General features: G+C 47.1%; 8 protein-coding genes across 14 annotated transcripts; 6 read left to right on the forward strand and 2 right to left on the reverse strand.

Moving 5' to 3' along the window:
- The first annotated feature begins 613 nt into the window (after positions 1-613).
- Positions 614-3,539, forward strand: LOC100824256 (heat shock protein 82). The gene is made up of 3 exons (XM_003580615.4): positions 614-1,010; positions 1,156-1,297; positions 1,499-3,539. The coding sequence occupies exons 1-3, from the start codon at positions 861-863 to the stop codon at positions 3,337-3,339; spliced, it is 2,133 nt and encodes a 710-aa protein (XP_003580663.1). The 5' UTR covers positions 614-860; the 3' UTR covers positions 3,340-3,539.
- A 357-nt stretch (positions 3,540-3,896) lies between these two features.
- On the forward strand, positions 3,897-12,479 carry LOC100832298 (pentatricopeptide repeat-containing protein At1g76280). Its single transcript, XM_003580934.4, has 13 exons — positions 3,897-4,357; positions 4,730-4,923; positions 5,020-5,127; positions 6,171-6,353; positions 6,983-7,403; positions 7,487-7,653; positions 8,199-8,294; positions 8,546-8,725; positions 9,119-9,346; positions 10,672-10,815; positions 10,980-11,168; positions 11,296-11,415; positions 11,494-12,479. The coding sequence occupies exons 1-13, from the start codon at positions 4,138-4,140 to the stop codon at positions 11,902-11,904; spliced, it is 2,661 nt and encodes an 886-aa protein (XP_003580982.2). The 5' UTR covers positions 3,897-4,137; the 3' UTR covers positions 11,905-12,479.
- Positions 12,480-12,599: 120 nt separating this feature from the next.
- LOC100828560 lies at positions 12,600-15,691 on the forward strand. Of its 3 annotated transcripts, XR_732862.3 has the most exons (4): positions 12,600-12,831; positions 12,910-13,022; positions 15,047-15,119; positions 15,428-15,691. XR_732862.3 is itself a non-coding variant. In XM_010241360.3 (3 exons), the coding sequence occupies exons 1-3, from the start codon at positions 12,701-12,703 to the stop codon at positions 15,064-15,066; spliced, it is 264 nt and encodes an 87-aa protein (XP_010239662.1). In that variant the 5' UTR covers positions 12,600-12,700; the 3' UTR covers positions 15,067-15,331. The 3 variants fall into 3 exon arrangements, 2 of the variants coding, with proteins under 2 accessions (XP_010239662.1, XP_003580675.1); XM_010241360.3 differs by lacking the exon at positions 15,428-15,691 and having other exon boundaries at positions 15,047-15,331; XM_003580627.4 differs by lacking the exon at positions 15,047-15,119 and having other exon boundaries at positions 12,606-12,831.
- Positions 15,692-34,942: 19,251 nt separating this feature from the next.
- On the reverse strand, positions 34,943-37,128 carry LOC100832921 (GDSL esterase/lipase At4g28780). The gene is made up of 3 exons (XM_003580936.4): positions 36,742-37,128; positions 36,059-36,189; positions 34,943-35,877 (listed from the first exon to the last, which is right to left on the reverse strand). Exons 1-3 carry the CDS (start codon positions 36,992-36,994, stop codon positions 35,146-35,148), a joined length of 1,116 nt encoding a protein of 371 aa, XP_003580984.1. The 5' UTR covers positions 36,995-37,128; the 3' UTR covers positions 34,943-35,145.
- Positions 37,129-41,685: 4,557 nt separating this feature from the next.
- Positions 41,686-43,189, reverse strand: LOC100833233 (glyoxylate/hydroxypyruvate reductase HPR3). Its single transcript, XM_003580937.4, has 2 exons — positions 42,615-43,189; positions 41,686-42,480 (listed from the first exon to the last, which is right to left on the reverse strand). Exons 1-2 carry the CDS (start codon positions 43,170-43,172, stop codon positions 41,959-41,961), a joined length of 1,080 nt encoding a protein of 359 aa, XP_003580985.4. The 5' UTR covers positions 43,173-43,189; the 3' UTR covers positions 41,686-41,958.
- Positions 43,190-44,147: 958 nt separating this feature from the next.
- On the forward strand, positions 44,148-53,340 carry LOC100833965 (glyoxylate/hydroxypyruvate reductase HPR3). Of its 4 annotated transcripts, none has more exons than XM_024455629.1 (3): positions 44,148-44,918; positions 45,244-45,733; positions 53,067-53,340. In XM_024455629.1, the coding sequence occupies exons 1-3, from the start codon at positions 44,442-44,444 to the stop codon at positions 53,246-53,248; spliced, it is 1,149 nt and encodes a 382-aa protein (XP_024311397.1). In that variant the 5' UTR covers positions 44,148-44,441; the 3' UTR covers positions 53,249-53,340. The 4 variants fall into 4 exon arrangements, with proteins under 4 accessions (XP_024311397.1, XP_024311398.1, XP_014751370.1 ...); XM_024455630.1 differs by having other exon boundaries at positions 53,070-53,340; XM_014895884.2 differs by lacking the exon at positions 53,067-53,340 and adding an exon at positions 49,055-50,138 and having other exon boundaries at positions 44,151-44,918.
- LOC100833542 (glyoxylate/hydroxypyruvate reductase HPR3) lies at positions 50,356-52,918 on the forward strand. The gene has a single exon (XM_014895885.2). It carries the CDS (start codon positions 51,934-51,936, stop codon positions 52,876-52,878), a length of 945 nt encoding a protein of 314 aa, XP_014751371.1. The 5' UTR covers positions 50,356-51,933; the 3' UTR covers positions 52,879-52,918.
- A 106-nt stretch (positions 53,341-53,446) lies between the features above and the next one.
- LOC106865606 (RNA binding protein fox-1 homolog 3) lies at positions 53,447-58,276 on the forward strand. Of its 2 annotated transcripts, XM_024455631.1 has the most exons (5): positions 53,447-54,426; positions 54,505-54,612; positions 55,146-55,189; positions 56,072-56,233; positions 57,475-58,276. In XM_024455631.1, the coding sequence occupies exons 2-5, from the start codon at positions 54,530-54,532 to the stop codon at positions 57,930-57,932; spliced, it is 747 nt and encodes a 248-aa protein (XP_024311399.1). In that variant the 5' UTR covers positions 53,447-54,426; positions 54,505-54,529; the 3' UTR covers positions 57,933-58,276. The 2 variants fall into 2 exon arrangements, with proteins under 2 accessions (XP_024311399.1, XP_014751372.2); XM_014895886.2 differs by having other exon boundaries at positions 53,447-55,189.
- The last annotated feature ends 1,609 nt before the right edge of the window (positions 58,277-59,885 follow it).

A 59,885-nucleotide genomic window follows, 5' to 3' on the forward strand; every position in this document is an offset into this window, starting at 1 on the left:
CGAGCTGAAGCCAACGCTTTGCTTTGCGTGGTTGGTTGTGTGATTATCTGCCTTCTTTTTTGCTACCTAATAAGGTGGTTGTCTTCGGTGTGTTTTGGCCAGTGATGGAAAAAAATACGTGAAATGGTGTGTATGTTGGATGGATGAACGATTGATGCGAGTAAAATCAGAAGAAGAAAAAGGTTCCTTGCTGGTCTAGGCGTCTAGCTAACCCTCACCCTTATATTCTAAAAAAAAATAAAAAACACCCGTGTTGCCATGGGGCTTTCATCGGCGAGGAGATCAAAATGAGCGGCTGTGTCACGGGCTGTTTTGTCAAAATATAAAAGGGCAAAGGTGCAACCAAAAGGCCTGCTCTCTTTTCTGTTTTTAAAGTGTTGATACTTAGCCCAGCCAGAATGGGCTGGCTTCGGCGCTACTCCCCGTGGTCAGCCCAGCCCAGCCCGCCGCTGCACGCTGGGTCGCCCTTCCCATGGACTACTGTGGAAGCTTCCAGAGACTGCTAGCTTAGCCCCACCACAGCCTCCAACGGGAACCGCCTCGCCGCCGCGCGCACAGAAGGAAGTGGAAGGCGCAGGAACATTCGGGAAACCCCACGAACGCTCAATCCGAGCGCCCGCGACCAGGAAGACACCAGAACATCTGCGAAGCCTCCGCCTCCGCCTCGATCCCCTCCTCGCTATAAAACCGTCCGCCACCTGTTCTTCGTCCCACCTGTCCCCAAATCTCTCAGCGCGACAACTAGCAAGCAATCACCGCGAATTCAACCACCGCATCGCAGCAAAGCCGCAAAGCTCCCGCACCGATCCATCTGTCCGGTTTCACTTGAGAGTTAGTTGAGAGCCGGATCGCGATCGGCAATGGCGGCGGCGGACGTGCAGATGGGCGGCGCGGAGACGGAGACCTTCGCGTTCCAGGCGGAGATCAACCAGCTGCTCTCGCTCATCATCAACACCTTCTACTCCAACAAGGAGATCTTCCTCAGGGAGCTCATCTCCAACTCCTCAGATGTGAGTGCCTCCTCTGCTTCCTCCTTCCTCTGTTTTCTGCCTTGTTCATCATCTTAGAGACTTTGAGTATATCAGAGAAGAACAGAGATGGTTGATTTTGGTTGACTCACTAGTCGCGCATGCGTAAAATTTGGCAATGCTGCAGGCGCTTGACAAGATCCGGTTCGAGAGCCTGACGGACAAGAGCAAGCTGGACGCGCAGCCGGAGCTCTTCATCCGCCTCGTACCGGACAAGGCCGCCAAGACGCTCTCCATCATCGACAGCGGCGTCGGCATGACCAAGTCAGGTGCGTCGGTTCGTTGCTCTGCTCTTGTATTGCTGAATCCTTGGGTGTTGCATTGCGGTTGTATTGCTGATTGAATGGGTACTGACGAGAATTTCTGAAAGTGTGAATGACTGACGAGAATCTCTGAACGAGTGAGTGAATTGACTGACGGCCGGGAATTTCTGAACGAGTGGCTGACGAGGATTGTGCTCTGCTTTGCAGACTTGGTGAACAATCTGGGCACCATCGCTCGCTCGGGCACCAAGGAGTTCATGGAGGCGCTCCAGGCCGGGGCGGACGTCAGCATGATCGGCCAGTTCGGCGTCGGCTTCTACTCGGCCTACCTCGTCGCCGAGAAGGTGGTCGTCACCACCAAGCACAACGACGACGAGCAGTACGTGTGGGAGTCGCAGGCGGGCGGCTCCTTCACCGTCACCCTCGACGCCGACGGCGAGCGCCTCGGCCGCGGCACCAAGATCACGCTCTTCCTCAAGGACGACCAGCTCGAGTACCTTGAGGAGCGCCGCCTCAAGGACCTCGTCAAGAAGCACTCGGAGTTCATCAGCTACCCCATCTACCTCTGGACCGAGAAGACCACCGAGAAGGAGATCAGCGACGACGAGGACGAGGACGCCTCCGCCGAGAAGAAGGAGGGCGACGTCGAAGAGATCGACGACGACGCCGACAAGAAAGACGAGAAGAAGAAGAAGAAGGTGAAGGAGGTGAGCCACGAGTGGGTGCAGATCAACAAGCAGAAGCCCATCTGGCTCCGCAAGCCGGAGGAGATCAGCAAGGAGGAGTACGCGTCCTTCTACAAGAGCCTCACCAACGACTGGGAGGACCATCTCGCCGTGAAGCACTTCTCCGTGGAGGGCCAGCTGGAGTTCAAGGCCGTGCTCTTCGTGCCCCGCCGCGCCCCCTTCGACCTCTTCGACACCCGCAAGAAGATGAACAACATCAAGCTCTACGTGCGCCGCGTCTTCATCATGGACAACTGCGAGGAGCTGATCCCGGAGTGGCTGGGCTTCGTCAAGGGCGTGGTGGACTCCGACGACCTCCCCCTCAACATCTCCAGGGAGACCCTGCAGCAGAACAAGATCCTCAAGGTGATCCGCAAGAACCTGGTGAAGAAGTGCATCGAGCTCTTCTTCGAGATCGCCGAGAACAAGGAGGACTACACCAAGTTCTACGAGGCCTTCTCCAAGAACCTGAAGCTGGGCGTGCACGAGGACTCGCAGAACCGCGCCAAGCTCGCCGACCTGCTCCGGTACCACTCCACCAAGAGCGGCGACGAGACGACGAGCCTCAAGGACTACGTGACCCGGATGAAGGAAGGGCAGAAGGACATCTACTACATCACCGGCGAGAGCAAGAAGGCGGTGGAGAACTCGCCGTTCCTGGAGCGGCTCAAGAAGCGCGGCTACGAGGTGCTCTTCATGGTGGACGCCATCGACGAGTACGCCGTCGGGCAGCTCAAGGAGTACGACGGCAAGAAGCTCGTCTCCGCCACCAAGGAAGGGCTCAAGCTGGAAGAGGAGACCGAGGAAGAGAAGAAGCGGCGGGAGGAGAAGAAGGCGGCGTTCGAGGGGCTCTGCAAGACCATCAAGGACATCCTGGGCGACCGCGTGGAGAAGGTGGTCGTCTCGGAGCGCATCGTGGACTCGCCGTGCTGCCTGGTCACCGGCGAGTACGGGTGGACGGCCAACATGGAGCGGATCATGAAGGCGCAGGCGCTGCGGGACAGCAGCATGGGAGCCTACATGTCGAGCAAGAAGACGATGGAGATCAACCCGGAGAACGGCATCATGGAGGAGCTGAGGAAGCGGGCGGAGGCGGACAAGAACGACAAGTCGGTCAAGGACCTGGTGCTGCTGCTCTTCGAGACGGCGCTGCTCACCTCCGGGTTCAGCCTCGACGACCCCAACATGTTCGCCGCCAGGATCCACAGGATGCTCAGGCTCGGGCTCAACATTGATGAGGAGGCCGCTGCGGAGGATGACGCCGACATGCCGGCCCTGGAGGAGGAGGGCGCCGAGGAGAGCAAGATGGAGGAGGTCGACTGAAGAAGAAAAAGATGCAGAGTACTCGAGTCGTTGCGAGTTGAGGTTCAGAGTTGGTCGCTGTCTCTCAGAGAGTTGTCTTCAGTGTCGTCATGTCGATTTGAGTCGAGTCGATGTGTGAAATTGTGTCTGAAACTGAAGGTTCGATCTAGTCTTTTGCAATGATCATCTGCTTGTCTAGTGAACATTTTAAGTGATCCAAAGGCTCGGGCCATCTTTCGCGACCCGGCCATACGGCTTGGGGCAAGTATTCTCCGGTTCCCTCCCAACAGCAGCCGGTTTGATTCAAGTTGACGTAGATTTTTTTTGTTCACCTGAACATATGACCATTTCAGAAACAGTTTTCTGAAGAATTATACTGAACCTGCACAGTCACAAAGTCACAGTTACCTTTTTTTTTTTTGCGAGCACACAGTGAGCACCGGCACGCGAGAAAGAGAAGAAAAGGTCGCGAGATGGGCCCCCGTGAAAGGCGGAGCTCGGCTTGGGCCTGAAGCACACCTAAAGCGCAGCCCACCAGTTAGCCCACTGCGGGCCTCCCTAGCCCGGCATACGAATGGAAATCGCACACAGACCGCAGCAGCCCGCCGCCGCCGGCCGCCGCAGCTACCCCCCCACCGTCCTTCGCTCGCCTCTCCCGCAGCGCTAGGTCACGGCCTCGCCGTGAAGCCGCCTGACTGTCTCCCCGACTCACACGACTCAGCCGCCAATTCTCCAAGCTCCAGCAGGCAGCCCCTCCGGCAGGGGGCCGTCCCCATGCCGTGACCCTCCCGGACTCCCTCACTCCCACAGACCGTCCCCATGTCGCCTCTCCGGCAGGCGGGCCGCGCTCTACTCCTCCCGGCGCCGGCAGCCCCGTCCGTGTCGAGCTCCCGCTCGCGCCTCCAGCAATGGGAGTACTTCCCCGGGCTTCCTTTTGCCGGAGGGCAGCGCCACGAATCCCTCTTCTCTCCCAGCCGCCATTGTCGCCTGCCTCTCGGCTGGGCTGGCCTCAGCGCTCGGATGCTTTCGACTTGTCTCGGTAAGGGCCCCAGGCTTGCGGATTCGTTTGTTGTGTGCTAGACTGGTAGTCGGATCCCATCAGCTCAAATTCGTAACCGCTGTTTCTAGGCTGGTGACCTGGTTCTACTAATCACTATGCTTGCAGTATGATTGTGTTGGTGCCGATACTAAACAGGAAGCAATATGAAAATCCGATCACATTCGTGTGCCTGTCAGCTGGCGGTAGACTGTGATTTCCTTCCATTTGGAATATATAACGTGTACGAATTTGATATTCTATGGTTGCTAAATTTGATTATGAGAAGCTCCATTGTGAATTGTACCCACGGTTTTTTATTGTAGCCTACAAGTCAGGTGGTTCTTTGTGTAACCAATGTTCCTTTGACTGCAGAGCATCAGGATTTTACATGGAGTAGTAGTTTGGGTGCTAGAATGGCGCAAATGGATATTGTGAATGCTCTTCGTAAAGGTGATCGGCAGCGAGCATCTGTTATGCTCTCGAATCTTCGACGAACCAAAGAAGCATTAACTTCAGAAGATATTTCTGATATATTGGAGTACTGTGCAGAAGCACCTGATCCTTTGGTAAATCTACTGTCAGATGTATATTGTGCTAAAGCAGAGTGTGTGGTATAGTCATTTTGATTAGAGCTCTTTTTGGTGCTTTTACAATATGTCTAGTTTGTTATGGAAACTTTGGAGCTCATGGAGGAGAATGCCATTGGTCTTAGTAAAAACAACTATAGATCTGTCACTCGAGCACTCAGCAAAGGAGGGCATATGAAGGAGGTACGCCATACTTCTCATAATCCAAGTGAATTTTTGTCTTTGTAACGTTAGATGGTTTGGGAGTATAATTATATGAGTGCACTTGTAAAACTGCTTTAAATAGAGCATTATTTGCAGCAATATACCGTTTCTTCTGTGCAAAATTTTCAAATTTCCATATCTTAGTGATACTAGCTAGTTGAAATGTCAATACCAATGCACTTCTGCGTAACACTAAGCTTCGTGCCACTAGGCAAGGCAGTTTTCACTTTTCAGGGTACATGTGCCAGTATCTATTTAAGTTTGTGCATGGGCATGCCCACAAATAGTTGCGTCCTCACTCATGTTTATAGAAAAATATCTACATGTAGACCTTGAAGTTCTGCCGTTGTCTACTTTCTGCCTAAAACTTCAAAACGGTGTATGAGTAACGCTGAAAGCTCACCATCTGCTCAATCCCCTAGTGATGTGGTAAGCACATGGCGTCCAAGCCATCCAAAACTGCTCATTTGGTGGATATTATATGATGACGACAGTCTGCTTTTAGGTAGTTTGGAAGTTTTAAGACAAAAATCAGACAAAGGCCGAATTTCTGGGATTTAAAAGTGGACTTATTCGTTTATTATACTATAACTGCGGGTGGTGAATCAGAAAATGGGCTGTACCTTCTGCACAAGTATTTTTGCTATTCCACAAGATTAATGATGTTTAAAGAAGTTCGACGTATTTTTTATAAAAATATGTATAACTACCGCATGCTGTACTGTTCCAGAAACAAGATATGCATATATGTTTTTGCCCTAGATGCACTCTTAATGATCTATTATTCTGTCTCTTTTGCAATGAACTGTTTTGATGGAAAAGCAAGTTGTTTTGTTCAACTTTTCTTTCTTTTCTTCTAGATACACCCTGCAGTTCTTTGTAATTTAATTTCTTGCGTTTCTGCTCTTTTATCATATGTTTATCTGTTTATTGAATAATCCCTTATAGCATATCAGTTTTTGCAGGAGATCTGATAGCTCCTTGCTGTCTACAAGTTGTTCACAATCCTCTTTCCAATGTAGGCACTTAATTGGCTCAACTCTCTGGGGGGAAAAGAAAGCACTCACAGTCCCTTGCCGATCTTCAACATCTTTTTAAGTGCCTGTGCAAGCATCAGAAATCTGAATGATGCTGAAAGCTGTCTAGAGACAATGGGAATTCATCTTGTTGGGAAGTCTGAAATAACATACTGTGAGCTTCTAAAGGTTTGTATGAACAAATATTCAATATGCCTATTGATGATCTTCAGAAAAGTTCATTTTAATATATGGACAAATATTTAGTTCATCACACTTACCTGTTGTGGCTGCAACAATGAGAAGACATACCCATCCATATATTGCTAGCTATTGGTCCTTGTTTTCTAAATTAACATCTGATTGCCTTTATTTCTATTTTTTTCCTCTTTTGGTCCATCAACTGTAACCATCTCTTGGTTTGTGACCTTTTTGTTGGGCGCTCTTGCATGTTGATTTTAGTTCTTTATGCTGTAAAAACTGAAACATGCCTGTTCCTTCTCTGTATTTCATGTTTTGGGCATCTCTTGTTTAGAAATTCCTTTTGTTGCATGTATTGTTGTACTATACTCCCTCCGTCTCATATTAAGTGACTTTCTATTGCATGTATCTAGATGCTTTTTAGGCATAGATACATCCATATTTTGGGCAATTTTGAGTCACTTAATATGGGACGGAGGGAGGTACTTGTTTCTTGGGATACATCAGCTCTTATCACATATGTTTTACTTGCTATGCTGATTAAAATATGTTAAAATGTTCCATTTTAGATCTAATATTGTGACAGCTTGCTTATTTGGTTGTATTATCGTCTTTAGCTTGCAGTTTTTCAGAGAAATTTGTCTGCAGTGAATGATTTATGGAAGGACTGCAATAAGTATTATAGTCCAAGCATTATTATTCAAAGGAAATTTTTATGGGCTTTCTCTACACTGGGGGACCTTCAATCTGCATATCAAATCTTGCAGCGCATGGTAGTTCTTGCTGGTGAAAGCCCTGACCATCTGAGGGTGTCTTGTAAAAGGAGATACCAATCAACAAGATTAGACATTCCTGTACCTGCTTTGAATGAAGTAGAAGATCTGAAGCTTGTATTGGACTCTGACCTGCCATCATCATTTGAAGGGAAGGTGGCTACCAGAGGAGATCCGATTGATGCCCAGCCAGAGCTGTTACAGGTGGAAACTCAATCATCAAAACATGAGCAATTGGAGGGTTATGTGGCATTTCTTTCTGCTGGTCTGTTCTGCATTCTAATTTCATAAGCTATGCACTATTCTTGTCAGCTCAGTTATAGAAATTTACTTTCAGTCTTATTCCAGGTGACAATCATGTTGACAATTCTGAAATAGACAGTGGGAGGATGACGAAGACATTGAGATTTGCACCACTTGCAGTAAGGAAAATTTTACGATGGTCTTTCAATGATATTATACATGCGTGCATGCGACTTGACAACTGTGAGTTGTCTGAGCAATTATTTCTCGAGGTAAAACATATATATGGCTAATGTGTATTATGGTTACATCGTCTTTCTGTTGCACTTACATCTTTACCTAAGCACTTCTCCTATTACATTAAGTTTATGACCATTTCTTTCTTCTGGACTGTTGAACATTCATCGCTATGGTAAACATTCCAATTGCTTGCTGCTTTTTTTTAAATCTGTTGCTTATGATTTTACCTTCTTAAGAAAGTCAAGAGAGCAGAGCATGAACTCCATTTCTGAATGAAGCATGAATTTCATTTAAAGTTTTAGTCACTAACATGTGGCCCTGCTCACTAGCAATTATTTCAGTATTTTAATTGTTTATTAGTTTGCAGCTATTGTTAGTGGAAAAGGTGATGGCAAATGTGATAATTTCATTTATCACTTATTTCTTCTTTTAATGGTGATAGGCTGATAGCATTTAAATAAAAAGCTTTTCGTGTGCATCTAACTGTGTTAGTGATTTCAAGACCAGAAATTTCTTAAGGTATATCTCACATCAGAGAAGTTTGATATTGGTGCTCTTTGTTGTCTTTTCTTCCCAGATGTGCAAGATTGGACTTCGACCGTCAAGATTTACATATGATGGTTTTATCAAGAGTGTGGTAGCTGGAAAAGGAGTTGCACATGCCATCAAAGTGGTATGTTATCAACAGCTTGTGGTATATGTGAAAGGATATCTTGTTAAATATGATTTTGCACACTACACCCATTATTTTGTGAAACAGTGAATATAGTGTTGCTGTGCCTTTTTTTTTGCATAAAATCTATATGCTATGGTTTTGAATAGATATTGTAATGTCAATCCCTCCATGGAAGCTACCATGTAAAGCTGAACTGTATCTGTTCTGATGCGACTGCTAATCACTGTTTAGTTCCTCATGCTTTCCAGATTGAAGTGATGGACAGAAGGGGTATTGAACCTTACAATGATACACTCGCTGCTCTTTCAGTTGGCTATAGCAAACGTTTACAGTTGGATCTGGCTGAGGACTTTTTGGAAAGAATTTCTGAGATACAACCGAAGTATATACATGCTTTTAATGCTTTGCTTTCTGGTTGCGACATTGAGGTAATACATTGGCTCTGGAAAGAGATTTCTCTGAGATGTCATGTTTGTCTCCCTACCTTCCTGTCATCGAAATTTCAGCTTGGTCATTTCAAATTTGTACTGATCTGCTCATGTATCGTCTATTATAATCTCTTTCTTTTCCCGTCCTTAATCCTTGGTGCTTTGTTGTATTCACAATAATTTATTACTCCCTGTGATCCAAATTAATTGTCGCAGATTTGTCTAGATACGCATGTACCTACACACTAAAACGCGTCTAGATACGCATGTGTATCTAGACAAAGTTGTGACAATTAATTTGGGTTGGAGGGAGTAGTACTTCATTAGTTATCAATGTACCTGACTTTGCTTGCTTTCATAGAAAGTATGAGCTAAATCCCCTCTTTTTTGTAGAATGAGCCAGAAAGAGCTATCCGTGTACTAGCTAAAATGAAACACTTGGATTTGAAGCCAAATCTCAGGACTTATGAGCATCTTTTCTCTGTGTTTGGAAATGTCAATGCTCCTTATGAAGAAGGAAATATGCTATCACATGCAGAGGTTTTGAAAAGGATAAGCATAATCGAGATGGACATGTTAAACCACGAGATCAAACATAGTTTTTTGTCTATGAGCAACTTGGTATGTTTACTTCCTATCTATATTGAAGTTCATCTTGTTTTCATGCACAGTTCAGAGGAAACGGAAGTGCATAACATTTACTCCCTCTGATCCATAATAAGTGTCCGGGATTTAGTACAAAGTTAGTACAACTTTGTACTAAACCCTCGACACTTATTATGGATCGGAGGGAGTAATATTCTTGCTAAGAAACACACATGTGGCTATGTACAGTAGAACTCTCAACTTCTAAGGCAATGATAATTTTAATATGCTGTTGCTAATTGACCTTAGCAACGGTCATTGTGAAACAGGGAGTTCACATTTTCTTCCTTCCCTTATATGAACATTGGTTTATCAAGAGAGTTGGCACTTGGCACTGGTAAGGAGTAAGAATGCAACACAGAAGTGTCTAATCATTCTGTTAAGAAATAATGCCATTGGTATGGCTTTGTTGTTCACATCAGGTTCTAAGCTGGTCGAAATTCGTTGTTTTTTCTTTGCTTATGATGGCATGTCCATGAAAGGAGCTAATTTATGCTTGCCTTAACCTTCTCTCTTTCTGACCAGCAGTGATATCTTGATTACTTCAAGGTACCAAACCCACTGTCAGTTCCAGTGTCTAATATGTTATAAAAAGTTTCGTTCATAATAAGTGGAAGGAAGGTTTCACTTTATTTTAACAGGATATCTCAATCATGTGCATGTGATTATGATGTAAGGCTGGACTAGCTAATATTGGTGTGCTGGCCAGGCCTAGGAGAGTAGGGAGTACTTCTTTGTGAATGACATTTCACAATATCGCTTGTCTGTTGATGTTCTTTATGGTAATCTGTATCCTATCTGTTCAAACTAGTATATCATAGGTATTTCGATCATGTCCCGAGACCTTTACTGGCTTGAGCCTTGAAAGTTGAAATATTACAATGACTAGCTAAATGCATGTGCATTGCTACGGAATTATAAGTATTATTACATGCATGAGTTGTTTTAAATACCTATGTGCTCATATTTTCCAATTTTATGCTAAATAAGAATTGTCTCAAAATATTTATTTGAGAAAGCAATTATCTCAAAATTATGCATCAAACCAGATCAACTATAATAAAAGATCATGATACATATGTACATCACATTGAATGGGTGCCAATCAATTGATTATCTAACAAGCTAGGGTGTAGTCTTCATAGATGAATTGACGACCACCAAGTCGAATCTTTATAAGTGTAAAGATAATTGCCAAATTTCTGGTTTTGATCACCTGTCAGTATGATCTTTGATACTTCTTACAGTGATGGCATGTTTTGACTTCTTGATGTTTAATTTACAACTATATGTTATTTCAGATACGAGCCTTTGGAGCTGAGGGTATGATAGATGAAATGCTGAGGTACTTCAATGTTGCTGAAAATGTCTTATGGAAAATGACTTATTCTCAGAAGAGTGATCTCTATGGCATTGTATTGCATGCTTTGGTTAAAGCCAAGGAAGTAAGGGTCTACAGTATTTTGCTATTTCGTTTCTTGTGACGAGAACTGGGTCTATTTCTTCTCCTATTTTGGGGAGTATACATCAGTTCAAGGCTATTTTTTTAATGCCTGGTCTGATTTTAGTGGAACTTGTGGAATTTCATTTACCTCTTTCTGATTCGCAGACACACAAGGCAATAAGAGCATTCAAGGTCATGAGATCATGCGGTCTTCCAGCCAATATTGCTATTTATAACATCATGATAGAGTGCTGTGAATTGTTGCCATGTTTTAAATCAGCTAGTGCTTTGTTGTCCTTGATGCTCCGAGATGGCTTCTGTCCTACGATTTTTACTTTCACATATCTCGTAAAGGTAAGACTAGTTAATCGCAGAGCTGTTACTACTCATTGTGTAATGTACTGCTGATTCCTTCGGTTTAGTCCATTTGAATCTAAGGGCCCCATTTACTTGAGTCTCATGTCTTGTTTTTCCATGACAGGTTGTATTAGTGAAGGAGGATTTTAAGGGGGCATTGGATCTGTTGGACATATGCGTAACTGGGGGAATTCAACCTGACATACAGATTTTCAACACAATACTCTCAGAGGCGAATGCAAAAGTATGCCAATGATAATAACTTACGAATTCTTCTTCCCAAAATGTTGAAGTTAAACTCATGTCTTGTCATTCTTCACAGGGTCAGATTCATGTTGTTGAATATATTGTCGAGTGTATTCACAGAGCAAAGACTCAGCCTGATCAATCAACACTTTGGTACACATTTTGTGCTTACGTGGATAAAGAATTATACAACACTGCGATTGAGGCATTGCAAGTCCTCAGTATGAGAATGATATCCTTGGATGCAAGCATTCTCAAGGAAAAAGGAGCAGTTTTAGAGGATCTAATCCTTGATGAAGAGCCAGATGCTGAATTAAGGATCATGAAGGCATTCAAGCCAACTGAAGAACATATCGTGACAGCCTTACTGAATCTGAGGTGGTGCTTAACAACGGGTTCGACCATATCTTGGTCACCCGAGGACAGTCTCTGGGCGAGGAGGCTGGCATCGTCCTATGACGGTAAGAAGAGACCAGACGTGCTATGAGATTCAGGCATGAAGTATCCGTCTGTTGAAACCAATGAGATAGATCAGCTGGCCTAATTCCATGGTTTTGACATGCTCCGGAGGAGAACTGGGGATGTAATTCTTCGCGTTGTTCTCCAGGCCAGGCTTGCACCTAACGTGCATTTTCTCTCGGCTGTAACTGAGGTTGATGGTGACGAAGATTGAACTGCGCGGAAGTCATATCTATTCAATATAACAAATACTAACAAATTTTGAGTTCAGTTTGTGCGCTACAGGCAATATCTATCTGTTACCTTAGTGTCTCGTGGGCTCTATGACCTGCCAACATAGTTATTTGTTTCATTATTTCCCACTAATTTCTCCCATTGGAGCTGTGTTGGACTGTAAGTCATCAAAGAACGATGACATGGTAGCATGCTGTAAGGTCCTTGTCTCTCATTTTGATGCACAAAGGTGTAATTTAGTTGTAGTAAGGATGTGAATTTTTTGTCTGCAGTGGAGGAAGATAGGGCTGCCCTATATGTGATATTTCTTTAATAGAGATAAGATGTTTCTGACCTTTAATTTTGAAAATGAATTGGGAAATTTCTCGAGGGCATAAAGGTGTTCTGTACTTGTATATTCCTTTTCTGGAGAGAACATATGGCTTCAGTCGATGGAACAGGTAGCGGGTGCCGAATTCAAATTGATCGATGCGCCAATAAGAAAGCCCACTCGGGTCCGTCAATGATGGCCCAGGCGAAGAGAGTGGGCTTTCAAGTTTTCGCTAGGGTTTAACGCCCTCCAAGCCGCAGGCACGCGAGGAGGAGAAGAAATGGCATCTTTGGCCCGCGCCGCCGCCTCCGCCGCGAGATCGGCCATTCGCACGGCGCCCCTCGCCGGCCGCAGCTTTGGCTCGTCCCTGGCGGCCCCCAACCCAGCTCGAGCCGCCCGGATCCTGCGCAGGTAGGTCACTAGGCGTTCCTGTTAATGCGTTCATGGACTGGGTGTGCGTGCACTTACATTACATCGATGTCCCTGCAGGTCGGCGGTGGCGGGGCTGGAGACGCTGTTGCCGCTCCACACGGCGGTGGCCTCGGCGCGCCTCAAGTCCTGCATCGCCGTCGACTCCACCTGCTGGAGCTCTCTTTCCCAAGGTAAACCCTCCGCTTTTCGGTTCCTCTGGTTGTTAGGACTTACGAAGATGCTATGTTGACATTAGCTTAGATGTGCTATTGACCGCGGAGGATTATTTTAGTCGAAATAAGCCTTTTCCAATAAAAGCAAACCGTAATTCGTGAAGTGAATTCAAAGAACCAGAACAATGAGCCATGCAGTGTTGTGATGGAGGGGATATCGGTTGACAACTTGTTATGTGACTTTGTTATTATGCTCATGCGACATATGAACCTACAAATAAGAGGCGTTGGATGAACGAGTCTTTGAACAAGGAAAGGTACTAGTACTGTGAAGATATCCAGTGATCAACACACAGACTCTGTGTAGTTAGATAGAAGCTGATGAGAAGTATTGACCACTGTTGTTTTATTGGGGCTAAAACCATATTGATGTTCATCTCCTTTGTTTAGTTTATTAACCTTAATTTCTGTGAGTACCAAATATGTTGCAACCTATGTTACATGGTACGGGGATACGAGTACGGGGATACTGAATCGGGGATACGGGAAAACGGCATTTTTCAAAAATAGCCTTACGTGGATACGGCAAGTATATGTATAAATCCAAGAAAATAAACACCAAATAAACAATATTAAGTGAATGAGGATTGAAAATGGACGAAGATTGGATGAAGCAGCAACAAGCGAGGTGTTGGCGGCCGGCGGCGTGCAGATCTTGGCTTCATTTGGCCATGTACTGAGAGGCGAGTGCTTGATTGATCGAGTAGGACATTGCCAGTTAGCCAGACCCGTATGATTCCCAGCCATTATATATATTTTAATTAGAATAAAAATGATTACCATATCCCATGCGTTTTTAGGCGTATCCCCGTCCTGAACGTGTATCCTGCACCAATACGGCACCTTTGTAATCGTTAAGGGTTGTTGTGTAGATGAAGGATGAAATTGATTGACATAGTTTCTTGAGTAGTTGAGTTGCTTCAGTATAAGAAGTTTGCTTTTAATTGAACATAAACCTACAGCAATTTGTATTTCATTTCTTATTGACTTGGTGGTCTTTGTCACATCCATCCCCCTAATGGTTTCTTAGCCTTTAAATCAGATGATAGTTTTTGGTTCTCTGTCGGGATATCTGGTGGCTATCTAAGAGCATTCACTTTGTTTCACCTCACCTAAAGGCAACACTATAACAATCTCCAACCATTTTTATCGTTCCAATAAATTATTTTATTATTATTTTCACCTCACCTTTTTCCCTAACGCTCCCTCACCAGTCTCTCACATCCGAAGGTTTGTGTGCCCATGTTCTGTCTTGCACAAGAGATGCTCTTTACATACTCTCTTGCCCAACTAGGCAGCCACTATTGGAGAGCCCTAGTCACCAAAAATATAACTTTGTGTTTGAACTTCATGTAGCTAGCCCAGTCAATGAGGAGTTTATTTCAGATCTGGAAATAGAATGTCTTGATCTTCCAGCACTATTGCCAATCTAGGGCCTCAATGTTGCTGGTGTTGGTCATTGTTTTGTAGAATATTGATGTGATACTGAGGTTGACTGGCTATTTGGCATGTAAACACCAAGCTTTGTTTGCTTGTCCGAGTAGGAATCTCAACCTTTTTGAGCTCCTTCAGGCAAAGTCAAACAATTGTCATCCTAGCTGGGCAACATTTGGCAGCAAACATAGTATTCTCAAACTTTATCCCCAAAATGGCAGTGGTCTAATTCTCTCCTTTTAGAGTGTCAGTACTCAATAATGCATATCAAATTCTGCTCCTTTTCATGTGTCAGTAATGTGTATCAAATGCTGCTTATTTGACATGTCGGTGATACACATTGAATATTGAGGTTTTGGCTTGGTAGTCAATTATTTAGCCTCCTTTGTACAGATTGGTTAAGCGGAAAATATCAAATTGATCAATTATAGCTACCTATGACTTGCTAATCTGTTTGTAGTTGGCACCAAGTGAACTGCAGTGGTTATTCTCTGTTATTTCTTATTGAAAACGACGGGGTTTCTATCTTTTGACTGTGATTGTTATAGGTTTTAAAAAGCGCATCTGATCATGGCTAGGAGCTGCGCAGCAGAGAAGCGAAGACACCGAGTTAGAAACAAAGTGCATCTCTTTTTTCAATAGTTCTTAGAACATGTATCCCGTCTATTTTTGCAGTTGCTCTGTGCATGTACTCTCTTTAACAAAATAATAGAGCATGCAAAATACAGTTCGCCCCTTGTAACCCTTTGAACCTTGATGTTTCTTTTTGTTGATCTTGGAGAAAATCTGGAATGATAATGGAAAAAAAATTGTTGCTTTTTTTTAGCTTGAAATCAGCTTGAAAAATTTCTCCTTGTCTAATTAACTTGATAGATTGTATATCCGTCATATATCATTGACCTGACTTGCTCTTATATTTCGTGATATAGGATATGCTTTGCCTTTGTGACAAAGAGCTGCACCTGAAGAAACCAACGGACATTAGGGATTGCATACATTCTGGCTGTAATAATTAGATACTTGCAAACTGATGCTTCATCCCTCGTTTAATTTCGTAATGTGATTGTCGAAGTTTTGGAACAAGTTTGTCCATGTGGAAAGTTTATGCCCCATGGATTATCTGCAGCTTTAAAACAGTGGGTTGTCACGAGATGGTTATGCACAATGTTTTCCCTTTGGGCCTCTTCTTTTCATATTTGAGATCTTAGCCTATTTTACTTCACAGAAGTGGCTTAAAACCTTAAATCCATACACATACTTTGCTGGTTTAGAATTACCATGAATAACCAATTTTCATATAGAAAGACGTATAGCAGAAAAATAAAACTGAAAATATGGATGATGGCTATGAAACACCTCAAGTTGAGACAGATAAGAGTCCTAATTCTTGCTATACATAAAGCGGATCTAATTCTAATGAGCAACTCGTGGTGACCATTTCTCTTTAGCATAGAATGATCTTGGCTATTGGATTGAACAACTGGGTTCCATTAACTTATCGTTCCTGGTTGGCACAGATCAGAATTTTGAACGACTTTTGGGTGCCAAAATGAGTGATGATAAGCTCCGAGGCCTTGATTGACGTAGAGAATTAAGCGGCCCGTATAACAGTCGGTATATACCCAGTATTCATCGTGCATCAGTTCTAATAAAGTGTTAATTGATGATAACATAGTTTAGCTCAGATAAAGTTTTTTTTGGCAGATGATGATTTTCACCGTATATAATGAAAATGATTCTTTCCGATTTTGCATTAAGAAGTATTTGTGACTTGGTGTGGTCCATATCACTGTTTACCCGTGCAATATGAGTAGGGTTTATTGCTTCGGTTTACTGAGCGGGTCTGGCGAGCCAGGAAAGAAGTTAAGAGGGAGCAACTAGACACTCTTAAGCAGATATAACTAAATTTAGAGAGGACACCAATGGTGAAAAATCTAAGATTTAATTTGGTATGGCATAATTGAGTGGGGGCATTAGCCCCCATGAGGCTTAAAGTGGGTCCGGCCGCCATGGGTCTCGTAAATATGATATGGCAACAATGTTTCTTTCGTCTCAGAATATATAGCTAGGTTTTCTCAGATTTTGACTTCATATTTAAAGATAGGTTTGGTGATGATGGAAAAACCTTGCTACATAATTTGATTCATCTTTGAATTGAGGTAGTCAAAGGTGAGTCGCCGCGCAGGAGAAACTGCTCGAAATGAGCATGATTGATGGAGCTGCAAGTAAAGCCCTCTCGCCCAGCGAATAGCTCTATAGTAAAATTATAGGCACAATGCTAGTATAATTTACGGTTTTTATGTATTTAAATTGGCTGATTTTTAGTCAGAGATAAGTAGATTCCTCAGCTATTAGATATGATTTGTGGTTTAAGTTTCTTGAACGAACCATGGAAAGAGCAGAGTGCAATAACGTCCAGATATTAATCGAACGGTTTTAATGCGTAAATTCAAATTTAAGTCTTTTTCTTAGAAATCAGACGTCTGAGAAATATAGTCACACACGCTTGAAAGAAAGACAGCGTGCATGTACTAAGGGAATACTCGCAAAGCAAAATAACAACGTACTTTCCCCCCTATGAGAGCAAGTTCTCCTTCCACCCTACCATGCAATGAGTTATGGTCCTAGAAAACCCTTTCAAAAAAACATTTATTCTTATTCTTAGAGAGCACATCTACTACCAGCTGGTTAAACAATAAAGGTGTGTGTGAGAGAGAGAGAGAGTGATTTCCCAAAGTGTGCGAGCTTTTCAGCCTGCAAGGTCGATCAATTGACATGATCACAGATGTACAATTTTCTGACATGATCACAGATGTACAATCTCCTGTGGTCCTCTACCCTCGATAGATATCTGGCGTGTGAACTACACCATGTTCACCAGACATCTCTTGCTACTTGATCCCGACATCAACAAATTAATTACAGTACGACTGCTTCAATTCATCCTTGCTGCCTTGCTGGCACTGCAACTTACTAGCTGCCAGCTATCACTTCTAGCCAATTAAGCCCTTCCCCGCAAAAAATAATCTAAATATTCTAAAATATATAAGAGGCTTTTTATGGTACAATTTACTTCTACTAGTTTAGTGTAGTATTGGCTATCTCTATTTCTTTTTAACTATGGCATAATTGATTTGTTGCGATCAAATAGATTTTTTTCCAAAATATTTATTTTAAAACCAAAATCTTCTAATATATAATTAAACTAGCAAAAATTCTAAGGTCTAGATGTTGCGAAAGTTATTGTACAGTCTAGATTTATCCAATCCAATACATCATCAAAATCCATATTCTACATAGGTGTAAAATTACCAAATCTGGGGAGGAAATGGATACCTCAATAGCGCTATTATACATCCCCAGATTTGGTATTTTTACACAGACCACAAATAAATGAATGTTTACGCGAAAATGTACAGATATGTAGTATACATCTATACTAACACTACAATTTTTCTTTTTGAAACCTCAAGACATGATTTTCATGATGTTTGAACTATAGTGAGCACTGGATCTCGGGAGCCAAATGGGGTTTCGTATTGTATAGCTCTCACTTACAATACTATAACCTAACTAGGAGTAGCTAGCAGCAGCTGGGCTATATATTAGGAAATGGTGACGGTAGACTGTCCTCTGTCGCCAGCACTCCAAGTTTACTTGTCTTACACTTTTTTCTTTCCAGCCGTCTCTGTCCATCTGGAGGTCAGCTATGCTAGCTAGCTATAGACAGACAGAGATGACGATCCACATATCAACGGGCCGGCCGGACACGCACGCATGCATGCATTTTTCACTGATCTATAAATAGGCTCAGGTTTGGAGCAGCTGGCAGATGCGTCGCAAAGCAAAGCTAGCATACACCTGTACATATATACACGTACGCAAACACACACGCACAAATTAACAAGTGGCTTAATGGCTTCCGGTGCTCAGATGAAGATGAAGATGGTTGTCGTCGTCCTCCTTGTTACAACAACGGCCTTAATGTCATTCATATCTGCAGCTGATGCGACCAGGACGACCCTGAAGAACCCGGGAACCTGCATCGAGAAGGCGTGCGAGGTTTCCCGGCGCCAACGCAACGGCAGGCGGCGAGGGGGGACGACGCGGCATCCGGCAGAATCGCGACACATGTCCCAGCTCCCCGCAGTTCCGGCATCAGCAGGAAGACCGACAGAGCGCCCCCGCATGGTCGTCGGCCAGGCAGTTGTAGCATTTCCCCACCATGTCCGGCGGAATCTCATCACGAGCCACCGGGACGGCAGGATGACGTCCAGCCGTCGACGGCGACGGGGACGCTTGCCACCACGCTGCCAGCCCTCATCCACCCGAAGCTCCGGAGCCACCCTCGCACCCAGCTGCTCCGTCACCGGAACCCTAGGCAGAGCGGCGGCGGGACGGACCATCACCGAGGCGAGTCGAGGAGCAGGGGCAATGAGGGGGACACGAACGCCGCCCACGGCCACAGAACCACCGGGAGGAGCCGGCGAGGGGCCCTCCCGCACCACCGCGCTGAACGAGCGCGCCGCCGACCGCTCTTCGTCGGAGGAGCAGGGGTGGGGGTGGGGGGGGGGGGGCTACGGGACAAACCCGCAACGGGAGAAGCATCCATGGGACGCCGGGAGGGGGAGGAACACGCCGGCAGGCGAGGGGGGTGGCCGCCGGCGCCGGAGTGGCGGTCGGCGCGGTCGCAGTCGCAGTCGCCTTTCAGTCGCCCAAGCAGTCCTGGTGCACTCCAAATAGTTGAGTAAATTATTCATGCAAATCTATAAATCCTGAAATTGAAAAAGGTTTCCAGTTGTGGATTTCTAGCATGAACTTGGCCTTTTTAATTCATGCATGTAAACCATCCTTGGTTTCTACAGAATCCTTGGTTTCTTAAATATATCTCACACGATCTGCAGAAACAAGTCCCTCACCAGGTTTCCTATAGCTTTGGTGGAAGCTTTTAAATCTCAACGACTATATATCCCTTAATGAGAGTTCCCTTTCATACCTGCAGATTGTTTTGCCTGTCAATGTTTGAGAGATGATATACTCTGTGAAGGAAAAGGAGAAGGGAGAACGGATTCTCGATTTACTGTATGAATATGATGCAGGACCAGAAGTGGTCACGTCGTCCAGTCACACCAAGGGGAAACTGAACCTGCAGGACCCTGAAAGACTGGTGTGCGTTGCGCTGCTGTGGAGTTGGTTGGTAAAGTACGGAGTAGTACACAGAGGCACGTTGATGAGTTTGGCCGTTTCTACGCCAAGCCACGGCACAGTGCAGGCACCTAAAGATTAATATTGATGGCTGCTTCAGGTGCTAATGATCACACTGCACTACTGGAAAATCTGGCTTTGCCTGAGGCCTAGGGCCTCCGGCAAAAGCTTTGCCGGAGGCTTTTTCTCGGGGCCGTCAGCAAAGAGCTTCGGTATGGACGAAGGCTAGGCTTTGTGGCACGCGATGAGTTAGGTTCGGGGGTGGGCCGTCTCACCCATCTTCTTCAAGACCCTGTACAGAGTACAGACTGAAGCGGAGGCTGGATGCTGTTCGGTTGGGAAATTAATGACCCAAGTGACTATCTGAGCAGATGTCCAGCTTCTTGTTGATGCTGTGACCTCTCTCCTTCATCGACAAGGTCAGGCTGGTTTTGGCATGAGAGCAATGACAGTGACACGTCATCGGTCATTTTGACAACGGTAGTGGCCTTCCAATGATCATATTTGTCTGCATTTAGCAAAAAATCACATTGAACTATCTTCAAAAACCATTTTATTCAACATAATTATTTAAGGAAAATCTTTCATCACCTCCAGCTAGCACAAAACAAATCGATACCCCATGAAAATAACTTACATACAACTATTATTTTCACATGATGCGCGCGTGGACATGCATGCATCTTATCGAGCATGCATATATAAATGCGATCGATCACGAGTTCATCGATCGCTTTTACTGCTCGGCGACCAGTGATCTCTTCTTCTTCTTCATGGTCACCAAGGTGCTGAAGTTGACAGGGTCCGCGTACCTCGGCGCGGCGCCATAGAAGACGGCCAAGGCGCCACGCTCACATGTCGCCTGCGTGCAGTGCAGCATGTCCCAGAACATGTACTCGCCATGGTTATCGGCACACACCCCGGTGCCCTCCGCGCCGCACATCTTCTCCGCCATGAACTTCCCGGCGCCGCATTACGCCGTCTGCACCTCCCGGATCCCGGCCACTAGCGGGTTGGCCATCATGTTCGTCAGGATGTTATAGTTACTAGCAACAGAGTATCTGAGCTCCGTCATCGAGGCGGCAGCGATGCCGGCAAGCTCGATCCTGAAAAGGCTGTTGAACCACCGTGCCAGGGAGTTGGCCACCTCGTTGCACTCGCCGTTTGGCATCCTGGCTCTCTGCCCCGGCGTGCACCCGATCGGTGCCATGTCCACACTCTCCTGTATAGCGCGTCAGGGACTTCGGGTACGTTATTACGTGCATTGTACACAACATTGCGCTAGTTTTCAGATTGATTTAAGGGTTGGACAACAACAATTGCGGCTCTGAAGGTCAGTCCAGTGTCGGTATGAGAGCGGTGACAATGACTTGTCATCGGTCGTTTTGACAACGGTAGCGGCCTTCCAATGATCATATTTGTTCATTTTGCAAAAATACACATTGATGCATCTTTTTTTTAGAGGCAAAGGCCCCCGCCCAGTTCCATTTTCATTGAAAACGAAACAATGTCTGATACAATGTAAGCACAGAAGATTAAACTGCCCGAAACAGGCAAGCAAAAGAGCACCATTTCTAACACACCCCCAGCACAACTCTCGCCACAACCCAGGAAAAGGAATACAAAGATGATCAAGCAGAAAGGCTAGGCAAGGGGGTCTTCTCCGGTGAGTCTCTCCCTCCCTCCCTCCCTCCTCCCCCTCCTACCCCTTCGCCTCTCTCAATGGCGGTGGCGGCCTCCCTCGCTCTTGGCTTGGACTTCTCGCCGGGGGAGTCTTTTCGGCAGGAGGTTCGGTGTCGTTTCCGCTCCACGGTGGATCCGTTGGGGAAATATCATCATTTCCTCCTTGTGGTGTCATTTGGTCGGGCTCGTTTTCGACTAGATGAAGATTCAGTCAGTTTGGCTCTGGAATCATGCATTGGGGTTTTATGTGATGATCTCATGGTTCAATTTCTGCATGATCGAGTTTTCCGCTTCTCGGTGGCCTCCAAGTATGTTGGGTTTTTTGTTTATTCCCTCCGCCAGTTCTCTTGCCCACAATTCAAGTCTTTTCTTCCATCTGTGGGGTGGTGGTGGACCAAATTGGTCCCTGGAATTCAAGGATTGGCAAAAGGCGAATGATAATGAATGGGTCCTTGTGAGTCCCACGAAGAAAAGGGTGGAGCGTGCCCTGTCGGCCCTCCATAGACCAACTCCTAGTTCAATCTTGAGGAAGGCTCCTCCTTCTCAGGTCCGGAAGAGCTTGTCTTTTGGTGCGGTGTTAGCTTATGATGCTTGTAGTGGGTACTCTTTTCCCCTATCGTCTGAGCAGCGTGCTGATTTCAGAGAGGCTGGGTATTCTGTTTCGTCACCGGTGACTTTCCGGCCAGGTATTCCGGCGGTCAGCATTGCTGTGGAGTTTGGCAGTTTTGGCCCTCCTTTGGAAGGCAATCAATCTGGAGCTATTTTGGGCAACTTGGGATCCCCTTTCCCCCTACGATGGTGGGCTGTGATTCAGGGGATAGTTTTTCCTCGGCCAAGGCGGATTTGGTGGATCAGCTTCCCTCTCCGATGGTGGGCCGTATCTCAGGGGATTGTCTTTCCTCGGCCAAGGCAGATGAGGGTCTGTCTACTTCAAGGGACCTGGATGGGCTGGCTGAGGTCGTGGATGATATTGCGGCCCGGTTTTGGGATTGTCAGCGTTGTTTACGTATGGGCCACACCCAGGATGTTTGCAAACGGCCCATTCGGTGTCGGAAGTGTTTCCGGAAAGGCCACATTGCTAAATCTTGTGTTTCCTTCAATTCCCCTGTGTGTCGTTGGCTTCCCAAGGTGGCGAATACTTGTCTTAATTCGGATGGGACTATACAAGGCGTTTCATCTCCCTTTGCTACGCATAGCCCTGCTACTCGCCCCTCTGCCTCGAGTTCGTCGTCCCCTCCATTACCGCCCGAGGTGCTGCCTCCCTGTGCGCCCGCTGCTCCCATGGCAGTTTTCCACCTCGATCCCTCGCGTTACTTGCCCCCTGGTCATGAGGTGATTGATGGGGGGCCAACGCGTCTTCCACGCACCTTCGTCACCCCGACGCAGCCGCTTCAGTGCCACCACGAAGGCTACTTGGTGGCCATTGTGGAGCCTCCTCCTCCGGCGGATGATGTCGATCATCATCGCGAGCTAGTGGGCCAACATATCCAGCTGAATCTTCATCGTCAGGTTCATGAGACTCATCTCTCCTGTGTTGGAGTTGGTTTGTATCGTTTTAGGCTCGGCTGTGTCGCGTGATGCTCTTGTTCAGCTCCCCCCCGAAGAATATACTGAGGGTTTTTTTGTTCGATTCGTGAAACATGATGAATGCTTGAATTTTCGTGCGGTCACGGGCACTCGCACTGGCTGGTTGATGTTCTTAGGGATTCCCCTTGATCTTCGTTACACGGGGTGCATTATGGAGGCTGTTAACACCTTTGGGAAATTCCATTATTGGCAAGAGCAGGATCCTAAGAAAGTGCGTACCTTGGTTCGTGCCTCGTTTCCCTCCCTTGCCTTGGTGCCACGTGATGTGGTTTTCAGAAGTTCCACTGAGTTTGGGGGGATTAGGTTGTCCTGGACTGCACCTGTTTACATCCTCTCTGCTGATTTTGCTGAACAATTGCCTGAGGACGAGGACCCCATGCCAGTGAATGGTAACCCCCACCCCCTGCCTGATGTTGCTCTGCCTGATGCTGGGTTTTTTTGCTCTGCCTGAGTACCCGGAGATTGGCTGGGATGGTATGCATCCAGTGCAGCCGGATGATCCACACGATCCTGAAGAGCACCCGGGTGCTGTTGAGGACCCAGGCCCTCAAGTTGATGATCAGGTATCCATGGCCTTGGATCATTTGCTGGACTCTTAGTCGTCTGCTCCAGTGCCTCCTTCTGAAGGACAGGGCAGTGATAGTTATGTCTCTTTGGCAACAAAACAGGTTAATTTGTGCAGAGATTTGGTCCCTTTTATTCCTCTGAATGTGCCTGCGCCAGTTCAGCTGCCTCTCCTGCCTTTGGGTCCTTGCCTGCCTCCTGAGTTGGTTTGGCACCGTATGTTTGAGAGTTTGCTTCCTGATTTGCTTGGTGTTTCGATCCCTCTTAGTCTCCAACTTCCTTTGCCCAAGGTTAATTTCAAGTGCAATTGGTCACTTGCTTTTGATGAGGCTTCCTCTCAGGTCAGTGTGGTTTGGTCCCTATCGAGCCTCAAGTCACCCCACGCAAGTCTGTGCTGATTGCTCGGAAGATTGCTCGGCCCCTGTTCTCGACGGATATATCTGATCAGTCTTGCAGTTTGGCACAGCCGGCTTTCTCTGCTTCCGCTGGTGTCACTCTAGTCAAGAAGCGCCGTGCCAAGAAGCCGGTTACTCCTTTGGTTGATTTGGGGTTGCGTCAGGTTACGCGCCTAAGTGCTCAGCGTGCAGGGTTTCGTGTCCCAGTCGTTCAAGATATCAAACCTACTCCTCGCAAGTGTGCTCGTCATGCTCCCTCTGAACGTGCTGCCCCCCCCCCCCCCCGCCCCCCCCGCAACAGATCATCAGTCAAAAGCATTGGCGCCCATCCCCATTGCTTCCCTGCAGCTCATGGGGAAACTGTTAGGCATTGATCCTGCTTTGACGACATCGGAGAAGCTTATCGCGGCTCCTGCTGAAGACTGCAACTCTAGTGGTTCCAACGATATATAGTTACTCTTTGTTTTGCGTGTGTGGGTGGGGGATGTGTAGGTCCTCTTCTGCTGATAATGCTTGGATTCAGTTAGTCTCCCTTTGCTGGCATCTGTTTAGCTCTATTAGGGTCCCTTTTGGTCAGGTTGTGAGGGGTGTGTCTCTTTATTTTGGTTTTGGTTATGCCAAGACTTTCACTACTCTCTGTGTGATGGTTTATGGATTATAAGACTTTAAGTTCTCGTCAGTGGAATGTGTTATCCTGGAACGTGAGGGGTCTGAATTCTGATGACAGATGTCGTGTTGTCCGGGAAAAAATTGAAGAAAGTCAGTGCTCGGTGATTTGTTTGTAGCAAACAAAATGTGAGCAAATTGATCATCGTTTCCTTAGAATGTTCTGTCCTAAGCAGTTTGATAACTTTGCATTCTCGCCCTCGGTTGGTGCCTCGGGTGGTATTCTCATTGTCTGGTGCTCGTCGGTTTTCACGAGTGTGCTTATTGAGTCTCACCGTTTTGGGCTTGTTGTGCAATTCTCTTCGGTCCACTCCCAGCTTTGTTGGACCTTAGTTTCGGTCTATGGGCCTTGCCAAGGAGAAATTTGGGATGATTTTGTCACTTGGCTTTTCCATTTACCAATTCTTCCTGAGGAACTATGGTTAGTCCTTGGCGATTTCAATTTCATCTGCTCCTCTGACAATTGTAACCGCCCGGGTGGGGATCTTAATGATATGTTTATTTATAATGAAATCATTGGGCACCTGGGTTTGCTGGAACTTCCTCTCAAGGGCAGGGCTTTAACTTGGTTGAGTATGCAAGATAACTCTTTACTGGAACAGTTGGACTGGTTCTTTACTTCGAGTGACTGGATTTCGGTGTTTCCCAACTCCTCGGTCCACCCTTTGGTCCGCACTGCCTCTGACCATGTCCCTTGTGTTGTTCGTATCGACACTTACATCCCTAAAGCCAAGATATTTCGGTTTGAGAATTTTTGGGTTGATCAACCTGGTTTCCTTCAGTGTGTGGCTCTCGCCTGGTCCGCTTCGTCTGTTCCTTTTAGTCCTTCTTCTGCGAAGCGGTTGGCTGCCAAATTCAAAGCTGCCTGGCAGGGCTTGAAACGCTGGCACCTTGGTTATCCAGAATTAAACAACTCATTGATAAGTGCAACATGGTGATCCTATTTTTTGATCAGTTGGAAGAGGCTAGACCTCTGTTCTTGCTTGAGTTTAACTTTCGGAAAATTGTTAAGCTGCACCACGCTGGTTTGCTTCGTGCCCAATGCTCTTACTAGCATAAGCGTTGTCCTATTCGTTGGGTCAAACTTGAAGATGAGAACACTCGGTACTTTCATGCCAAAGCTACTAAGAGATATCGACGCAATACCATCTCACTTATTCGACTGGTGGATGGCCGCACTATCTCCGATCACGCAAAAATGGCTACTGCTTTCCTCCTGGGTTTTAAGCAGCGTATGGGTACTTCCTTGGGAATCTCCATGAGGTTTGATCTGGTTAGCTTGCTTCACCATGTGCCCAATCTGGAGGAGTTAGCTCATCCTTTTTCTCGTGAGGAGGCTGATCGAGTGGTTAGTAAAATGCCGGCTGACCACGCTCCCGGTCCGGATGGTTTCAACGGTATGTTTGTAAAGAAATGTTGGTTTGTTATTGCAGAGGATTTCCACCGGCCGGCTGATGATTTTTCTAGGGGCAATATTCACCTTCAGAGTATTAATGGGTCATATATCACTCTGGTCCCTTAAAATCTGTCACCTGAGACTGTTTCTGATTATCGGCCCATCTCTTTAACTAATACCTGCCTTAAGTTCATTACTAAGATGATGCCGGACCATCTTCAGGAGGTGATCCTTCGCTGTATCCACAAGAATCAATATGGTTTTCTCCGTTCTCGCACCATTTAGGATTGCCTTGCTTGGACCTTTGAGTACATTCACCAATGCAAGGCTTCTCGCCAGCCCTCGGTCATCCTCAAGCTTGATTTTGCTAAGGCTTTTGATACTGTGGAGCATGAGGTCATTCTTGCGATTTTGCGGCATAAGGGCTTTCCTGATCGCTGGACCCTCTAGGTCAAAGAGCTTCTCAGCTCCGGTACTTCGTCTGTTCTCCTCAATGGTGTGCGGGCAAACCTTTCCCTTGTCGACGCGGGGTGAGGCAGGGCGACCCGCTCTCCCCCCTTTTGTTTGTTCTTGGTGCGGATCTCCTTCAGTCGGTGGTTAATGACCTGTTATGTCGTGGTTTACTTTCTCTTCCCATTGATTGCGGTGACCCGGACTTTCCCATTGTCCAATATGCGGATGATACTCTGCTTATCTTGCAAGCTGATTGTCAGCAATTATCGGTACTCAAACTGGCTTTGGATGATTTTGCGGCCTCCACTGGTCTTCGGGTGAATTTTGCCAAGTCTATGCTGATTCCCCTCAATGTCCTTGAAGATCAAGTTCCTGGACTGGTGGCGGCTCTTGGTTGTGTGGTGGGTACTCTTCCTTTCATGTATCTTGGGCTCCCTCTAGGCACTACTCGCCCGCGGCTGCAGGATTTCTCGCCTCTTGTTGATCGCTTGGAGCACCGACTCACTACTAGTTCTCCTTTTCTCTCTTATGGTGGGCGCCTCCAGTTAGTGAACTCTGTTCTGTCCTCGTTGCCCACCTACTTCATGTGCTCTCTTGTCATCTCGCCGGGCATCATTAAGCAACTGCACCGTATCCGAAGTCCAGTGCTTGTGGCGGGGAAGTGACAAGGATTCATCTCGGCAGTCTTTGGCTGCCTGGGATCTTGTTTGCCGACCTAAACGCCAAGGTGGTTCGGGTGTGATCAATTTACAGAGGCAAAACACTGGACTGTTGTTGAAACAGTTACATAAGTTCTATAACAAGACTCCGGTGCCTTGGGTTCAGCTTATCTGGTCCTCCTATTACCATGGTGTTGTGCCACATGCCACTCAGCTTTGTGGGTCTTTTTGGTGGAAGGATCTGATGAAGCTCGCTGATCAATTGCTCCCCCTCTCGGTGATCACGGTTAGGAATGGTTCTTCGGCCCTTTTCTGGTCAGATAATTGACGCCCTCTAGTGCTGAAAGATTAATGGCCTCACTTGTTCTCCTTTGCTAAGGATTGTTGGATTTCGGTGGCGGATGTGTTTGAGTCTCCTGATTTACAAAATCTTTTCCATCTCCCTTTGTCACCGGCTGCTTTTGAGGAATTTGGGAAGCTTCAAACTCTACTCTCGCAGTCCCATCTTTCCCCGGAGGATGATTGATGGGGTCTTACGAGGGGTGCACAGTATTCTTCTGTGAAGTTCTATACCCTTGGTTTTCAGCACTTGCACCCTGGGGCGATATATCGTTGGTTATGGTCTTGTTGCTGCACACCGCGTGTGAAGGTGTTCGGGTGGCTTCTTCTTGTGGATCGTCTTAACACCCGTGATATGATGAAACGGCGACACTGGCACGTAGGTGATGGTGAGGAGCATTGCGTTCTTTGCCCTACTCACCAGCTGGAGGACTGGAAGCACTTGTTTTTCGGTTGTAATTTCAGTGCTCGTATCTGGCAGTTCCTTCAAGTTGATTGGGCGGATGGTCCATCGGTGGATGTGATTGTGCGTCGGGCTGCTTCCTCTTTTGGCAAGCCTTTCTTTCTGGAAGTGGTGCTGGTGGCTTGTTGGCACATTTGAAAGTTGCGGAATGGGCTGATTTTTAACCATGTTAGGCCTACCTTTGGCGTGTGGAGGGCGGCTTTCACTCATGATATGTCGCTTCTTGTTTATAGGATTAGACTTGTCCATGTTAATAGTCTTCTCTCTTGGTTTGACTCTACCTTGTACAGTAGGTAAGTTTTTTTCTTTTTTCTTTTCCTTGTACAGCTCCTTTGTATCTTTGTTGGCTTTAATAAAATCACTGTAGGGGTTTCCCATATAGTTTCCAGTCAAAAAAAAAGATGATCAAGCAATCAGCATCCTTCGAGTGCCTGAAAGGATTGGTGTCGATGGTCCTGCCACATCAGTTTTCCTCTTCTTCAGCACACCCGAATCTGGGGAGCCTCCCTCACCTTGCAGTCCAAAAGTGTCAAGAAATTCTCCAGGAGAGGGACCAAGTTTTTGGGACAGAGCAGCTTCCATCTCACCAGCAGCCTGAATAGCCTGTGCCACAAAACCTGTAGACCAGACCACAAGATTCGACCAAAGTGAACGTCATTCCGAAATTTCCAGACCATCCACATGAAAACAGAAGTGACCATGTTTGCAACAGCAAGTTTAGTATTGTTGACCCACATTTTGGCAATATCCTCATAACAGAGAACCGCGGGTATATTTAGCATAATAGAGATATCATGCCACATCAGTTTAATTATGTCACAAGAGAAAAAAAGGTGGTTCACGGATTTAGGTTCACAGCAGAGCAGACATGAAGTGTCGTTTAAATGTTGATGTTTGCAAAGATTGTCTCTAGTGAGTAGCTTATTATGAGATAGTAACCACAAAAAGAAATGAACTCTAGGGATGATGTTCAACTTCCAAAGAGCAGGAATATAAACAGGGGAAACCCCCCGAAAATTTATGACAGCATATAAAGATTGCACCTGATAGATTCCTGAACTATGCAAGCCCCAGATCAATCGATCATGCTCAGTATTTAGGATAGTTGCTTGTACTACAGAAACCAGTTGAAACCATCTTTGCATCAGCCTATCATTGAAACCTCTTCGAAACGAAAGTTTCAATTCAATCCCATCCCAAACCTCAGCAATGGTTAAATGTTGTTCATTGCAAATGAAGTACAAATCCTAGAATTTGGAGGCAAGGCTGGAGTTACCAAACCATTGGTCCTCCCAAAACTTGACAGATCTGCCATCCCCCACAACCCAGTAGTACCTTAGTTTTGCAGCCTGACAGGCTCTCATCACACCCTTCCGAAAAGGAGAAGGGTTGATGGGGGAGGAAGCCGGAATATTGGGCTGAACATTGTCATATTTAAAATCAACTATTTGTTTCCAGAGCTTATGCCCATCTAATTGGTACCTCTTAATCCATGAAGCCAACAAAGCCAAGTTCAAGTCTCTAAGATTGGGAATCCCCAAACCACCATAATCCTTGTGAAGTGACACTAGTTCTCAACTGGCTAGGTGGTATTTTTTATGTCCTTCATAGTTATCCCATAAATAATGGGCCATTTGAGAATTGATTGCTTGTAAAGCCCAAGAAGGGAATTTGATAGCAGAGAGCTGCTAAATTGGAATACTAGCAAGGCAAGCTCGAATGAGCACTAGTCTTCCTCCATAGGACAAAAGTCTACCTCTCCATCCAGCAATTCTCTTAATAACTTTGTCAATTACAGGTTGTAGATCCTCTTTTTTCAGTTTATTATGGTGTAGAGGCACACCCAAATACTTAATGCGATGCTGGCCCAACTTGCAGCCAAAGATTTGGGCCATTCTACCTGTCTCATTTTCCTCCAGCCCAATGGGAATAAGATCACTTTTGTTGAAGTTGATTCTCATACCAGAGAGCTGTTCAAAAAAAGACATGATCCACTTTAGGTTCTGAGCTTGTTCAATATTGTTATCCAAAAAGAGCAAGGTATCATCTACATACTCCAGACTGATCACCCCCCCCCCCCCAGGCCTGAAGCCAGCCAAAAGGCCAGAGATAAGATTTTGTTCAGCAGCTCAACTGAGCATTCTAGTGAAGACATCAACCACTAGGGTTAAAGAGAAGGGGAGATAGAGGGTCTCCATGCCTTAATCCTTTCCCAGTTTCAAAGTAATGGCTCTCAACATCATTTATCCTGACCCCAATGGACCCTTTATGGATTAAACTCTTAATCTTGTTCCTCCACTTCAGGCTAAAGCCTCTTTGTTCAAGCATGGTCTCCAGAAACGTCCAGTCAACTTTATCATACGCTTTTTCATAGTCTAGTTTTTAAATAACCACTGACTCCTTTTTCCTGTGCAGCTCATGAATAATTTCATGGGAAGACACAATACTTTCCAGAATGAATCTTCCTCGAATGAAGGCAGTTTGATTTGTTGAAATCAGTCTATCAGCACATCTACTCAGTCTATTGGTACAAGCTTGTGCAAAGATTTTAAAACTGCAATTAGTAAGTGCAATGGGTCTGAATTTTTTGAGAGAAGTAGCATCAGCCTCCTTAGGAATTAGCGTTAGAACAACAAAATTAAGTCTAAATAGATCTGCCTGTCCTGTATCAAAATCTCTAAAGAGATGGATTAAATCATGTTTTATGACTTCCCAAAAAATTTGGTAGAAGAGGAAGGGGAAGCCATCAGGTCCAGGCCTCAGCATAGGATTGAAAAACTGCAGATTTTATCTCCTCCTCAGTGAATTCCTGGTCTAGCCACTCATTTTCTTCCTCAGTAACTTTTTCATCGTCAGACCAAAAGGTCTCAGGAAGGTTAATATTTAATCTATCTTCCTTGCCAAAAAGCATTTCAGCATTATCTTGCACCATTCCAGAGGGTCCTTCAAGTTCCAGAATCCTTTTTTTCCTCCTTCTCTGATTTGCCAATGCATGGAAATATGCAGTGTTTTTATCACCCTCCAGCACATCCCTCTCCCTTGATCTCTGTCTAGCTTTAGTTTCCTCCTGTCTCCAAATTGTTGAAAGCTCAGCTCAGATAGCCTACATCCTAGTGTGTTCCTCAAGAAGCAGGGAGTGGACTCAGACATGATGTCAAGACAATCATATTCTGCAGCAAGCTGCTTTTTGTGTTTCTTTTGGTCAGCCTCCACATTAATACCCCAGCCTCTTAGGAATTTTCTCAATCTTCTAATTTTAAACTGCCATATATCAATGGCTTTAGTACAGGGGCAAGGCAAGCTCCAATTCTTAGAGACTAAATTTGTAAAACCCTCAATGGAGAGCCACCATTTTTCAAAACGAAAAGTTTTCTTTGGTGGAACAGCAGGCAGGCCACAGTGTAACACAAGTGGGGTGTGGTCACCGCCAATTCTAGGTAGAGCAGTCAACATAGCCAAGGGGTGATGGGAGCCCCAACAGGTGGACATGAAAACCCTATCAATTGATGCCATAATCCTATTGGACTGGTTATTAGACCAGGTATATTGCCTATTGGCCAACTTAAGTTCCATCAAAGCAGAAGAGTTGATCCAGTCATTAAATTTACTGGCCCAAGATAGATTGATGTTACCAGAATTTTTGTCAGCAGCCTCTCTAATGAGATTAAAATCTCCACCAAAAAGAATAGGAAGAGTTGAGCTAGAACTCACAGAATGAAGTTCATCAATAAACTCTTGTTTGTGTTCCTCATAAGCTGACCCATATATAGACACTACTTGCCATTCAAAGTTATCCCATTTGTTCCTAATAGAACAAGAGACAGAAAAGGACTGAACAGCCCAAGATAAGATATTAAACTTGTCCTTATTAATACCCAGGAGAATCCCCCCTTGCAGTATTAACAACAGGTAAATAATTCCAAGCAAAATTGGCATTTCCCACTAAAGTGGCCAGGAAGGCAAGACTAAAGTCTATCTTTTTTGTCTCGGAAAGAGCAATTATGTCCAGCCTAATGGCCCTGAGAGTATTAATCACATGAGTCACTTTATTGGGGTCATTGAGTCCCCTAACATTCCAAAATAGTTGTGTCATCATGAATATTAATTGGGATTTTGGAGTTTTTCTTACCTCTATTTTTCCTTATCCTACAGGATAATTCTCTAATCTCATCAAGTTCTTCTAATTCAGGTTCAGAATCCTGATTATATTGTTCACTAAAAGTGGTATCATGTTCCTCTAAGATATCTTTCATAGTAAGTTCAATATCCACAGGAAGGAAAATATCAGGTTGTTCTTCAGCAAGTTTTTCCATTCCAAGAGTTTCTAGTTGTTTAATTTTAGCAACATTGTAATGAATATCGGTCATATTAGGTCCTAAGCTCACATTAATTAATTCAGCTTTAGCAATCAAAGAAGTACTGCAGACAGAAGCAATTAAGGGCAGTGGTTTTACCTCTCTGCTTTTCCAGATTCTTCATTTGTATAGTTCTTGAGCCTTGTCCATCACAGTTCTTCCATCCTGTTGGATTCTGGCACTCTGCCTGACATGTTCAACAAGGCCCCATTTCTTGTGTCTTCCTCTCTTGAGCTTGGCAGCCTCAACAGGAGTGGGAAAATCTCTGTCATTGGTATTAGTAATAGAAGCAGCATTGGAAATCACCACTTCTTGCATGTCTTCAATCAATCTGCTCATCACAGGACTGGTTTGAGGGACCAGGACCTCTTCAGAGGTAGTGTTTAAAGTCCCCCCAGAGTCAGGGAGCTGGGACAGTGCCTCACTGAGTAGATGTAAATCATCCTCTTCTGTCATTGCAGTATCAGCAAGCGCTTGGAAACTGTTGGACCAAGCAGGGGCAACATCTCTTTGTGTTGTTTTAGCGCCAGTCTTCTTCCCATCAAAGGGGGGTGCCAGAGTAAAAGGGGTGGTTGTGGCTGGAGCACTGTCACCACCTGAAGGTTTGTCATCATTGTTCTGATCCTCACTCTCATCAAGTAAGTCATCATTCTCATCATAGTAGTCATCCCCTGGTTCATCAAGATCATCAATCCCAATATCACTGCTGGCAGTGTCCCACTCAACAGTGAAGGTCATTGGATAGAACTTTTTCTAAATAGCCATAGCTCTCTCACTTGGAATTTTCCTGGGATTCTTCACAGCAATTTTAACTCTCACCCCATCATACAGAGATTTGAAGATTTCACCCCAGTCAACATCTAAGAGAAAACCAAAGAACTTGGAAATCTGAGCAATAACACTCCAAGAAATGTGCTTTGGGGGAATCCCACGAATCTGTAACCAGAGCTCCTTCGGATTTGCCAATGCAGGCACTTCACCATCACAGGCAGAGATTTTAATAGTTATCCTATCTGCATCATTACCTTCTCTGAGATTGAAGGAGGGGAACTCAGCCAAATCACACACATTCTTTTGTGGGGGAAAACGCACTAGAAACAGATTCTCCTCCAGCTGTCTGATCAGCCACGGCCATTGTTGATCCCAGGTTTCAGCCAATTGCAATTTCAAATCCTTGCAGGACAGTTTACCATGTATCATAGAAACCACCCCACAGTTTGACATGTTCAACCATTTGTTAGCCTCTTGATCAGCGACATTGATATTGAAGAAACCAAGACCACTACTCGCACTACCAACATACTGAGCCATCGGAATTCCCTCCCCCCAAAGCAGGCAGTTGTTCATATGGTGACCACTCGCTAAGCACATGAAGCAGATTTTAGGTTTGATGCAATTAGCAGAGTAGTGTCCCGGATCTCCACAGCTGAAACATACCACATCATTGTACTTCGGGTCCATCGGTTGAACTTGGTCCACCACCGCTTGGGGGCGCGGTCTCGGCGGCGGAGGCGCCTGGATCTGTCGTGGTTGTTGTTGTTGGTGCTGAGTTGGTGGAGGAGGGGGAGGAGGGGCAGGGGCCCCCTAAGGCCCTTGCACCACAGCGCCGGGATTGGCCGCCACGGACGGGCCGCCTTTTCCGAGCGCAGCACCTCCCGAGGCCGCCACCGGCCGCTGCCAATCGGGCGATTGTACTGGTACGGGTTGTTGGGGCGTTGTTGTTGAGGTAGTCCTCCGCCGCGAGCAGCGCCAGCACGTGCACCCTCCATCTCCTGTTTCTTCGCAATCTCGGTGAAGGTCTCCTTCCCATGCTCACAACTCCAGAAATCACGAGAGAAGCTAAACTGCTTCGGAGTGGGAGGGAATCGGTCCGAGAGGCGAAATCTGTGGCAATCGTGAATGGAGAAATGCCCAGCCTCGAATAGATCACGGCGGATCCACACGGGGGCGGCAGCGACTCCTAGGGCTAGAACCCTAGACTGGAGGGGAGGGCGAGAAGGGACGACCCAGAGTTGGCCGTAGTACTCTTCCAGATCCTCATCCTCCTCTCTCCCTGGGACCTGTCGGTCAGCCCCAGAGCTCGGCCCCGCAGCAATGGCAGCCGGGATGTTGCCAGGTGTCGACGATCGAGCGATCGGGCAAGGAATATTCCCCGCGCGCACCTACCGGGGCATGGGGATAACCGTGTGCCGTGCCTGACTCGAGGGAGTCCTCGTGGCGGGGTTCTTATCCCTCCTAACCAGAGAAGCAAACAGTCTGCGAATAAGCGGTGGAGCCGCCCTAACCGGCGGCGCGATCCTATCGGCGGCAAACGCGCTTGTGGGTGGAACGCGAGAGCGAGGGCGAGCCATGTACCTTCCCCTACAAATCTTTAATTCCAATTATTAATATATTTTAGTCGTATGGACTTATAAACATGTGAAATGAGAAGTACGAAGTATGGCAACAATGCCTGCTAGCAAAAGACCCGTGCGTTGTTACGGAACAACAAAAAATTGTATCGCAAATACACTAAGTAGCCACATAAAACCTCAGCATCGCTCAGAAACTTGAGGGGAAGAGAGAATACAGAACAGAGCAGCTCAAGGGTGGTGATGCTTCAGGCAAAACAGAACAGAGAGAGGAACAGAAGCCGGCATGCATGCAGGTTGAAGAGGAGTATCTGCTCGCACATCGAAGTATCTTCAAAAACCATTTTATTCAACATAATTATTTAAGGAAAATCTTTCGTCATCTCCAGCTAGCACGAATCGATATCCAGCAGTACATGAAAAATAACTTACAGACAACTATTATTTTCACGCGAGCGACGCGTGGCCATGCATGCATCTTATCGTGCATGCATATACAAATGCGATCGATCGCGAGTTCACCGATCGCTTTTACTGCTCGGCGACCAGTGATCCCTTCTTCTTCTTCTTCATGGTCACCAAGGTGCTGAAGTTGACAGGGTCAGCATACCTCGGCGCGGCGCCATAGAAGACGGCCAAGGCGCCACGCTCACACGTCGCCTGCGTGCCGTGCAGCATGTCCCAGAACATGTACTCGCCGTGGTTATCGGCACACACCCCGGTGCCCTCCGCGCCGCACATCTTCTCCGCCATGAACTTCCCGGCCCCGCAGCACGCCGTCTGCACCTCCCGGATCCCGGCCACCAGCGGGTTTGCCATCATGTCCGTCAGGATGTTATAGTTACTAGCAATGGAGTATCTGAGCTCCGGCATCGTGGCGGCAGCGGTGCCGGCAAGCTCGATCCTGAAGAGGCTGTTGAACCACCGGGCAAGGGAGTTGGCCACCTCGTTGCACTCGCCGTCGGGCATGCCGGCTCTCTGCCCCGGCGTGCACCCGATCGGCGCCACGTCCAGGATCCCCACCATCCGTGCCCCAAGATTGTACAAGGACTGGATGTGTTTGATGTAGGTGGAGACCAGGTTGGCGATGTAGGCAGGGGCTTCGTTGATGGAGCCGGTGAAGGCCGAGAAGTCGTTGCCGCCGGCGCTGAGGAGGAACAAGGACTGGGATAGCATGGCCTCCTTGCTTGGCAGGCAGACCATCTTGTCCACGGCTCTCTTGAAGTACTTGATTTGCGTCGACATCGTCAACGTCCCGTTTCCCTGCAATGCATGCATGTATCATCATCATTACTTGGTTAATTGCCCACATTCACGGTTGCTAAGAGATATACTCTCTCCGTGATAAATAATTAAGTGACTTGAAATTGTATAAATTCTTATACAAATCTACGTCAATTATTTTGAGACGGAGGGAGTAGATAGCATGGGTTTGTTTAATTACGGTGGTGTCGAGGATGCCGGATCCACCGGAGGCGTAGTTGGCACCGATGTTGCACGTCACCAGGAGAAATTTCTCGTGCAGCAGCATGGATTTGTAGGCCAGGGGGCTCTTCTCAAATCCCAGACGTTGTGCTGCACCCACAAATGACACGTATATGAGATGCAGGTACAGATCGCTGTACGCGTGCGAGCACTAGAAATTTTTTATCACTGTTCTTCACATCGACACACCACACGTCCATATCTTGTTGTTTGTCCCCAATCAAGGGTTTATAGCAACCTCTATATATCAACAATTAATTCTCCGTACGTATAGTTCGTTCCCTCATGTGATGGTTGGCTGTTTGTTTCCATTGAATATTAATATATTTGTATTCCAGTTTTGCTATAAAGAAATCGTGTGCTTTTTAGTTATTGACGTGCTTGGCCATGGAATTTTAATCAGCAATAGCACGTGGGAGATGAGACTGTGGGGATGAGTCTCAGATCGATCTTAATCCAACGGTTCGGATACATCAACTGAGATTTAAGACCTGAAAATAGCCAGACCCATTTGTATTTTGTTTGGTCGAGTTAAATTCCTCCGTTCAACCTTAATATGTGCACCGTTATATAGGGATACGTGCGTGCAAGTTTGCAACGTTATAACACATCTCTCATGCATGCATGCACATATATACTTACAGATGATGTCGGCGAGGTTGTAGCCGTTGGTGAAGCGTCCGGTGGGTCTGCCGGGAAGGTCATAGCCGTAGGGGGAACGCGCCCTGGGCGCCGGTGCCGGCAGGTAGTCGTTGTTGCCGACGTCGACGAGCGAGTCCCCGAACACGTACACGGCGTTCACTAGCTGCCCGGCGGCCGCCGCCGACGAGCACACGGTGGCGGCCAGACCGACGACCACGCAAACCAGCTTCACAATGCAACAATTCTTCTTCATACTCGCTACTACAAAGGCGCAGGGATTGTTATAGCAGTGTGAGGAAGCAATCAAGGAGAGATTATGCCTCTAGCTAGCTAGCTACAATTGACAGCGGCTAGCTAGCTAGGTTTTGGAGTGAGGATGCTGGTGTGTGATGGACTGCTATTTAAAGAGGCCGTCTCGTGAAGAACGTGTATAGACGTGTGCCTTAATTAGATGACGGGCCCAGGGTAATTAATTAGTTGCTCTCACACAGCTTTGTATCTATTTGAATATCGTATATGAGTGGAAGATGGCTAGAGCGCGTGATGCATGCGTGATAGTGATCGATCCCGGCTAGTGCACCGGCCGGCGCATATGGGACCTTGAGCCGGTGGCACCCGGCCGGCGAGGACGCGGCGTGATGGCACTGCGCGGCTGCCTTTAGGATCGTTGATATCAGGTTTAACCTTAGTTGAATCGTCAAAATCGCTGTAATTGGTGCAAGTGTGCGACGACCCCTTCTCAAAGACGTTCTCTTGGATTACATGCTCTTTAGAACCACACACCCCTATCCCACCCCACAGAAGTACCATGCGAAAGATCTACATTTTTAAGAGGTACTTTGAGTTTCCAAAATTATTTTATTGCAGAATCGGCAATCCATATTGATCAAATCAGCATAGATCAGCATATCAGGATTTAACCTGGTATAAGTTTCAAGTTTCCGAAGATGTCAAAACTTCCTCTGAAACTCATCCAACTCATGAATAAGCTATATAGAGACAAACCAGTCCACAAGTTCTGTCCATGCCGTCCAATTGTCCCTGACATGGGGTCATCTTGATGTAGTACCGTGTTTGAGAGGTAGCGAACTAAAAATGAATTCATAGGCACTCTATTTGTGTCATTGAAAATAAACTCATAAGAACTGAAAATTGCGATTGGAAGTATGTTTGACAAAAAAATATGCTTTTTCTCCAAGTGAAAAACCTACGCTCATGCCTCTCCGGTGGCTTGACCAGGGAGCATGTCGATGCGCACGTGTGTCATGTCCTCGTCAAAGGCATTGGCTTGAACAGTTGCTTTGCGATGATAATCTCATGTTTGACTTTGGGTGACTCGTCAATATCAGCGTAAGTGCAACGATCCCTTCTAAATTAAAAGAGGTTGTCTTGGATTACCATTCTCTCTCTAAAATCGTCACACCACTGCACCACGTTTCAAGTTAAGAGTCATTCTGAAAAGCCTCAAAAAGGGTGCAGAATGACTTCAAAAGTTTTTGGAGGCTTTATAAAAAATGACAAGAAAGTTGGGAAAGAGAAATGTCACTTAAGGCATTTTGAAAAAAAGCCTGCAAAAATAAACAACCAAGGCATTCTTAAGAAATCCTTCTATTCCTAACTGTGGCATACCAGAAAATGACTCCAAATGACAAACTGAGGCTTTGAAAAGACAACAGTGCCCGAAGGCAGCAGCCAGCCGTGCAAGATCTTTACCTCTCCCATGACTCCCTACTGGCCCGATTACTTACTCGTATTTCTTTTCTTATTTCTAGGGATATATATATATATATATATGATTATTATAGGGTTATTATATTAGCTAAATAAGGGCTGTAGTCCTTACTTTTTGACCAGTGGGCGTAGTCCTTATTCCTAGACTTTCTCTTGTCTCACGTTCTGCCTGTGGAGTTTTAAAGCGATGAAATTTCCTGTAATTTAGCGATGTGGGACTAATACCCAGTGGTGAGCGGTGACTACTAGCGGCTGGGGCGGAGGCGGAGTCAGAGCAAGGGAAGGCAGGGAGGAGGTCGACACGGCGGCCGTTCCTCCACGTGATGGGCCACGCCATCGCTGGTACCCCATCAGCTTGCGAGGAGCGTGCGCGGGCGGAGGAGGTGGAGCTGCCCAACTGCAGCGGGGGATCCGAACCCCGGAGGAGCGGCGGTGCAGCCGGACACGCAGATTCGCGACGCACAGTGCGGCGGAGGCGGGACCGACGAGTAGGAGATGGAGCAGCACCGTGGCAGAGAGAGAGAGAGAGAAAGAATGGAGGGGAGAGATGGCGGCGGCGGGAGGCAGGCCGCGGGGGTGGGAGTGAGGGGGGTGCCGTCGGCAGTCGTGCAGCCATGGGCACCCATGGGTGGTTCGGTGATTTCAATGGATGGACCAGAGGATATGAAAATACACTGAAGTGCGAGGATTCTTTTGCATAATTACTAATTTTTGAGGCTTTTCTTCAAAAATGCCTCCGATGCTGTGAGTTTTTTATTAGGATGTTCACAGTTTTTGAGGCTTTTTTATTAAAAAGCCTTTAATGTTGAAACTTTTTCAGGCATTTTATAAAAATTGCCTCCGTTTTCGTGTTTTTCAAGGCATTTCTTGAATTTGCCTCCTGTTATGATTAACCGAGGCTATTTAAAAAAATGCTTTCATCGGAATGCCTCCAAAACTCATCCGTGGTATAGTACAGAAAATGACTGCAAATGACACCCTCTGGCACAAGAGTACCATGCAAAGATGTTTAATTTTGAGTTATACCGCGTGTTCACGTACGGCCCACAGCACAACGTTGCTCACGGGGAGCAGCTAGCTAGCTCGATCTGCTCCGGCAGCACGGCCGGTTAATTTCCCACATTTTGATGGCTTATAGCTTCCGGACCGATCTCGAGCGACGTCGGTCAATCATGATTAGATCTGACGTACAGTACGAATGTGATTGGAGTAGTAATTGGCACGGGGCCAGGGCCAATAATTCATCCAAGTTTAGGTAGGAACGCGGCCGATTAATTGGAGACTGTTGTCTACGCACGTGGTTCGCATGTCTAGACACGAGAAGGTGCATATTGTGGCTAACGTACCGCTATCGCGGCAAAAATATATAAAGTAATCGGGGCCCTTAATAAAGGACGCTAATAAAAAAGAGACGGGGTGAAATTTCGCAAGGTCAAGAATTTAGGGGGCAGATTTTATTTTATTTTGAGGGAAATTTAGGAGGCAGATGAGCCTTCCCTCAAAAAGAGGGCTGCAGATGGGCCTAAATGGGCCAATTCGGCTTGAGGGCCACGAGAGATCACGATTTGTTGGGCTAATCACATAGTTTAGCCTAATGGTGATGTCCTCGCAAAAGGAAAAAAAAAAGCACATGTTCCATCGAAATAAAACAAACCGTAAATATCGTGAGGCCACAACATCTGGATTTCTGGCTTTGGAAAATCGTAACTTTCGAAAAAAAAACTACGAGTAATCACAATTTTTGGATTAATTATGAATTCAGTTTTATCCAGATGACGAAAATTGAGGCTTTCGATCGCAATTTGACCGGCTAGGTGGTGTATCACTAAGGCTTAATTTGACATTGCTTATTTTATAACCTGCTATTAAAAATACACAGGAAAGATGGAAAAAATAGGTTAACCAAATAAGAAAATAGCCAAAAGCCGATTAGAAAAGATGGATTATCATAATAAACACAGCCTAAGTGGGAAAAAAGTGAGAGATGGCTCTCCAACCTCAATCTAGCTGATCTGCAGACAAAATAGAAAACCCAACTGAAGTAAATATAAAGAAACTATAATATGAAAAATCTCACCATTTTATTGCCATAGAAAATAAAACTTATCAGCTCTTAACAAATTAGTTTTGCTACGTTGAAAGGATTATTCAAAATCTATAATCTCTATAAAGTTGATCCTCACTAAAAGCTATTAATGTTTGCAAGCTCAACATGCAAGGTGTACACATCATCAGGTTGATCTCCACTAAGCACAACGTGCAAAATGTCCACATCATCAAGTTGATTCCTACTAATCCAAATCATGTGCATGCAAAGTCTATATCACCATACATAGCATATGCTGCAACTCCACTAGCAATTCATTTTGGATGGCGACACTTAGTCGTCGAGATGCTTTCTGGTCTCTGATTTCCCTCAAGTTAGTCCGTTAGGATGGAATCGGCAAGCGCTGGCATAGGTTCCTGTCGTTTCCTTGGAACCACGAGGTTAGAGTTTCTTGCCGTGCTTCCGCGCCGGCAAGATATGGTGTCATGCTCTTTAGGTCAACTCAAGGGTTCAACAACGGCAACTGCGGTTCCGGGATGTTGGTTCTTAGGGACACTTGCATGAGAACTCCCTGACTGTCATCTACAAGATCATGCTGGCTACGATATGGGAGCGGTGACTGGTGCTGTCATCAGTTGCGGTAGTGGTCGTCTGGCGTATACGGATCTTCATGTATTTTTTTATTATATTTGAGATGGTTTATATTTTTTTATGAACCTTTAGTTAGATCTGTGTCCTTTTCGCAAAAAAAATGTTAATTATGTTCTCTATTTAAAAGTACTGTCTTTATGCCCGTATGCGTTGATTACACACCACGATTCTTGTCTATACTGAAGGACATACGACCGACCTGAAACTCCTACGTAGAAGCAAAAATATGTTGTGGTTTCTCGAAACTGAAATCCAATCTTGGTAGTTGCTGCAATGTTGGGTCACTTCAGTGTGGTTCCGGGTGGAGATGGAAGTCTGCAGGGTTTTTTTGCCACTTGATGTCTGGGTGATGAGCCCAAGTAGCGATCAGTTTCGCTGTCAAAAAGCTCTGATATCACCATTTAGGTTATGGGTTCACAATTAGCGAATTGTGGATACTGCAAAAAGATCTGAAACCAAATCCACTCCAAAGTTGTGGTAGCATGATATTAGTAAAAAGCAGTTTGGCAGCACACTGAGCAACTTTCAACACAACTTAAGCATGTTTTATGTTCACCTTGTCGCGTGTATTTTCTCAGTTTTCGACTTACAGGGTCATGAACGGATGAACCAGATCGATTGTTTTACATGAACAACTTCTGCAATACAGGAACAAAGAAAATCTTTCGTCTGAAAATGAATCAACAGGCACATCATTTCTGCAGATTGCAGTTTCTTCAGGCCGTCAGTAAGCGTGCAGTCCATGAATCACAAGCAAACCAACATCTGACCGCAGATTCAATTGAGATTCAGAGCTGCACAGGACTAACCAGTGGCCTCCCGGAGAAGAAGGCGTCGAGGTTGGCGACGAGGATCTCAAGCGCGCCGCGCATGGACTCCGGCGTGATGACGGCCCTGTGGTCCGAGAGCACCACGTTGTCCATGGCGAACAGCTCCCGCGGCACGGCCGGCTCGTTCTCGTACACGTCGAGGCCGGCGCCGCCGATGACGCCCTCACGGAGGCACCTGACGAGCTCCGGCTCGTCGACGAGGCCGCCCCGGCCGACGTTGACCAGCACGCCGTCCTTGCCCAGCGCCTCCATCACCTCCCGGTTGACCATGTGCCTCGTCTCCTCCGTCAGCGCGCAGGAGAGCACCAGCACGTCGCTGTCGGCAGCGAGGTCAAGCACCGCCGGGAAGAACTTGTAGGGCGCCGCCGGTTTGGGGGATCTGGAGTGGTAGGAGATGGCGCAGCCGAAGGCCGCGAGCCGCCGCGCCACGAGGGCGCCGATGTTGCCCAGCCCCACGATCCCCACTCTCTTGCCGCTCACCTGTCATCCGTCAAGACTCTGATTAATTTCTCTTCGTGCTTTGGAATTCGGCAAATCGCGAGGCAAGATGATGAACAAGATTTGATGATGGCCAAGAACAGAGTCTTCTAGTACTACTAGTACTATATACGAACCTTGGTGGTTAGAGGGTAGTCGCCATCGGCGGCCCATCTGCCGCTCCGGACGAACGCGTCCGCGGCGGCGACCCTGCGGAGCACGGCGACGAGGAGCCCGACGGCGTAATCGGCCGAGTCGGCGGCGAACGCGGCGCCGGCGTTGGTCACGGCGAGCCCGCGGCGGCGGCACGTGTCGAGGTCCACGTGGTCGACGCCGACGGAGGTTGCCGCCACGAGCTCCAGCGCCGGGAGCGAGCCCAGGAGCTCGGCCGTGACCCGCGCGAGCCCCGGCACGAGTAGCACCCGCGCCTCGGCCGCGGCCGCCGCGTCGGCGTCGGCGGCCAGAGCGAAACGGTAGCGGCCGGCGAGCGCCGCGGCGAACTCCGGGAAGAGCGGCTGCGCCAGGAGCACCAACGGCCTCTCGTCAGTGTGCGAAGGCGGCGGCGGCGTGGTCTCCATTGGGATCGCAGCCAAATCACTACGCTCCGTACTCCGTAGGGGGAAGGGGATGGAATCAGTTGTCGTCGCTGCTTTGGAGTGACGGAGACACGCCAGCAGCAGACACACGGTGGGCATGTCCTGCGCTCACATCTGGAATCTACCTACCGGTTAAAAATAATAAGAAAAAAAACTATCTTAAAATAAAATAAAATACCTGGCGTTTTTTCTGCTCCTTCCATATTGGTCTAACAATACGGAGCATATTAGGGTTCGGTTGATATGTGACTGATCATAATCATAACCATAAGCAAATATATTTGAGTAGGAATATAGTGGATATGAATCTATGTCATATAATTATATATTAATAGAGTAATTTGTGGTTAAAACATTGGTCAAAAGAAAGTTAATATGCCCCTTATTGTTGGACGGAGGTAGTAACAGATTTGTACAGACCTTTATCTTGACAGTAGACCATAAAACGCTAGAACTTAATAAACTAGATGATCTCTGGCACGTTGTTGTGGAAAGTTTTAATTAACATATATAACGATTCGTTCCGTGTAGGTATTGGGGAACATGAAATTGAATTGGTCTTGAGTATCCAAAATTAAAAGCAAATAATGAAATTGTATGATAGATCTTTCACTCGGTGCGGATAGCTTGATGAAAAGTAGCATGATACATGTACAGAAAATATGGATTTTTTATAAATAGGTGTGAACAAACGACGTATATTTCTATTGCAATCTAGGTTGCTCCGGTTAATCATCCACCCAAAAAGATATTGAGTGTGGGATTTCGTTCTCCTACTATTCAAATAGCCACCATTTTTTTCAAAGCAATTGAACTTCTGTAGCAAGGGTGGCCATCTGAGTTAACGTTAGCAAACATTACTAGGCTGGACCATGACCACCGTCAGCAATCCAGGATTATAAACCTTCCTAAGAATAATATATGCCGGAAATAGTAAGCTCAGGGTGCTTATTCTCGAAATTACTTAATTTTCCAATAAGAAAATGGAGGTTCAATTTTGATAGGGTCTACAAGATCAGGTTTAAAATGAAGTTGATCTGGTTGAGCCCCGCGCACTCCGGGAGGTCGATCTGGTTGAGCCCCGCGCTCACATTGACGACGCAGCGCAGCGACGGGACGGCGTCGAATAGCTTGGCGTCGACAAGGACGCTCCCGCGGCCGGGGATTGCTGACCGGCTTTCTCCCCTGTTCCTTCGCTAATGTACAGATCCAACTGTGGATATCGCGGGACATACTCTGCCTTCTCATTGCCAATCCAATCGATCATCAAAGGCCAAAATTAAGCTGCCAAGACACGACACACAATAGTTATCCAAGTGGCATGCCACAGGAACCAATCAGTTGAGATCAAGATTACCAAAACGGCCCATGGCGGCCGCCGCGGAGACGCCTCCGTCCGTCAGCGGGAAGCCACCACTCCTCCTCCTGCGCCGCACCACCGGCCGTCTCGCCGCCGCGCTGCGCTCGCGCTTCCAGGTCCTCAGCTTCCACGACTCGGGGGGCGCTCCCCTCCATGCCTTCCTCGCCGCCTCCGGCGCCTCGGATCCCCCGCGCGCCGCCCTCGTCCCCGGCGGAGGCGGCATCGCCGTCGACGCCGCCTTCCTCGACGCGGCGCCGCACCTCCGCTGCGTCGTGACCACCTCCGTCGGCACGGACCACATCGACCTCGCCGAGTGCGCGCGCAGGGGCGTCGTCGTCGCCGGCGCCGGCGGCATCTTCTCGGCCGACGTGGCCGATCACGCCGTCGGACTCCTCATCGACGTGCTCCGCCGCGTCTCGGCGGCTGACCGGTACGCCCGGCGCGGGCTCTGGCCGGTGCGCGGGGATTACCCGCTTGCCTCCAAGGTTCGTCAACGTTTCTTGTATTACAGTAGTTCACACTTCCAATTGCTTATGAAGGAATTGTTCAAGCACACCAACATCGGAGAACTAGAATTCGCTCTGTTTTTGTGTTCATAAGAGCAAAAACATGGCTCGACTTGGCTTCGATCAAACTGGGCTGGGGAGACATCTCTGTTCTTCATATTTTCAGGACCTATAAATACACAGTTTTAAAAATTGGGGACAGATTTGATGCCGTTGAGAACCTCCAATGTATCTTACTCTACAAATAATTACCCCAGCTGAAAGTGATTCCAAATGCTAATATATATTTCTCATGTTGTACCAGCTTAGTGGCAAACGGGTCGGCATCATCGGTCTGGGGCGCATTGGTTCATCAATCGCAAAGAGACTCCAAGCATTTGGCTGTGTCATCCATTACTACTCTAGAAGACCCAAGGAGACCGTCTCCTTCAAACACTTCCCTGATGTCACCGGCCTTGCCGTTGAATCCGATGTACTCGTGGTCGCCTGCGCCCTGAACGACCAAACACGGCATGTTGTCAACAAGGATGTCCTAGAGGCACTAGGAAAAGATGGTGTCCTGGTGAACATCGCCCGGGGTGGGAATGTCGACGAGGCAGCAATGGTCAGGGCGCTAAAGGAGGGAGAGATAGCCGGTGCGGGACTCGACGTCTTTGAGACGGAGCCTGCCGTGCCACCGGAGTTCTTCTCCATGGACAATGTTGTGCTCACGCCACATGATGCCGCCTTTACCACTGAGTCAGGCTGTGACCTGTGCGACCTCATGGTCACGAACCTAGAGGCGTTCTTCCAAGGTAAACCATTGCTCACGCCTGTCCTTCCCGATTAAAACAGCAGTCACACGATCCAAATCGATCAGGTATTCAAGTTGCATATACTCCCTCCCTCCGTTACTTAAATTAGGTCGTATATTGTTTTCTTTGACAGAGCCTTTGACCAAGGATTATTCCATCGACGTATGACTTATGTGATACAAAACATAACTATAAACAAGTATTTTTGAATACGAATACAATGATATCAATTTTCTGGACGCTGCTAATGCGCGACCGTGCGCGCGATGGTACGGCCGCGCGTACGCGCGATGGTACGGCCGCGCGTACGAGTCACAGGCAGCAGTATGGTATGAAGACTGTGTGCATGCATGCGAGCAAGTCGATACTTGCAAAATTTTAAACTTTGAAAAGCTGAAACTTTCAAACCGTTTACTCGATTTAAAATTCGTCTTGACGGTTAGCTTTGTCTCGACGAGATCTTCGAAACTAGGTCTCATGTTGTTATGTTTCGACAAAAATAAATCAATCCTAAAAGTTAACATCTAATAATATACGAAGTTACCACTCCGTTAATAATAAGTTGCCATGTGGCAGCTTCATACAAAATAGGGGCGATATCTCACGAATGAAAGTTACCACCCAGTAATATACAAAATACCACTTTGTTAAATAATAAGTTGGCATGTGGCAGCTTCTTGCAAAATAGGGGTGGTATCTCGCGAATGAAAGTTACCCACCAATAATATACAAAAATACCACTCCGTTAATAATAAGTTGCCATGTGACAGCTTCATACAAAATAGGGGTGGTATCTCGCGAATGAAAATTACCACCTAATAATATACAAAAATACCGCTCTGTTAATAATAAGTTGCCATGTGGCAGCTTCTTACAAAATAGGGGTGGTATCTCACGTTTGAAAGTTTACACCCAATAATATACGAATATACTAGTCTGTTAATAACAAGTTACCACGTAGTAATTCATATTAAATAGGGATGGTAACTCGTGAATGAAAATTACCATCCAATAATATACGAAGTTGTCACTCTTTTATTAACAAGTTACCACTTCTTACAACATGACAACTTCTTTCAAAATAGGATGTTAACTTGTGCATTTCTGCTTGGTAACTAAAGAGTTCAATTTTTTTTTATCAAAACACATTAGAATGGGATTTAGATTTAAAGCATTCGTCGATACGAAACCAACGGTGAAAACGGATTATGAATAGGACAAACGGTTTGTGCTACAGAACATTTTAAAGTTCTAAAAATGAAGTAGCACACGTCTCAAACACTTAACCAGCTCACTGCGGTCCATGCCAAAGAAACCAGCGCATGCATACACAAAATTTCATGGGACGGTGCATGCAACCGCGTGTGCGCGCGGATACGAACGGACGTTTTAGGTAATTTTATTTCACAAAAGTTATATATTAATAGACTAATTTTTGATCAAAAACTCGATCAAGGAAACAATATAAACCTTAATTTAAGGTACAGAGGGAGTACAATACTAGCTCTAGCTGGCTTGTACCAAGGCCCAATCAATGGCGAAAATACTGGTGGAGGACTGGTGGTTACATAAAAACACGCATCAATTGGCTCCGCCATGATATATGGGATCGCCACGCGCTGCTGGCTCCAGTCTCACGGCACAACATGCAGTGTCCGATAGTTGTAGTGTCCGATAGTTGTCAGTGGCGTAGCCAGGGGGGTTGCCGGGTGGTCCATGGACCACCATGAGATTTTCCAATCCTTTATATAACATAGTTAAAAAAAATCAAAACATCAAAATAACTAAATTTATATGAATATTTTCACTGTTGGACCACCCTGAAAATTTTAGCTGGCTACGCCACTGATAGTTGTAGACATGGAATGAGCATGCATGCACATCCTATGTTCTTCTTTTCATTAATAATTGTTTGAAGATATTTTTTCTAGCATTTCTTTTTGGGGAGCGCTAGGCGTCGGTCGGGCGATCTTGGGACAAAATCGGTCTCCTTCCGCGCCATACGATTGGAATGCCCACGTTTGTTGGATCTCATGGCCTCGTCCATCTTCTTCGTGTCTCTCTAGTCTCCCGCAACGGAAGAAAAATTCCCCATCCTCGTCTCCCCGCACACCACCCAGTCCATGGACCTCTTCACGGCATCATGCTGGCTTGCAGCACCCTCGGTGGCTGGCCGCACCGCCGGTGCGAGACGGCGCCGCCTTGCAGCCCCGCCACCTGCCGTCGTCATTGCCTTGCCAGATTGCCGGCGTGAGGGGCCGGCTTGCAGCAACGGTGCATGCATGTCACAGCTCCAAGCATCCTCCTTCGCAGCACCGCCGCTCACCCGTCGCAGCATCGCCTCGCGGCACCGTCGAACCCCCCTCGCAACACCACTGACCTGGCCTCACAGCAACGCCACATCTCGTTTGAAGCACCGACGACCTCCGTGCCATTATTTCGGTGCTTACGACTTTACCTCTATATATGGAATTAGCATCATGTTTGCACCTGTCATTAGCACTAGCTGTCCTTATGCAATTCCTTATAAATGTTGAGCCCTTTTACGGTGATTGGCAAGTACTTTTCAGTACTTCTCAGTACTCCCGTGAAAATTAATTCGGTCCGTTGATTATCGGGTCACCTAGGCATTCCAGTTAGGGATGTCAATCGAAAACCTTGCCCAAAAATCGGCAAAGCAGCAGTGCAGCGGAGTCGTGACAGTGGCAGAAGTTGGCTCCGGCGAGGTGGCATGCAGGCAACGCTGCTGCATACGTGGCTGCTGCGAGGAGAGGGAGCTGCATACGTGCCATGAGTCCCATGACTGCTGCGGAGATCCTCAAACAGCTGCACGCGCAGACGGCTGCATGCGTGGGGATGCGCTGGATGCGTGCTGTTGTGCGGAAGTCCGCCGTGATTATCTAAACCAATCTATAACCGTGTGCGTTCGTTCGTGGCATCGCAGGGCTGTCTGACCCGGCCGATCCATTGCCCGGATCTGCAGGCGTAAGTTTAGCGAGCCCCAAAAATAAATCGATAATTCTGATTCTTTCCAGTACTTTTTAGTACTTTTCTTTCAGTACTTTCCATTACTTTCTATTTCTCCACAGTTGGATCAACTAGATTGGACGGTTCATAAAATCGCCAACCATTGTAAAACTTGTAATAAATGTTAGTGCAATCAACCTGAATTCTGGTTCTATTTAATTGCAATTTCTTGAAGGCTGGCACAGAGTTTGTGGGTTAGAACTATGCAGGTAGTCTTGTCCTCCCTCTCTTTTATTTATGCTTATTAATTTTTTCCATTAATAGTGAAACTCATCATTATTATTTTCTTCTAAGGGCCTTGTGATGTTTGTGGCCAAGTGGGCCATGCAAGATGAAAGCAAAGGAGAAGAGTTTCTTCTCCATTGATCTAATCGAGTTCTTTTAGGAATATGTAGTGTGTATGTTACTTCTGGATTTTTACATTTCGCTTCCAATATTTCTTTGCTTCTGGACACTTTCGTGAGGGAACGCAGAGGTTTCGTCGAATAAGCAGTGAACAGGTATTTATTTCTCGTTTTGCCTTGCTGCGATCTATTTCTTTGTTGTCACTAAAATTGCATGCAGTTTACTACTTGCAATCGAGCATCGCATGAAATGCAATTGAGGTAACACTGGAATTGCAGCCCGGTTTTAAATTTTGTTGATTGTTACTTTTTTTACATCACAGGAATCCCAGTTGCGTAACACTGGCATTGCACATAGCCTAACATGTGCAATAGCATGTCTTACACATGCAATTGAAATTGTTTCTCATTGCGCACCAGTAATTATGTTCATTACTGTTTGATTCTTAGTTTTCAAATTGTCACTCAGTTAGTGTATTGTGTTTCACTTTGTTGTAGCTGAATGCGTGTAGGTGCCTGTTTATTTAGTTCTTTATGTGTCTGGTTTCTTTTTTAATGTGCAGATGACTGGTTTTTGGGCAGAAATCAGGCGCCTGAATTTTTGTGTGAAATCAGGCGACTGATTTCTGGGCAGAAATCAGGCGCCTGCTGTATAGACAGACCCAATTAACATAACAGCATAATAAGAATTCCCAAACTTAAGCATCTTCACACAATACATAGTCTCGTACACAATCTTTACAACAATATCTTAGGACAGGAAGCACAATCGACAAGTCCTAACTTTCACATAATAGTAAGCATATGTGATATGAATCAAACCCCATCATTCAACATTCAACATCTCTCCAACCATGCACAACAGTGCTTCACTAGCACGCTGTCTCTTTGGTGTTGTAATTAACAAATGGAGACATGTGATTGTCTTGTGGTGTTGGATCTATCTCTGTGTCATTAATTGTCCTAGTACATGCCTTCACCGGTGCCTTTATCTTTTGAGTATATGATACATATCTCATTCCGGTTGTGGACAACTTTATTCCTGTATATAGCTACGTTTTCTTTTCTTTTTGAAAGGATCCCTGCAATATATTAATATCAAGGTGGAACTGAAGTAGCTCCACAGGATGTTACAACCCAAGATAAGGCCTGAGGACAAGCCAGATAAATGAAAATTACATCAACACCTTCAGTGAACACGTGCACAACATACAGACTAGTAAGACTCCACGCGGCCGTCCGCCTTGCTTGGGTTGCCACGCACGAGCACACGCGTCCGATGGACTGATCTGCCGCCGACAAATATTCAATTCGCCATGGGCGAACGTCGTTGAGGTCGGCCGCCACCAGCAGACAGAGAAGCCAATCGGACCAAAAACCTCCCGATGATATGAAACCGGAGGTTGAAGATGCCGTCAAGACTGAAAATGTTGGAGAAGAACCTGCCTTGACAGCAATTGGAGGAGCCGTCGACGCCAAAACATCCTTTTTAGCGCAAGCATCAGACGGCCAGTACTGAAAATTGCCCTGGAACGGGCTGCAACCACTAACCGGGGTCCTGTGAAGAGCCACCGCACCCGTGGCATGTTCGCCATGCCCAAGAACCGCGTCGCGGGCCTCCGAAGTGGAGGTTGATAAGGGCAGTGTCGACCAATCAAACGGATCCAGTAACATTGACTAGCCTTGCTCCAATGCAAACAATGAGGAGGAAAAACTTCATCGGAGCAAAACAGAGAAGAGACCAAAGGTTTTAAAGGGGAAATATGTCTCAACTCAAAACCAGTCCACAAGGAACCCATAGTGGTTGAGATTGAAGATTCAGAGCAAACTAGCCGGAAGCGGATTTTTTGAAGATTAAATCAGGCAGGTCAACAACGGAAGGATTGCAGGGCAAATTATTGGATTCGCTGGGAAGAGAGAGGCAATTATTTATAGATGATGCAGGGGTAGAGATCAAACCGTCGGCATCCTGTCCGGGAGACCCGGCACCAATTCCGTCAGCAAGAACTACCACACTTCCATGCCGCCGGAGCCTCCCCGCCAGCGACAAGAATCCTCCCGAAAACGCCTCTAAGGCAACTGCAACTACGATAATGTACAAGGAGATGAAGGTGGCTGGCCTGGCCTCCCCTCCCCTTCCTCTCCGGGCAGCAAAGCCGCTGGAGAGTTCTCTTTGGGGAGAGGAGGCGGCGAGAGGGCTCGGAGTTGTAGCAATAGGAAGAGAGGAGAGAGAAAGAAAAGAAGAAATGAACCCCAGCTACTTTTTCTTTAGTCTTGATTCAAATTTTCACTTTTGTGACATCTCCACGCTTCTTATTACAACTATTACGGCGTTATTGTACACATGTGGTTTCCATCCATTTTGAACATGAACACCATTTTTGTGATGCTCAACAAGCACGTCCAACGATGCTTGGTCCATCTCAAGAGACCATTGCACATAGTTCCTAGCACTGAGCTCCAGACAAAAAAAACGCAAACGACACGCCTTCCTCGTGGTACGCATGTGCGCGTGCATCAGATGGGATCTCAGCCCTTCAAGTTGTCAACGTTCAGATGCTGTCTCGTTGGAAGAAGATACTCACGACCCAAATCATCCTTGGTCTTGATCAGTTCCAAATGGGTTGTTGTAGGAGAGTCTCAGTGTTAATCACTACTAGTAGCACAGATAATTCCGTCCGCTCCCAATTAAATCGGTTGTTAGAGAGTACTAGAATCAATTAGCACAAATCAGCAGCTGCTGATTCCTGTCTCATTCCATGATTCCATCGCCTCCCAATTCACCAAGTCCCAACCGGCCGGGCGATCCCAGATTCCCAGCGCAAAACAATGCCGGCGCCCACCGGCGAGAGGCCGCTGGTGCTCCTGGCGCAGCCGCTCTTCCCTGAGTTAGCCGCCGCGCTCGCCGGCCGCTTCCGGTTCGCTCTTGCCGCGGACGCCGACCCGGCGGCCGCGGCCGAGGCGAGGGTGCTGCTCGTGCCGAGGCTCGCGCCGGTCACGGCCCAGCTCCTGGGCGGGCTCCCGGCGCTGGAGCTGGTCGCGGCCACGACGGTGGGCGTCGACCACGTGGACCTCGAGGCGTGCCGGCGCCGCGGGCTCTGCGTCACCAACGCCGGCGCCGCGTTCTCCGTCGACTCCGCCGACTACGCCGTCGGGCTCGTGGTCGCGGCGCTCCGCAGGGTCGCCGCCGCCGACGCGTTCGTCCGGAGCGGCAGGTGGGCTGTCAACGGCGACTACCCTCTAACCACCAAGGTGAGCGGCAAGAGAGTGGGGATCGTGGGGCTGGGCAACATCGGCGCCCTCGTGGCGCGGCGGCTCGCGGCCTTCGGGTGCGCCGTCTCCTACCACTCCAGATCCCCCAAACCGGCGGCGCCCTACAAGTTCTTCCCGGCGGTGCGCGACCTCGCATCCGACAGCGACGTGCTGGTGCTGTCCTGCGCGCTGACGGAGGAGACGAGGCACATGGTCAACCGGGAGGTGATGGAGGCGCTGGGCAAGGACGGCGTGCTGGTCAACGTCGGCCGGGGCGGGCTCGTCGACGAGCCGGAGCTCGTCAGGTGCCTCCGCGAGGGCGTCATCGGCGGCGCCGGCCTCGACGTGTACGAGGACGAGCCGGCCGTGCCGCGGGAGCTGTTGGGCATGGACAACGTCGTGCTGTCGGGGCACAAGGCCGTGTCCACGACGGAGTCTATCCGCGGTGTCGTTGAGATCGTTGCAGCCAACCTCGACGCCTTCTTCTCTGGGAGGCCGTTGGTCAGCCCTGTACAACTCTGAAATCATTTGGTTTTGATGGAATGAATCCGCCCTCCAATGCTGTGTGCTTGTGATTTCGTTTTGAGGAGGAGCAGCAATTGCTTCAGCCTTCTCCTACGTCACGCCGTGCCTGTCCTCCCCGTACTGCCTCACCGTCTTGGTACGTACGTGCGCGCAACCTGTGATAATTTTTCATGTCGATGGTGCAGCAGAGCGCCGTGCGGTGCCACAGCGAAGACGTCGCGTCGAGAAGATTAGCCGGTGTCCACGAGTGGTCGACGTGATCGCTGCCGGGTTGCGAGCCAACTTCCCAGTGGAGGCACCTGGGTGTTGGACCAAGACGGACAAAACGGACGAGGGCTTAAACAAGCTAGCGTTTTTCGAATGTTGAAATTTCAGAAACTTTGTACGGAGTAATTTCTAAAGGTTGAATTCTTTTAGAAGTTGGAATTTCTGAAAGAAGGATTGTTCTGAAAGCTGAAATCCTAAAAGTAATTTTTCCAGTTACTCAAAAAAGTGAAAGTTATAGTTTCTGAACACACAATTGGTGCTCAAGTTTCTGAAATCAAGCATAAAATGGGAGAAGGGAACCTGTTGGGAAATAGGAATCTACGAAAGCGACTGCTTGGCCGCTATCCAAAGAGATAAGTACTCTCTCTGATTCTAAATTCTTGAATCAAATTTGTCCAAATATGGATGTACCTATTCTTAAAATGCGTCTAGATACATGTAATATTTTGACAACAATTTAGGATCGGAGGGAGTATATTACAAAACTGGACCATTCAAAATGTGGTTTAAACATATTTGGCAGGTTTTGCCAAAAATCTTGTTCTCAGCCCAGTGTTAAAATTCCAGCTTCATTGAAAAACGACCGGCGGAAAATGACATTTTTCTTAGGCTCAAATTTTGAATTCAAAAAGAGTAAATTACAAATGTTCTTGTCACTTGTGAGCCTACTTTTAAAATTTCAGCGCATTTCGCCAATATGACCTGCCAATCAACTCGGTTAAAACCCATCACGTTTGCGAAAACCATCTTCTGACTAGGTTGCCAGAGGGAAATTTAATCGGTATGAACAGTTGGCTGTGATTAGTTCAGAGTTGCAACATGGACTTATCTCAATGCTATACCACATTGAAGCCCACGATGAGGTTCATTTTTTTGAGGGTAAAGACTGTAGGCAAAAATGCCTACAGTCATATATATTAAAAAAGAGTAACTGTACAGATGAAAAATGAAAGAACAAACATGAAAGAGCTATCTGAATCTAGCCAGCCAAGCGGCCATGTTGGAGTATTGTTTTCTTTTAGCTCTATGAAAGACCAAATTCATCTCTTCTTTGAAAAGCTGCCTGCATCTGTAGAGGTTGGGGGTTCGCTGGTTGAAGATGAAGTCATTTCGAACTTTCCAAATGCTCCAAGCACCCATGATGATAATCTCCATGAAGAAAGGAACCTTGAGTTTGCGTTTGAGTGATTCCACGTTTAAATGAACATTTGCAACTGGAGTGAAGCTGCCACATAAGTAGGCCCAGCAAGTTTTTGCAAATGCACAGTGAAAGAACAGGTGATCTCTTGTTTCTAAATGTAGAACACCACATAAGACACAATCATATGATGGGAGCTGAAATGACCTCTTTTGAAGCATTGCTCAAGTATTGAGGCGATTAATGAGGAGCATCCAGAAGAAGAATTTGTGCTTCAGTTGGCAACAGGATTCCCAGAGCCATCCAAAATCAGATGGTAATTCCAGGTGATTAATTTGAGCCTTATAAGCCTCTGCTGGGATGAATGAGCCCTTGTTCCAAATGTAAGTCCACATGTCGTGACCATCAGCTTGGGCAACATTATCCAGCATAACAAGGAACTGGATGAATTGGTCAAAGGCAGTAAGTGACAAGGGGAGATGAAAGAGAGTCTCCTTTTGTTCATTCTGCATGAAGTCTTGGACACTGGCATGCTCGTTTCTGGCAAAGGAGTGGAGGTGCGGCCATCTGTTTTCTAGGGTGTTCCCTTGCCAGTGATCAAGTCCAAAAAAATGTGGAGGCCCCATTGCTAATCTTTGCCACAGCAAGTCGCTTGAAAGTGTCAATCAGTTTGAGAATGTCTAACCACCAGAAAGATTCAGTGGTTGGTTTTTGGGGAGGGAGACCATTGTGGTAGTGTTTTTTCCGGACAAATTGGACCCATGGGATGTCCAGCCTGTTATAGTGTGCAGATTCTTCATGAGGAGTGTCTGATTTTGTATGTTGATGTTAATGACACCCAGGCCACCTTCTTTTTTAGGTCTGCAGACGATCTCCCAAGCAGCAAGAGGTGGATTCTAACGGGTGAGGTCTTGTCCTCTCCATAAGCAATGTCTTCTGAGTTTGTTAATCTGTTCAATGACACCTTTAAGAAGAAGGAAGGTGCTCATGTAAAAAGATGGCAGGGCCGACAAAACAGAGTTAACCAGCCGATGAGGTTCATCTCTGGACATTAGACTTCCGTATCCATATTTTGGTGAGTTTTATCGATACAGGACGTACATACACTATATTTCGACGGCTCTTAATTATTTAACTCAACTTTATAAGGAGATGGGTATCCAAGAAAATAAAGTTGTTACAATCAAATCAAGGAGGGACGATTAGATCAGCAACCACGACCATCAAAGTGATAGCAGTTGAGCTCATCGATGGCCTTCTCGGCATCCTCCCGGCGTTGGAAGACAACGCAGGCAAAGCCCCTACACACCTCCGGGGCGTTCATGGCAACGTGCCACATCCTCAGCGGCCCGAACCGGCGAAGAGCGCGGCGAGGCGAGCCCGGTCCGGGCAGCGCTCCGGCATGTTGGTGACGCGCACGAAGCGGCGCAGGTAGACGCGGTGGCCGGACGGCGCTTCCGTGTCCTCCTTCCAGGCGGCGAACCTTGCCCTGCAGGACACGTACCCGGCCGGCGAAACCAGGTAGTCGTAGGGGCAGGCGAGCTCGCCGTGCTTCTCCTCCGCGTCCTCTTCCCCGCAGATGCAGCACGGCTCGGCGCTCGGGTCCTTCCAGAAGTTGATCATCGTTCGTCGTGTCACCTGCAGCAGCGTCCTGTTCCATTGATTCGGTGCCTTGCCTTTTACTTGCATCGGGCGCGTCCGATCCGAGTCCCGATCGAATTGGAATTGGACGTGTCCAGATCCAGAGCTTCCAGTTATATCTGAGCAATTATAAATTCACCGCAGGGTCGGCCGGCAGGATCGCCAAGGGGAGGGCAAGTCGAGGAGGAGATGGCCGGCCGCAGCCAACGGAGGATGATCAGCCACAAGAAGAAGAGAAAAACCAGAGCGGCAACGATGAAGAAGATTGTCAAGGAGGAGTCTACGCCTGTACGCCAGCTCCGCAAGGTTCGTACGTTTTTGGACAAACAAACCTGAGCTCTTGTTTAATTTGCTACCTACTTTCTCCCTTTAAATTCTTGTACTCTCCATGTCTAACAAAAAATGTCTTAAGTTTGTCAAAATTTGGATGTATCCAGACATGAGTTAGTGTATAGACGCATTCAAATTTAGTCAAAGTTGAAATATCATTTTGTTGGACAGAGAAAATAGTTGTTTTAGTATAAATTTAAACTAAAACAATGAGAAAATTTTAGGAAAAGGAGAATAGATAATTATTGTACCTCCGAAGTGACTTGTCAACAAATACGAGTACCCACACATCTGAAAAGCCATCCGACTCAAATCCTCTGCCGCGGGCATGGGACGCATAAGCCGGCAGCAGGACACGGTGGGCGAGGCTTGTTAAGTTCCTATACAACATTTACTACAGTACTTTCTTAAGAAATAAAGAGGGATGCTAGCACAACCCCTAATCACCCCATCCTCTAATAAAATTCCACTTGACACCCTCTAGCAGATCCTCTAAATAATGTTCTTTTTAACGAAAACACCGGCACCGATTCAATTTAAGAGTCTGAATGTAAAGGAACGCGAATGCGCCTTAGCCATAAAAGGTAAAGAAACACCCTCAAGCATGTATGTTTAGATCAGCATGGGGTGATTTTTACAATGTATACCGTATTCCAATGAAAAATTAGCACCATGAAATTTTAGGCCAATGTTTGCCGCATTGCCATTGTTTCCATCCATGGCCTCGACACAACACCCCGTCCTCCCCCTCCCGGATCGTGCCACGGCCCCTTCGCCCCGCCCTTTGCTGCCTTTGTGAGAGTGTTCCTCCCAACACCCCCAACACGGTGGGGCTTGCGCCACTGGCGGAACAAGATGACTCATGGAGTCAGGGCAAATCCATGCAACCGCTCCGAGAGATAATTGCCCAAAAATGTTAGCCTCCAATCACTTAATTAGCCAACACTACATCCGTTCCTATAAATATAACATGTTCTACTTTTGTGCGAGATCAAACTTCTTCAAATTTGATCTAATCTCTATACAGAATAACAATATTTTTTCCGAAACCAAAGAAATATACTAATATTAGTCCTGTTCGTTTGGCTCTGATTTGACTATGCTTATTATTCTTGTTGTTTATTCCATTTCTATGAACCAAACAACCAAGGAAAATCGTTCTGTTTTTGCATATACATAAGTATCACATTTGTGTCTTTATTTCATGTTTTTCTCAGACAAGGAGCGCCGCAGTGACAAGAGTACGTGTGACGTGTGTGGAATAGGCAGAATTCACGAACAGGATGAGTTCTGCCCCTACAACTACATGCACGGGGTTTTCGGCCTCAGGACCTGCAGAGAGCGGTGCCAACCGGGGATGCATCCGCAGTTGCTAGCCTTCGCCCATGGGAGCCACCACCATCTACGGCGTGTTGTACGCGTGACCAATGTTCCGATGAGCGTCATCCGCGGCAAAAGCGAGCTGCGTGGGCTCTTCAGGCAGTTCGGGCCACTTGCTAGGCGCAACCTCACGACCTTGAGCCTCGATGACTCCGTCGGCTTCGGGTGGGTGGCGTTCGAGAGCAGTGAGGATGCGGAGGAGGCCATCGACAAGCTCAACGGCCACCTCGTCGGCGATCGCAAGCTCCGAGTTACTGGCTCTATCCTCACACCTGAATGCTTCTATTTTCATTAGATGATCAGGGAGTCGCGCCCCCCGTTTCCAATTTCATTGAAACCCATAGAAAAACAACAGAACATGGTCTTTGTAACAGACAACATAGAAGGTAATGTTCTAAAGCCATATCCAAAAGATCACCACGCAAGGGGAAAGATCAAGCCCCGCAAGGCGCCGAGCAAGCAGCACAGGAAGACCGAAGCCTGGACTTCTTCATGGCCATGGGCGATGCCGGGGAGTGCAGCTCCAAAGGTCCGGTTTTTTCAACTAGGCTAGAAACCCGAATAAACCCGAAACACCTGGTCAATATGTAAAATCACAGTGCCCAACGGAATCAACTCGAGAAGAGCATCTTCAGCAGAGCTCCTAAACAGGGTCTTGTTTTTAAGGACCGGAGGTAAAAAAAACTCTTTTGAACAGGATCACTGTTAGAGTCTCTATTCTGAAGAGACCCCTTGATTAGCCCTCAAGCCCCCGTTCCTAGGGAACCCCAACCCCCAAGGAGAGCCCCTGCTTTCTTTCTTCCAACGCCATGTCATCTTTCTTCCTCCTTCCTGCGCGTGCCTTCGTCGCCGCCCCCGCGCCTCACCGGCGGCTGCCTCTGCCTCACCGTAGCCGCGCCTTGCTGCCGGCCCACCCCCGCGCCCCGTGCGGCACTTCGTTGCCCGCAGCCATGGCCACCGACGCCCTTGGCCCCGCCCGCCGACGCATCTTCGCCGCCCCTGAGCCCCGCACAGCACCGCGCCGCCAATCCCGTCGCCCATGACGAACGCCGATGTCTGCCCTGCACCGAACCGCCTCCATCGTCCCCACACGTCTTCTTCCACCCGTCAGCCCCCTCCTCCTCATGTTCCTCCCCCTTGGGCCGCTGCTGCCCCGGGCACTTCCGATGTCCGTCGTCCGCGCATCGGGCACCTGGACCTGCTGATGCTGCACCCCGTATCGGCTTGGGCCGCCGCCCCGGTCTCCCCGTCGTCGGCCGCCGCGCCCGCGCACCGCGCCGCCAGCTTCCCCGTACCGAGTCTCCACAATCCCACCTTCGGCAGACATCCGCACCTCGGGCCGCTGCTGCCCAGCGCACGGCACTGCCAACCGCCGGCGGCGACCGCCCAGCGTCAAGGCTCACCGACGTCGCCGATCTGGCCGACGCCAAATTGCTCTGTCCATCTCATGGAGAAGAAAGGGGCTCGTGGAGAAGAAGGAAGAAAAAAAAGGAAAAGAAAAAGAAAAGTCCAGTCACTGAAAAGTGGGTCTCATATGTCATGCTGAAGCTGCTCAACTCCCTCCGGCCCGGGCCGAAAACTTTTATCGGGACGATTTTGTGGAACCTGGTCGGTCATTTTTTCCTCGCTCAAACAATATATACTAAAATCTGTGACAAATAATATGAGTCAGAGGGAGTACAGAATTCACGGACGCCAGCCAGCAAAACTTCATTATATGGGAGTGTTTACACAACGCCGGGGAGATTCTACAAAAGCAACTCTTCCCCAAAACGGCGGCCACAAGAGGTATATATAACAGAAAGATTAGGTCAAAACAAATCCGTATGACCTGGAGCTCACGTTGTCTCGGGGACCTCGCGCTTCAACTGGAGATTGCCCTCAACATCATTGCCAATCTGGATCGTGCTATGGATCATCGCCCTCTTACGGCCGATGACCTGCGTAAGGATCTCAAGGCCCGCGTACTTGGGCTGGCGGCCATTGATCGGGTCAAGTGGAGACAGCGTTTCCGAATCTGCTGGCTGCGAATGGGTGACGCTAACACCAAGTTTTCCATCTGAAAGCTAGTGCTCCCCGGCGTAGGAATTTCATCCGATTTCTCAACACTGATTCAGGAATCTGCACCTTGCACGCTGACAAGGCCACGGCAATTCGCGAACACTTCGTCAATGCACTAGGCACGCCCTCTGCTTTTCCTCACTCGATCAACTGGGAGCTCCTCGGCCTCTCTCGCCTTGATCTTGCT

The sequence above is a fragment of the Brachypodium distachyon genome, chromosome 5 (assembly GCF_000005505.3).
Source record: "Brachypodium distachyon strain Bd21 chromosome 5, Brachypodium_distachyon_v3.0, whole genome shotgun sequence".
Taxonomy (NCBI): Eukaryota; Viridiplantae; Streptophyta; class Magnoliopsida; order Poales; family Poaceae; genus Brachypodium; species Brachypodium distachyon.

Bases quoted from the DNA above. Each gene is read 5' to 3' on its own strand.
- LOC100824256 (XM_003580615.4), top strand. From the start codon at position 861: ATGGCGGCGGCGGACGTGCAGATGGGCGGCGCGGAGACGGAGACCTTC. The intron at 1,011-1,155 runs GTGAGTGCCTCC...GCAATGCTGCAG, and splicing joins TCATCTCCAACTCCTCAGAT to GCGCTTGACAAGATCCGGTT. The intron at 1,298-1,498 runs GTGCGTCGGTTC...TCTGCTTTGCAG, and splicing joins CGTCGGCATGACCAAGTCAG to ACTTGGTGAACAATCTGGGC.
- LOC100832298 (XM_003580934.4), top strand. From the start codon at position 4,138: ATGTCGCCTCTCCGGCAGGCGGGCCGCGCTCTACTCCTCCCGGCGCCG. The intron at 7,654-8,198 runs GTAAAACATATA...TTTTCTTCCCAG, and splicing joins CTGAGCAATTATTTCTCGAG to ATGTGCAAGATTGGACTTCG. The intron at 10,816-10,979 runs GTAAGGGTCTAC...TCTGATTCGCAG, and splicing joins CTTTGGTTAAAGCCAAGGAA to ACACACAAGGCAATAAGAGC.
- LOC100828560 (XM_010241360.3), top strand. From the start codon at position 12,701: ATGGCATCTTTGGCCCGCGCCGCCGCCTCCGCCGCGAGATCGGCCATT. The intron at 12,832-12,909 runs GTAGGTCACTAG...ATGTCCCTGCAG, and splicing joins GCCGCCCGGATCCTGCGCAG to GTCGGCGGTGGCGGGGCTGG. The intron at 13,023-15,046 runs GTAAACCCTCCG...TGATTGTTATAG, and splicing joins CTGGAGCTCTCTTTCCCAAG to GTTTTAAAAAGCGCATCTGA.
- LOC100832921 (XM_003580936.4), bottom strand. From the start codon at position 36,994: ATGAAGAAGAATTGTTGCATTGTGAAGCTGGTTTGCGTGGTCGTCGGT. The intron at 36,190-36,741 runs GTAAGTATATAT...TTGTGGGTGCAG, and splicing joins CAACCTCGCCGACATCATCT to CACAACGTCTGGGATTTGAG. The intron at 35,878-36,058 runs GTAATTAAACAA...CATGCATTGCAG, and splicing joins CCGGCATCCTCGACACCACC to GGAAACGGGACGTTGACGAT.
- LOC100833233 (XM_003580937.4), bottom strand. From the start codon at position 43,172: ATGCCCACCGTGTGTCTGCTGCTGGCGTGTCTCCGTCACTCCAAAGCA. The intron at 42,481-42,614 runs GTTCGTATATAG...GACGGATGACAG, and splicing joins ACTACCCTCTAACCACCAAG to GTGAGCGGCAAGAGAGTGGG.
- LOC100833965 (XM_024455629.1), top strand. From the start codon at position 44,442: ATGGCGGCCGCCGCGGAGACGCCTCCGTCCGTCAGCGGGAAGCCACCA. The intron at 44,919-45,243 runs GTTCGTCAACGT...ATGTTGTACCAG, and splicing joins ATTACCCGCTTGCCTCCAAG to CTTAGTGGCAAACGGGTCGG. The intron at 45,734-53,066 runs GTAAACCATTGC...TCGATGGTGCAG, and splicing joins CCTAGAGGCGTTCTTCCAAG to CAGAGCGCCGTGCGGTGCCA.
- LOC100833542 (XM_014895885.2), top strand. From the start codon at position 51,934: ATGCCGGCGCCCACCGGCGAGAGGCCGCTGGTGCTCCTGGCGCAGCCG.
- LOC106865606 (XM_014895886.2), top strand. From the start codon at position 55,048: ATGGGATGTCCAGCCTGTTATAGTGTGCAGATTCTTCATGAGGAGTGT. The intron at 55,190-56,071 runs GTGAGGTCTTGT...AATTCACCGCAG, and splicing joins CAAGAGGTGGATTCTAACGG to GGTCGGCCGGCAGGATCGCC. The intron at 56,234-57,474 runs GTTCGTACGTTT...TGTTTTTCTCAG, and splicing joins CTGTACGCCAGCTCCGCAAG to ACAAGGAGCGCCGCAGTGAC.